The following is a 72,089-nucleotide window of genomic DNA, read 5'->3' as shown; positions in this document are numbered from 1 at the left end:
CACCCGCCCTGTGGAATGCCCTCCCACCAGATGTCAAAGAGATAAACAACTACCTGACATTCAGAAGACCTCTTAAGGGAAGTTTTTAATGTGTGACATTTTAGTGTATTTTTGGTCTTTGTGGAAACCGCCCAGAGTGGCTGGGGAAACCCAGCCAGATGGGCGGGGTACAAATAATATATTATTATTATTATTATTATTATTATTATTATTATTATTATTACTCTCTGGACTTAAGGACACTGGAAAAACTGCAGAGCCATCCAAGTGTAACAAAGCTACTTCTCAATTTTCAAAGTCATGCCATTCTCCTGCTTCTCCCTAAAATGTGTGGCTTCTTGAGTCATTTCCACATTACAGTTAAAAGGGTGTTTGCAGACTTGGACGCTGTACCTCTACTCCCAGCTATACAGAGGCCGGCAAGTCAGTTATCCCCTGAGCAACCCCCGACCCTAGCTTCACACCACCTTCAAGGTTAAGCCAACGTGGAAATCTTCCAGTTCCTCTGACTGATACTAACACAGCTGCAGCTAATATAGAAGGCCTCAAAGAGTGACTCTAAAGAAATCTCTGCTCCTTAGGAATGTTGAGGAAAGAGCAATGATAAACATAACCCCAGTTAACTCCATACTAGAGAAATTGAAGAAATAACAAATAGTATTCAAGTTTCAATGCGTGACCTCAACAAGCCTAGGCCAAACCCCCATAAACCTGCTAATGCGGGCAGCAGGAATACGAATAATGATAGGTCTGGAAAAGAGGAGATACTGGCCTTTCTACGGGAGGAATCCCCAGTAAGGGACTCACCGAACCAAGGAAGGCATTTGCAGACCAAGGGACTGGATCCAACTGTATGCCGAGTTAGCATCTATGACACTATAGATATTTCAGCCACACCTCTGCCCAGAGAACACTTTGCCCACAGTTGCGGAGGACGAGCAATCAAGATCAGAAACTACACAGATGTCTGGGGGATTATCTGAACTCGATCAGGAGACACACACTGGGAAGTTGGTCACCCTGAGCGCTGAGCTGCAATTGCCCCCAGCTGAGGACCACCCAGAAACTTTCCTGATAGGTAACATAATGCCTAACCTGCCAGATGTGTCACAAACTACCAATCAACCTATTCTCCCACCTGTGTTCCAGGACTGCCTCAAAGCCCATCTTCAAGAAGTTAATATCTTAGTACATCAACCTTCATCTTGCCTCGCAAATGCTGACTTGGTTATGCTGGCACTAGAGGACACCTCAACAGAAGAAGAAACCCCGGAAACAATTTCTGGAATGCAAATCCCCATCGATGCTCTCAGTCCTAGCAATCTCACCCGCAAACTGGCTACTCGATTTTGAACAGGGACTGCCAGCAGATAGTTCAAGAAGCGTCGACACCAGGGACCATGGTCTAACAACTGGCTCCCCTGAGGCACTAGAGGAGATGCTACAGGATCTGCCCGGAGCCCCTAGTGATAGCCCCTAGTGATAGCCTACTTAGATTGACTTTGAGCCAAGGCAGGGAAACCAGTGCAACACTCTTCCCTGAAGTTGCTATCATGGAATGTGGCAGGATGGTCCTCAAAGTTATGCTACCCTGACTTTGTTAAGCTAATAAGAGAGCATGATATAGTTTGTTTACAAGAAACTTGGTCAACACGGCACATTGACTTTGCCGGCTATAATGCCTATGCGGTTCTGGCAGTCAAACTCCACAAGAAAGGCAGGCCGACAGGTGGCTTGCTAACCCTGGTGGCTCCCCATATAAAATGTGAACACATTCTCTCAGCTAATGCAAATTGCAAACTTTTAGCAACAAAGATAGAGCTGGAGAGCCAGGACATGTTACTGGTTAATGTGTATATTCCTCCCACCTCTACTGTCATAGCCAAGAACCATCAATGGGATCTTCTTGCATACATGCTCGAGAATCTGGACACTATTTGCCCCGATTTACCCATTGTCTTGACAGGGGAGTTTAATGCCCACCTAGGCCAAGGGTGGGAGGTATATACAAAAGCTTGGGAGATCTTGGACTCTACTGCCCTCCCTGACTTCTGCTTAAGGGAAAGAGAATCACGGGACTTAGAAATCAACCTGGCGGGCTTACGGCTCACCAAGCCGACTACCAATCAGGGCTTTGGTGTGGCTTAATGGGAAGGCTCTGGGAACTTTACCTTCCTCTCCCCACAAGGAAATGGTGTGGTAGACTATATTCTGGTCCCCACTAAACTGCTGCCACACATGGTTGAGTTCCACATAGGTGATCCTATGGTTAGTGACCATCTCCCTTTTCAATGAAAATTTGGCTTTCCATAGAGAATGCCAGAATATATAATCAATCCACACCCCCAGGTACCACATCCTCAGTATACAAGGATTCGAATTAACGAGCCTACGCTATCGTATTTCCGAACCTTGGTGTATTCTGATTGTGTGATTCACTTGATCTCGGTAGGGAGTGGTGAACTTTCCCCAGTACCTAGAGTCACTTGGTTTGAGGAGCTTATGGACATTCTAATAACCGAATTGCCCCATTCACACTTGCACAGGCCACCTAAGAAACCGGGGTTTGGTGAGTGGCATGATAACAAAATCAAAGGCATTAAAGTAGAGGTTAGGAGAATCTACAGAGAGTCTAGAGAGGCAGGCAGCTCCCGATTGCCTGATACATAGTTCTTTAGAACCAGGCAATTTAGGGAGTCTATCCAGCTTAGCCAGATAAGATACAACCAGGCTTGCTGGGATTCACTGCTTTCAGCCATCCTTACCAATGATCATAATAAATTTTGGAAGGTTATTGCAGACCCCCCCCCCCACAGACTCAAGATTATCGGCTGACATTGATTCCATCTATGCTATGGGTAGAGCATTTTAAGGTGATCTTCTACGACAATTGTATTCCATGAGACAGCCAAGATCTTGCCCCTTCTTCGACCCTGGTTGAGTGACCCCCTGTCTCCATTACTGAAGTCGCAAACTTAATTTCTCAGATGAAACTAGGCGAAGCTGCAGGCCCTGGTGCCATCCAGTCTGAACCACCGTCCCAGACTGGTGGGCTCCGATTCTAGCGGAACTATTCACTGTGGTGGATAGAACTGGAATTATGCCTAATTCATGGCAGAAATCCATAATTATCCCAATCTTTAAAAGGGGGGACAAAAAGTTACCGTCCAACTATCAACCAATAAGTCCATTGTCAAATATTGGGAAATTGTATGCAAAACATCTATTATCCAAATTAACCATGTGGCTTGATGTGAACAACATCATAGACCCAGAGCAGGCAGGGTTAAGGCCAGGGAAATCCACTTTACGTAACTGTATAGTGTTATCCCATTTAGCCGCCAAGTACACGCGGCACCATAAAGAAGGCCTATATGTGGCCTTTTTAGATCTTAAGGCTGCTTTTGATTCAGTTGATAGGGGGCTGTTATGGTTGAAACTGGAGTCATTGGGCCTAGATCCTAGGTTACTTTACCTGATTAAAAAGCTTTACTCAAATAATACCTGTTGGATAAGAATAACCCCAGGGGACGAGGTGTCAAACCCTGTTGTTATAAATTGAGGGGTGAAACAGGGCTGTGTTCTTGCTCCCTCTCTTTTTAATCTCTTCTTAAATGACCTTGCCCCATTATTAAAACTGGTGGATGCTCACATCCCAAAACTCAATGCATCAAAAATTCCCATTGTCCTATACGCAGATGATATGATTCTGCTCTCAAGGAGAAGAATTGGCTTAAAGCATTTGCTAAATGCCTGTATTGACTATCTGTCTAGAATGAAAATGAGCATGAACTTCAACAAAAGCAAAATAATGGTTTTCAGGAATTCTCATAAGAGCTATAGTTGGGGTTTTGGTGGGAAACACATCTAGCAAGGTATTTGAATTCAACTATTTGGGGATCACTTTCCATTACAGGCTCCGGTGGTCTTCACACTGCGCAGTGGCGGTAAACGCCAGCAAGCTGTCTGTGCAGGCCATGATGTGCTACTTTGCAACAACAGGTAACCAACACATCCCTTCTGCCCTTAAGGGTTTTAATGCCAAAGTTAGAGCTCAGCTGCTCTATGGAATTCCAATCTGGATGTCAGGGTTTACCCAGTCAGTGGAACGAGTGAAGGCAGCCTTTCTATTTAAGATTTTCGCTGTCCCACGCTGTGTACCCTACGCAGCCCTGTGTCTACAGCAGCCTTTCTCAACCTGTGGGTCACCAGATGTGGTTGAACTACAACTCCCATCACCCCTAGCTAGTAAGGCCAAAGCTCAGGAATGATGGGAGTTGTAGTCCAACAACATCTGGGGACCCACAGGTTGAGAACCGCTGGTCTAGAGGTGGACCAACATAAGCTAGAGACAGCTGCCTGGACAACTTTTCTTTTATGCTGGCTAAACATTTGTTTTTCAGCAGACAAAGGTAATTTACTTAGGGAAGTTCTGTCACACTCCTTCCCATCCCCAGGGCTACAACTGTTTTGCACAAAGATATGGCAACTTGGGCTTTCAGAGGATTTCCTGGGTGCTGTGGCTTTTCCAGTCGCCAAGGCCATGTTAAAAACTAGGCTGTGGGACGTAGATTGCCAGGAACAAAATTCACCTGCGGAAAAAACATGTTCCCCTCTCTATTTTTAACTCTCTTGGGCACAGGAATTTAACCTCAATTATCTACAATGTTTGTTTAACCCGCAAGAAGGGCTTTTTCGCTGGCTAGGTTCAATTCTAATCCTTCTAACCTCCTTTGTGGTAGGTTCGCAGGTATGGCAGAAGGATTTGCCCGTGTGATGCCGACCTGGTGAAAACTCTAGCTCACATGGTCCTTAAAGATAAAATGTATGATGATCTCCATCAATAATTGCGTGGCGATACCCGCCCCCACGCACAGATGAAATAAAGACACCGGACACCAGAATTTAGGTTGATGGGCTAAAAATGGCCACAACTTTATTGATTACAGGTAAGAGGGGTATTGGCCCTAGGCATTGGCCCCTAATAGACTATCCGGTCTAACCGGGGAGGGTTAAGCACCAACAGGAGAAGCCCCCCAGATGCACACCCGTAGGCGCTCCCCCAGGGGTTACCGCTCAGGAGCGCGCTTTAGGCCCTAGCCTCCGTAGGTTTCGGACGAGGCGACGCCCCCGGAGTCCTTTAACGAAGTACCCTCCAATCAATGGGGGAGGTGATGGCGATCCTCCCCCCCGACCTCATTTGCATAACAATACCCCGGCCAATGCCTACCGCCAAAACCAAGGAGTTGTGACGTTTTGCTACGAGGTAGGCGAAAAACCCAAGTGGCTTCAAATTCAGCCAATTAGCCAAATGGAAAAACTCCTACCAGGCCCCTTGCAGCGACCAGCCAAAGCCCATAGCAAAGTCAAATGCCTACCTAAAGGGTGGGTGGGTGGGAAACCAGGCTGCTGCAAAGAGGGAAAAGGGGCGAGCCCAAGCTGCCCTGACCTTAAGTGCCCTCAGTTAACCCCACCCCCAGCGCCAGCCCATTGGCTGGCGCTGCCAAACATGAATATTTATGAGATACCTGGGTCCTGCGGGGCTGGCGCCAGCCCCGCGAGAATGTGGATGGGGGCGTGCGCCTGCAACCCCCCCTCCGTAGTTTGGGAGGGGCTTTCTTAGACCAACTATGTATCCCAATATGGAAACCAGAGACAGAGGTCATATGCTTATTATTACAGGGGAGAGACCAGGAGCTCACCAAGACAGTAGCTAAGTTCCACTATTTGATTTTTTGCCGCCAAAGTACGCTACCTCTCTCCCCTAATAATGACGTTTCTTTGTCTTATCATTTGGATACCCTTAAAATTCCTTGCTTCTTTTGCCTAAGGAGGAGTGCTAATGGGACTGAACAGAAGAAGAGCCCTGCTGGATCAGGCCAAAGATAAATCAGCCTCATACAGTCAGTGTGTTTAACTCTAATTAATGCATGAAGGGGTTAAGTCAGTGATGGCCAAAGTTGGCCCTCCGGTTGTTTTTGGACAACAACTACCACCATCCCTGGCTAACAGGACAGGTGGTCAGGCATGGTGGGGATTGTAGTCCCAAAACAGCTGGAGAGCCAAGTTGGCCATCACTAGGTTAAGTCCCTAGAGTAAGCTGTCTTGCCAAGTTTAGCTAGGTCTCATCTCTTCACCTTGGAAGGGTTATCAAACTCCTTGTTCTGTCTGTCTTCCACCATGTGAACACTTCCTGGAAGGGGGATCCATGTTTGGACTGCGTAGCTTAAGCAAGCCGTCTTTATATTTGTATACAAATAATTTAAAAACATTTGCCACTTTTGGAACGTAAATTAAACTGTCCATTTTAACCTGCTGCTGCATGTAAAAGCACATGAATCTGACGTTTAAAGAGTTTGTAAGGAGACCATTTTAAACTTGCCAAACATACGGTCTCTTTCTATGCTAAGGAAAGTGGGGACATTTGGAAGCAACCTAGAAGGGGATCTTTTAAAGCTCTAACAGCTTATATTTCCACACTTTACTTTGTTGTGTGATTTGTGATTGGAAATCTCAGCAAAGATAAGTAGCCCCAAACTTGGATTTAAGAATCCAGGGAATCACCCTTTTAATAGAACTAAAAGACTTATTCATTTAACCAAATACGAAACAAAAACCATCAAAAGACCCAACTTTTCCAGCATCTTGTTCTCAAAGTGGCCAACCAGATACCTCTCCTGGAAACCTGCAAGCAGGACCTGAGTACAGCAGCAACTTTCCCCACAGGTGATTCTCAGAAACCAGATATATTCAGAGGCAAGAACATAACTAGAGTGTCTAGAAGCCAATGATAGGTTTATCCTCTATGAATTCAATCTATATTTTCCCTCATATTCACTTTACCCAAGAATGGACACAGATTCATTCTTCTCCATGCCTCATCAAGAAAGAAAGCAACTGATAAATGAATGAGAGGACAAAATATCCATGATGCATTGAAGTTTTTAATGACAAAAGATAGAAAATGGATACAATTGGAGAGTGAAAAAGAATGGTTACAGAGTTTTAAAAAGCTAACATTGTTCATGTTTCAGTACAATCAATCACCTTCTGAGTGGAAGGGGGTAGGCACTTACAATGACAATATATGAGTAAACAGTAGCAAAAAGTAACTATAAACAGTAAACAATAGAAAAAAGGAAAGGTATGAGGTAACTATTGTGATGAGGAGGAAACTGAGAGAGTCATATCCAGGGAAGGTAGACCCAGAGGTCGAGGACCCAACAATCCCACCAAGATGGCAAGAGTGGAAGGTGCTCAACCCTCTGAGAAGACAATCCTATTTTGGCCGGTAACATTGCATGGTCTCTGTAATGACTTAACATGGACCACATTCACAGCATGAAGTGTTGACATTACCACAGTGGGCAGTGCTGCACATGAATGCTCCTGGCATGATCACATCATAGCATGGGTAGCACATATCGACTCTCATGCCTGGGCCATAGCCTCCATGACCCCCATGTCCACCCCCATAAGACCCAGAGCCACAGCAGGAGGGTGGGCAGCATTCGGAAGCACACACACAGTGGCAGGACACTCTGGGGTTGCAGTGACAGATGAGACGGGGTCCTGGAACTGTCAGGGAGCAACCGCCGGGTTGGACGTTCACGATTGCGGTGTCACCAGTGTCAACCAAGACTCCGCCACTGCCGGCGCCAGCTCCGCCACCACCATATCCTCCGTGTCCGCCACCATATCCGCCGCCACAACACGATGTTCCACAGGAGGCCATCTTGAGTGAGAGAGAGGGATCTGAAACACACAAGAGACGGACAGTGAACAAACCAGAGAGGATTTGACGGATGGGCCTTGGACAATCCATGACGAGAAGCTTAGATGTGGTGTTAGATGTAGTCTAATCCAGCTCTGTCAGTGTCACTAGGAGCACTTTCTCGGGGAGTGTCAGTACTTCAACCCAATAAATATGCATTGTTCATGTGCTCCAGGATTCCTGATCCCACCAACGTCTCAGTGAGAAATTCCCCATCCTTGATTTTAGATCTGTTGGGCTTTTGATATGTTAAGCTGCATGACAGAGTTCAGTCAATGGATAATCTACTACAGGGATAAATAATAGAGCACTTGTTACCATGAGCTGCCTAACTAAAACCAGGAACTCCAATATCTCTTGTTGCTGGCCCCATGAGGTGAACAAACAAAAATACAGACTGGAGAGCACAAATACAGAGTTCTGCACAATCATGGGCTTCTTCTGACCTGGAAGGAACACAAAGTCATCTAGATCTGACTGGAACTGTGCCTGGACAGCTATACCCACTGTATCTCACTCCTAGTTGAAAGCTCTCACTCAGTAGCTGCCTAGGTATCTGTTCTGACCCATGACCTCCTTGAGACACTATATCATAAGTGTTCATAAGAACCTGTGGTCTTCCACATATTGCTATACTATAACTCCCATCATGCTTTGCTCTTGGCCATGCTGGCTGCTGGAGCTGCTAGGATTTGGACTCCAGCAACATCTGCATGCATCACTCCCTTAGTGGGTGAATTTGAAGACCCACCCACCCACACATATAAGTCAAGTAGTATTGTATTTATTATTATACATCTTAGCTCCCTGTGTTGCTGGCCCCAGGTGGCGGACAACCAGAACTACAGGCTGGAGAGCTCCTTAGCAATACAGGAGGACTACAAAGTCATCTAGATCTGACTGGAACTGTGCCCGGAAAGCTATACCCACTGGATCTCACACCTAGTTGAAAGCTCTCACTCAGTAGCTGCCTAGGTCGCTGTTCTGACCCATGACCTCCTTGAGACACTATATCATAAGAGGGAAATGTGTATATTGCTAAAGTATAACTCCCATCATGCTTCACTCTTGGTTTGCTGGCTGCTGGAGCTGCTAAGAGTTCGGATGCTGTTGGACTCCCATCACCCCCAGCCAGCTTGGTCATTGCTCAGGGGTGATGGGAGTTACCATCCAGCAATAATCTGAAAGACCATAGAGGTCCCCATTCTTGGAATGCATGAATACATGAAGATGGTTTGTGCAATATCTCCCCTATATTCTCTATCCCTGCTTGGAGACACCAGGGATTGAACCTGGGACTTTCTCCATGGACCACTGAGCTGTGCTCCAACCCCCATTCTATCTGCTTGCATATAGAATAAATCAATGTCTTCCAGGCCTTTTAACATGCAAAGAAACACGATCACTCAGTGCAAAAGTATTATAGAGATTATCCCTTCCTTCAATAAAAACCAAATAGCTGTCAAGTTGGATGGATGAAGGTCTGCCTATTCATTGTTGCATTTCCAATAATGGAAGCATGAAAACTGCAGCTAGCCCTTGTTTTTCTCTCTAACACCTGGCCATTGAAGGTATAGCATCAAAGTTACACCTGGCCAATAAAGCTACACCTTTGCCAAACAGACAAAATGCAACACTTACCTGGTTTGCTGAAGGTAAGTCTTGAGTTTGAAGTCAACTGAAGCTGATGAAAAGGCTCCTGAGCTCTCGGTGCTTTTATACAGACCTGGCCAGCTTTGAAAAGCTGTGACCTTTTTACATCAGTTGCTAATTATTGACACCATGACACACGGCTATGTATGTCAATTTCCCAAACAGATTCCTTATTCACTGCCTGTGGTCTTGTGTCAGATCCATATAATAAAGCATCTCTATTCCAATTCATAGATTCCTTTCTTTTTATAATTTTAATAGGGAATGGTCAGCCAGGTGATGAGGAAATTAACCTGGCTTCATTTATTCTGTGAATCACCCCAGCAACAACACTTTCCACACACAACTCCTCACATAAACTCAGCTTGACTCAAGAAATTCCAAAACAATGTTTTTATGGTTAACCGTGAGAGGGGGCTTGTGAGTTCATGCCCTACCTGCTGGCTTTCTGGAGCAATTTGATTGGCCATTGAGAGAATAGGATGCTGGACTAAATGGGTTTTTTGTCTAACCCAGCAGTGTTTCTGTCACATGCTTTTGAAGTTCAATGCTTAAGACACTTGTCAGTCAAAGTAGACATTACAAAGCCTGGCAGATTGTGCAGGTTACATCCAGTGTTAGTCCTACTCAGGGTAGACCCATTAAAATGAATAGGCATGCTCAGTTTAGAACTATTAATTTCAATATTACAATGAGTCTACTCTGAAGATGAATTAATTGTATACAACCCTGTGTGTTTATTTCCCCTTTTAAAAATTCCCACCTTTTCTCCATCATGGAAACCAAGTTCTTATGTGGTTCCTAGGAGATTTACCATCCAGCCCCTGACCAAACCTAGATCTGCTTAGGTCCAGCAAGGCAGTCACCTTGTATGCCTTTAGACCAGGATCTGTGTACCTTCAGACAGAGATTCAGTGTTTTGCACTTCTATTTGTAGTTTGGGGACAGAATCAATGGAAGTACATGTACTCCTGCAGTACACTTGCAAAAGAGCACAGGTATTTGTGGGATGTGAAACACAAGAGCAGCTAAGTACAACATCCCTAGAGTGGACATAAAAGGGGATGTCTGGACCAGCCAGTCAGGACTTCCTGTTTCTCCTAGGCTGGGACAGAATTCCTCTGCATCTGACTAGAGGTGGGCATGACCTCACCTGCCCAGGTAACAAAAGAACAGGACTGGTCAGCCATCTCTCTCTCTGACCACATTCGTTGAAGAAGCATCATCTGCTTAGCCTAAGATCCTCTCTTGGCTTCCAGCCAAGAGAGGACAAAGGGACTGTCTCATTTTGGGATAGTTTCCTGATATATTAATTTTCTCACTTAAGACTGCCTTCTGGGATCCATTTGTGAACAGAATGTGAGTGAGTAAACACTTTTTATACTTTTATAGAAGACTGTGTCATGTCTATCTTTTTATGGGGGACTAAATGGGGACCGCTTACCAGCGGGAAGGTAAACGGCGTTTCCGTGTGCAGCTCTGGCTCGCCAGAGCAGCGATGTCACACTGGCCATGTGACCCGGAAGTGTCTCCGGACAGCGCTGGCCCCTGGCCTCTTGAGTGAGATGGGCGCACAACCCCAGAGTCTGTCAAGACTGGCCCGTACGGGCAGGGGTACCTTTACCTTTTTTTTAAATGGGGAATTACCAAAGAAACGTATTTTAGAGGCTTTAGCAAGCCTGAGCAAACGCATCTGCTGTTCAAGTTTAAAAAGGTGAATGTTACTCTGCTAAATTGTAGAACTTGTTAACACAAGTTGTAAATGATATAATCAAGGAATATATCCTCTCCTGCATCCCTGAACATTCCCACATTATTGTCACCAGCATCTCCTGTTCTCAGATGCCATGGGAAAAGAACATGCTCCTTTACCTGATATATTGGATGCATGTTGCGAGTCAGAATAGAGAATATTGGTGAAGTGGAGCATGCACCATGACATTTAGAGGAACATTCTCCAGGTGTCAACATCAGGGAAAATCAACCATGTGCTACTACAAGAGAGAATTTTCAGTACAGTGCACTATTCATGGAATTCTCAGAATTGGGATTCTAGATGACCTCAACAGATTGGAGAACTGGGCTGAAACTAACAAAATGAATTTCAAGAGAGACAAATGTCAGGTTCTGCACTTAGACAAGAAGAAGCAGCTACACAAATACCGGCTTGCTAGTAGTACATGTGAAAAGAATCTAGGGCTCTTAGTAGACACCGTGCTTAACACAAATCCACAGTGTGATGCAGCAACAATAGAAGCTAATGCTATTCTAGGCTGCATCAACAGAAGTAGAATAATAGACACTGGCTTGCCATGGAGGAGGCTGGAATTGCATCGCAGCCGTTCACATGGCTATTTAGAGGCTGAGATGGGGGTAAGCAGCCCCCCAACTCCCCCAGGGTTGGGGGTGGCAGTCACATCTGCAGTTCACCCAACACCTACCACCAAATCTGGAAGGAATGAGGGGGCAGGGGGCGCTGGATGGAAAGCACTGTGTGTTTCTTGGCAACGCTCCAAAGTCACCTCCATGAGCAACAAACTTCCATTTCTTAAGATAAATATTTGGATTTAAGTAATGGACATGCTCTGAAGGAGGGGGGAGAAATGACTCTGCTAATCAATTCAGCCACTGAGGTGCTAAAGGATTTGAGTGGAAGAAGGATTATCATCTGCGTGGAGATTGTTTATCTGAACGGAAGGGGGGGGTGAGCCTTTTTTGTTTCACTCTGATATTGTGTTTTGCTATGTTACTTGGCAAAATCTCCTCTGGTAGGATGGACTACCAGATTATTTATGAAGCAAGTGAGATTGGAGAGTATTGCATTTACTAATATAATATGGTTCTAACAATCAATAAAAATAATAATTAATAATCCACACAGAAACATATTGTTTTGATTTAACTCGCTTGCTGGACGAACTCTGAGGCTGTTAACAATGAAGGATTAACATCAGAATGACTTATGGGAATTATGTGAAATGACTATGAAAAGTAGCATAAATATGAGATGATTAGAACCCCCCAACCTCGGAGCATGGGAAGTCCTCCAAAAAATTATAATCTGGTACAATATTTGGACTGTTTGATTATTGGATAATTTGTATAATTTGGAATGTTTATATTGGATTGTTAAAATGGAAAACTTAATAAAATTTCATTTTTTAAAAAGAAGAAGTAGAATAATAGAATCATGGAATTATAGAGTTAGAAGGGACCCTGAAGATCATCTAGTCCAACCCCCTGCAATGCAGAAATATGTAATTGCTCCATATAGGAATTGAACCTGCAATCTAGCTGTTATTAGTCTCATGCTCTAACCACTTCTGCCCACGTTGTTATTACTTTGGTGCCAGATTAAGACGCCCTTGTTTACTATGGCATTTTAAGGATTTTAAAACAGCAAATGATATAGCCCTCCCTGTTGCGGGGGTATAGTTTGTTTGTTTTTAGCTCCCTTTATTTGTTCTCTTGGAATGGCACCGGAGAACCTTCTAATGACAAACTGGAGATGCTGGTGAGAATACCTGTGCTCTTCTGCTAGTGTACTGCAAGTGTACATGTGCTTCCATTGATTCTGTGCCTGAACTACCAATAGAAGATCAAAACACTGAGTTCTCTGACTGAAGGTACACAGATCCTGGTCTAAAGGCATACAAGGTGACTGCCTAGCTGGACCTAAGCAGATCTAGCTCTGGTCAAGTCCTGGATGGTAAATCTCCTAGGAACCACATAAGAACTTGGCTTCCATGTTGAAGAAAAGGTGGGGTTTTTTTAAAAAAAAATGGGGAAAATAAACACACAGGGTTGTATACAATCAATTCATCTTCAGAGTAGGCTCATTGAAATTAATAGATCTAAGTTGGTCATGCCTATTCATTTCAATGGGTCTACCCTGAGTAGGGCTAACACTGGATGTAACCCACAGATTCTGCCAGGCTTTGTAATGTCTACATTGACAGACAAGTGTCTTAAGCATTGAACTTCCTAAAAATGTGACAGAAAGACTGCTGGATCAGACAAAAGACCCATTTAGTCCAGAATCCTATACTCACAATGGCCAATCAAATTGCTCCAGAAAGCCAACAGGTAGGTCATGAAAGCACAAGTCCCCTCTCACTGTAAATCATAAAAACATCAGAATTGCTCATATGATATTAGCAGGAAAGGCAACGATAGCTTTAGGTTGGAAAGATAGAGAAAAATGGAAGGTAGAGGCATGGAAGGGGCGGAGGAGGAGAAGGAAAAATCATACGGGAAACAAAAATTGGAAGGAGATGATATAATGTATGTAACAATCCCAAAATAAAAAATTTAAAAAAGAAAAGAAAAAAGAGGAGCTCATCATGATCTCTGTGTGCAACGTGTTGTTGTTTGAGGTGATTCAGAGAATAAATGAAGCCAGGTTAATTTCCTCATCACCTGGCTGACCATTCCCCATTAAAATTATAAAAAGAAAGGAATCTATGGATTGGAATAGAGATGCTTTATTATATGGATCTGACACGAGACCACAGGCAGTGAATAAGGAATCTGTTTGGGAAATTGACATACATAGCGGTGTGTCATAGTTTCAATAATTAGCAACTGATGTAAAAAGGTCACAGCTTTTCAAAGCTGGCCAGGTCTGTATAAAAGCAGTGAGCTCAGGAGCCTTTTTATCAGCTTCAGTTGACTTCACACTCAAGGCTTACCTTCAGCAAACCAGGTAACATGTTGCATTTTGTCTGTTTGGCAAAGGTGTAGCTTTATTGGCCAGGTGTAACTTGGATGCTATACCTTCAATGGCCAGGTAGTGGAGAGAGAAAAACAAGGGCTAGCTGCTATTTTCAGGCTTCCATTATTGGAAATGGGACAATGAATAGGCAGACCTTCATCCATCCGAATTGACAGTAATTTGGTTCTTATTGAGGGAAGGGATAATCTCCATAATACTTTTGCACTGAGAGATTGTGTTTCTTTGCATGTTAAAAGGCCTGGAAGACATTGATTTGTTCTATAATCAAGCAGATAGAATGTGGGTTGGACCATAGCTCAGTGGTCCCTATAGAAGGTCCCAGGTTCAATCCCTGGTGTCTCCAAGTAGGGATAGAGACTACAGGGGAGATATTGCACAAACCATCTTCATGTATTCATACATTCCAAGAATGGGGAACTCTATGGTCTTTCAGATTATTGCTGGATGGCAACTCCCATCATCCCTGAGCTGGGGGTGATGGGAGTTGGAGTACAACAGCATCTGTAGGGCTACAGGTTCCCTATATTTGCTCCAGGGAACAGGATCAGATCAGAGACACTTCAGGACATGGGAGAAGAAGAAGAAGAAGAATAGTTTGGATTTGATATCCCACTTTATCACTACCCAAAGGAGTCTCAAAGCGGTTAACATTCTCCTTTCCCTTCCTCCCCCACAACAAATCTCTGTGAGGTGAGTGGGGCTGAGAGACTTCAGAGAAGTGTGACCAGCCCAAGGTCAGTCAGCAGCTGCACGTGGAGGAGCAGAGATGCGAACCCAGTTCCCCATTTTGGGAGTCCACTGCTCTTAACCACTACACCACACTGGCTCCACAGGAACACCACCCCTACTTCATACTGTCAGTGAACTTGCTCTTTGAGTCTGGGTCCATTTGTAGCCAAAATTGATGAATCCACATAGAAGAGAAAACACCTGCCTTACTTCGAACACCAAGCTTTGTTTTGTTTTTTAAACCAAACATATTTCAGGGGAAATAAAAACAGTCCAATGAAAATCAAGGGTGCTCAGTGGGCATGCAAAGCCCACTGACTGTTGGGGAGAAGAATGGAATAGGGTGGTAGGGGAGTGGAATTTCAGTGAAGTATCATTGAAATGAGCATGGGCGACTGGGAGCTTGAAAAGATCAATCCACACTACAAAATTTTGTATTAGGTCCCATGACTTATGTTTCTAAAGCTGAATGTTTGTGCCGTACAGGGATCACTAATTCTAAGATGTATACTAATAATTACAATACTACTTGACTTATATGTGTGGGTGGGTCTTCAAATTCACCCACTAAGGGAGTGATGCATGCAGATGTTGCTGGAGTCCAAATCCTAGCAGCTCCAGCAGCCAGCATGGCCAAGAGCAAAGCATGATGGGAGTTATAGTATAGCAATATGTGGAAGACCACAGGTTCTCTTCTTATGATATAGTGTCTCAAGGAGGTCATGGGTCAGAACAGCGACCTAGGCAGTTACTGAGTGAGAGCTTTCAACTAGGAGTGAGATCCAATGGGTATCTCTGTCCTGGCACAGTTACAGTCAGAACTAAATGACTTTGTAGTCCTCCTGTATTGCTAAAAAGCTCTCCAGCCTGTAGTTCTGGTTGTTCACCGCATGTGGCCAGCAACACAGGGAGCTCCTGGTGATAAGTCCTCTATTATTTATCCCTGCAGTGGATTATCCATTGCCTGTCCATGTCTGAACTTTGTCATGCAGCTTAACATGTCAAATGCCCAACAGATCTAAAATCAAGGATGGGGAATTTCTGTCCTCCCTGAGAAGTTGGTGGACTCCAACTCCCATCAGCCCCAGCCAGCACAGCCAATGCTGAGGGATGATGGGAGCTGGAGGGTTTCAGGTTCCCCAGAACTGAAGCATGGTGTACTGTGCTCTAAACTGGACATTGAATGGAACAATTTATAGTATTTTTATTTTCTAGTTTTGATTTGCAGACTCCATCTATTATTTGTGCATGAGAGGAGGGGTATTTCCAAGATAACAGGGATTGTGAAATGTATTGTGGATAGCCTACCCCACCCACAACTGTTTAAAATTTGGATTGATTAATCTCTTTGTAGTACAAAGCAACGACTGGACCTCCAGATATTCCTGAACTAAAACTCCCACCAGCTCCAGCAAGCATGGCCTATGTTCCAGGCATGAGAGTCGATATGTGCTACCCAGGCTATGATGTGATCATACCAGCAGGATTCCTGTTCAGCACTGCCCACTGTGGTAATGTCAACACTTCATGCTGTGAACCATGCTATGGTCCATGTTAATTCACTACGGAGACCATGCAACGTTACTGGACAAAATAGGATTGTCTTCTCAGAGTGTTGAGCACCTTCCACTCTTGCCATGTTTGTGAGATTGTTGGGTCCTTGACCTCTGTGTCTACCTTCCCTGGATATGATTCTCACAGTTTTCCCCTCATCACAATAATTACTCATCCTTTTCCTTTTTGCTATTCTTTACTGTTTATAGTTACTTCATCCTTTTTGCTACTGTTTACTCATATATTGTCATTGTAAGTGCCTACCCCCTTCCACTCAGAAGGTGACTGATTGTACTGAAACTTGAACAATGTTAGGGTTTTAAAACTCTGTAACCATTCTTTTTCACTCTCCAATTGTATCCATTTTCCGTCTTTTGTCATTAAAAACTTCAATGTATCATGGATATTTTGTCTTCTCGTTCATTTATCAGTTGGTTTTTTTCTTGATGAGGCATGGAGGAGAACGAATCTATGTCCATCTTGGGTAAAGTGAATATCAGGGAAAATATATATTGAATTCATAGAGGATAAACCTGTCATTGGCTTCTAGACACTCTAGTTATGTTCTTGCCTCTGAATATTTGGTTTCTGAGAATCATGTGCCAGGAAAGTTGCTGCTGTACTCAGTTCCTGCTTGCAGGATTCCAGAAGAGGTATCTGGTTAACCACTTTGAGAACAAGATGCTGGACCAGTTGGGTCTTTTATTGGTTTTTGTTTCGTATTTGGTTAAAAGGATAAATCTTTTAGTTCTAATAAAAGGGTGATTCCCTGCTTCTTAAATCCAAGTTTAGGGCTACTAATCTTTGCAGAGAGCGCCAGCAGAGATTTCCAATCACAAACCATGTGGTACTACAATAGAGAGTTTTCAGAATAGTGCATTAGAAGTTCATAGAAATCTCAGAATTGGGATTCAAGATGACCTCAGCTGATTGGAGAACTGGGCCCAAACTGAATTTCCATAGAGACAAATGTCAGGTTCTGCACTTAGGCAGGAAGAAACAGCTACACAAATGTAAGATAGGTGACACCTGGCTTGCCAGTAGTAGTAGTAGTAGTAGTAATAATAATAATATTTATACCCCGCCCATCTGGCTGGGCTTCCCCAGCCACTCTGGGTGGCTTCCAACAAAACACCAAAATACAATACTTCATCAAACATTAAAAGCTTCCCTAAACAGATCTGCTTTCAGGTGTCTTCTAAAAGTCTGGTAGTTGTTTTTCTCTTAGACATCTGGTGGGAGGGCGTTCCACAGGGCGGGTACATGGGAAAAGGATCTAGGAGGTTTAGTAGACACCATGCTTCACATGAAACCACAGTGTGATGCAGCAACAAAAGAAGTGAATGCTATTCTAGGCTGCATCAACAGAACTAGAGTAATAGAATCATGGAATTCTAGAATTGGAAGGAACCCTGAAGATCATCTAGTCCAACCACCTCAAAGGAAGCCATATGCACCTGTTCCATAAGGGAATTGATCCTGCAATCTTGCTGTTATTGGCCTCATGTTATAACCACTTGTGCCCCCCTTGTTATCACTTTGGTGCCAGGATAAGATGTCCTTGTTTACTATGGCATTTTAAGGATTTTAAAGCTGCAAATGATACAGACCACTCTGTTGCAGTGGTATAGTTGTTTGTTTTTTAACTCCCTTTACTTATTTTAGGTGTTTCACTGTTTTATAAATGATTAAGTTTTTTGATGAAGGTTTGGGTTATGTATATATCTAGCAGAATGTGCACAAAATCCATCCACAAAGAGGGCATTGCACACCTTTCCCGATCTATATTGATTGTGGAAAAGGTGCATAGGTTGACTGAATTTTGGAAATTTGTGGCCATTATGCATAATTTCCATCAAGCCTTGGGAACATGCTTGGCAATATTTTGTAGGTCCTTCATCCAATATGCACAACCCCCAACTGGCTTGATGAATGTGGTTGTTTGTGATGTACGTTGACCACTTTCCCTCTGTCTACTGATCTACCTCGCTAATGATGAGGGAGCAACATTGAAGCTGGAAAGTATTCACAAAGACTGCCACCCTTACGGAAATCATGAGGAAATATTTACAGCAGCAAATTCCTTCACAAGCATCAGAAGAAAAAGAAACAAGGACATCTTATTTCTGTTATAATTAGGTCAAGAGGTCCTCATAAACTTATAAAAAGAAAGGTATAATATTCAAACCTAATTATTTGGGGAGAAGAATATTTCACAAGGCATGTGCACAGCAATTAAGTCTGCTCCAGAGAGAAAGAGAGGGGGGGGGAGTGAGTGTGTTTGGGAATTTTCATGAATTTTGGGGAGAGAGAAGTTCCTCCTCCTCTCCTCCTATTTCCAGGGAACTGTGAAGAATGCAAAATGGTAGCCAGTCTGATAGCACAGTTCCCCCCCACCCCCTGTATTTTTGTTGGAAGCTGCCTAGATAAATAGATAATAATAGAGGGGTATAATAAATACATCATCATCACCACCACCACCACCATCGCATTGCCAGAGATAATGATGAGAACCACCCTCAACAAAGTGTTGGAGAATTTCTCCTTACACCAGAGAAATTTCTCTCCCCACAAATAAGGTGGTTAATTCTGAAAGGACATTTGTGCAAAGCTCAGATAAATATGTGTGCAGAACATTGGTCTAACAAGCCCAATGTCCTGGACTAGATGTGTGCATCACCTCTCTACCCTAATAATGATGTTTCTTTGTTTTATCATTTGGATACCCTTAAAATTTGCTGCTTTTTTAGCCTAAGGAGGAGTGCTAATGGGAATGAACATAAGAAGAGCCCTGCTGGATCAGGCCAAAGATACCGTAAATCAGCCTCATAAAGTCAATGGGTTTAAATCCAGTTAATGCATGAAGAGGAAAGGAGGGATGTCGCAAGCTCGGCAGAGTTAAAAGTACATATGTGATTTAATGTATTGTACTGTAAAAGAATGTAATAGGAAAATAATAATAAAAATATGGTTAATTAATGCATGAAGGGGTTAAGTCAGTGATGGCCAAACTTGGCCCTCCAGCTCTTTTTGGACTACAACTCCCATCATCCCTAGCTAACAGGACCAGTGGTCAGGGATGGTAGGAATCATAGTCCCAAAACAGCTCGAGAGCCAAGTTGGCCATCACTGGGTTAAGTCCATAGAGTAAGTTGTCCTGCCAAGCTTAGCTAGGTCTCATCTCTGCACTTTCAAAATCTTTGTTCAATCCGTCTTCCACCATGTGAATACTATCAGGAAGGGGGATCCAGGTTTGGACTGTGTAGCTTAAACAAGACATCTTTATGTTTGTATACAATTAATTTAGAAACATCGTCCACTTTTAGAACCTAAATTAAACTGTCCATCTTTACCTGCTGCTGCATAGAAAAGCACATGAATCTGATGTTTGAAGAGTTTGTAAGTAAACCATTTTAAACTTACAAAGCATATGGACCCTTTCTATGCTAAAGAAAGTGGGGAGATTTGGAAGTAACTTAAGGTCTAACAGCCTATATTTCCACACTTCCCTCATATTCACTTTACCCAAGAATAGAAACAGATTCATTCTTCTCCATGCCTCATCAAGAAGGAAAACCAACTGATAAATGAATGAGAGGACAAAATATCCATGATGCATTAAAGTTTTTAATGACAAAAGATAGAAAATGGATACAATTGGAGAGTGAAAAAGAATGGTTACAGAGTTTTAAAACCCTAACATTGTTCATGTTTCAGTACAATCAGTCACCTTCTGAGTGGAAGGGGGTAGGCACTTACAATGACAATATATGAGTAAACAGTAGCAAAAAGTAACTATAAACAGTAAACAATAGAAAAAAAGGAAAAGTATGAGGTAACTATTGTGATGAGGAGGAAACTGAGAGAGTCATATCGAGGGAAGGTAGACCCAGAGGTTGAGGACCCAACAATCCCACCAAGATGGCAAGAGTGGAAGGTGCTCAACCCTCTGAGAAGACAATCCTATTTTGGCCGGTAACATTGCATGGTCTCTGTAATGACTTAACATGGACCACATTCACAGCATGAAGTGTTGACATTACCACAGTGGGCAGTGCTGCACATGAATGCTCCTGGCATGATCACATCATAGCATGGGTAGCACATATCGACTCTCATGCCTGGGCCATAGCCTCCATGAGCCCCATGTCCACCCCCATAAGACCCAGAGCCACAGCAGGAGGGTGGGCAGCATTCGGAAGCGCACACACAGTGGCAGGACACTCTGGGGTTGCAGTGACAGATGAGACGGGGTCCTGGAACTGTCAGGGAGCAACCGCCGGGTTGGACGTTCACGATTGCATTGTCACCAATGTCAACCAAGACTCCGCCACTGCCGGCGCCAGCTCCGCCACCACCATATCCTCCGTGTCCGCCACCATATCCGCCGCCACAACACGATGTTCCACAGGAGGCCATCTTGAGTGAGAGAGAGGGATCTGAAACACACAAGAGACGGACAGTGAACAAACCAGAGAGGATTTGACGGATGGGCCTTGGACAATCCATGATGAGAAGCTTAGATGTGGTGTTAGATGTAGTCTAATCCAGCTCTGTCAGTGTCACTAGGAGCACTTTCTTGGGGAGTGTCAGTACTTCAACCCAATAAATATGCATTTTTCATGTGCTCCAGGATTCCTGATCCCACCAACGTCTCAGTGAGAAATTCCCCATCCTTGATTTTAGATCTGTTGGGGTTTTGATATGTTAAGCTGCATGACAGAGCTCAGGCATGGACAGTCAATGGATAATCTACTACAGGGATAAATAATAGAGCACTTGTTACCATGAGCTGCCTAACTAAAACCAGGAACTCCAATATCTCTTGTTGATGGCCCCATGTGGTGAACAAACAAAAATACAGGCTGGAGAGCTCCTTAGCAATACAGAGTTCTGCACAATCATGGGCTTCTTCTGACCTGGAAGGAACACAAAGTCATCTAGATCTGACTGGAACTGTGCCTGGACAGCTATACCCACTGGATCTCACTCCTAGTTGAAAGCTCTCACTCAGTAGCTGCCTAGGTATCTGTTCTGACCCATGACCAACTTTGAGACACTATATCATAAGAAGGGAACCTGTGGTCTTCCACATATTGCTATACTATAACTCCCATCATGCTTCGCTCTTGGCCATGCTGGCTGCTGGAGCTGCTAGGATTTGGACTCCAGCAACATCTGCATGCATCACTCCCTTAGTGGGTGAATTTGAAGACCCACCCACCCATATAAGTCAAGTAGTATTCTAATTATTATTATACATCTTAGCATTAGCGATCCCTGTACGGCAGGAAGATTCAGCTTTAGAAAAATAAGACATAGGACTTGATACAAATTTTTGTAGTGTGATCTTCTCAAGTTCCCAGTCACCCATGATCTTTTCAATGATACTCCACTGAAATTCCACTCCCCTACCACCCTATTCCATTCTTCTCCCCAAAAGTCAGTGGGCTTTGCATGCCCACTGAGCACCCTTGATTTTCATTGGACTGTTTTTATTTCCCCTGAAATATGTTTGGAGTTCCAAGTAAGGCAGATGTTTTCTCTGCTGTCTGGATCCGTCAATTTTGGCTACATATGGACCCAGATTCAAAGAGCAAGTTCACTGACAGTATGAAGTAGGGGTGGTGTTCCTGTGGAGCCAGTGTGGTCCTGAAGCACCTCTGCTCTGGGCCTGTTCCCTGGAGCAAATACAGGGAACCTGTAGCCCTACAGATGCTGTAGGACTCCAACTCCCATCACCCCCAGTGAGTATGTGTATTGCTCAGTGATGTTGGGAGTTGCCATCCAGCAATAATCTGGAGGACCATGGAGTTCTTGCAATGTATGAATACATGAAGATGGTTTGTGCAATATCTCCCCTGTAGTCTCTATCCCTACTCGGAGACACCAGGGATTGAACCTGGGACCTTCTATAGGGACCAATTAGCTATGGTCCAACCCACATTCTATCTGCTTGCATATAGAACTAATCAATGTCTTCCAGGCCATTTAACATGCAAAGAAACACGATCACTCAGTGCAAAAGTATTATAGAGATTATCCCTTCCTTCAATAAGAACAAAATTACTGTCAAGTCGGATGGATGAAGGTCTGCCTATTCATTGTCCCATTTCCAATAATGTAAGCCTGAAAACAGCAGCTAGCCCTTGTTTTGCTCTCTAACACCTGGCCATTGAAGGTATAGCATCAAAGTTACACCTGGCCAATAAAGCTACACCTTTGCCAAATAGACAAAATGCAACACGTTACCTGGTTTGCTGAAGGTAAGTCTTGAGTGTGAAGTCAACTGAAGCTGATGAAAAGGCTCCTGAGCTCTTGGTGCTTTTATACAGACCTGGCCAGCCTTGAAAAGCTGTGACCTTTTTACATCAGTTGCTAATTATTGACACCATGACACACGGCTATGTATGTCAATTCTTCAAACAGATTCCTTATTCACTGCCTGTGGTCTAGTGTCAGATCCATATAATAAAGCATCTCTAAAACAATCCACAGATTCCTTTCTTTTTATAATTTTAATCGGGAATGGTCAGCCATGTGATGAGGAAATTAACCTGGCTTCTTTTATTCGGTGAATCACCTCAAACAACAACACGTTGAACACACAGATCATGATGAGCTCCTCGCATAAACTCAGCTTAACTCAAGATATTCCAAAACAATTCTGATGTTTTTATGGTTAACTGTGAGAGGGGGCTTGTGCATTCATGACCTACCTGTTGGCTTTCTGGAGCAATTTGATTGGCCATTGCGAGAATAGGATTCTGGACTAAATGGGTCTTTTGTCTGACCCAGCAGTCTTTCTGACACATTTTTAGGAAGTTCAATGCTTAAGACACTTGTCAGTCAAAGTAGACATTACAAAGCCTGGCAGAATCTGCGGGTTACATCCAGTGTTAGCCCTACTCAGGGTAGACCCATTGAAATGAATAGGCATGACCAACTTCAATCTATTAATTTCAATGAGCCTACTCTGAAGGAGAATTGATTGTATACAACCCTGTGTGTTTATTTCCCCCTTTAAAAAATCCCACCTTTTCTCCATCATGGAACCCAAGTTCTTATGTGGTTCCCAGGATGTCTACCATCCAGTCCCTGACCAAACCTAGATCTGCTTAGGTCCAGCAAGGCAGTCACCTTGTGTGCCTTTAGTCCATAATCTGTGTGCCTTCAGACAGAGACTCACTGTTTTGATCCTTTATTTGTAGTTCGGATCATCTAGTCCAGCCTTCTGCAATGCAGGGATATGCAACAGAGCCATATGTAAATTGAACCTGCAATCTTGCTGTTATCAACCTCATGCTCACCTCTGCCCACCTTGCAATCATTTTGGTGCCAGAATAAGACACAGTTGTTTACTAAGGCATTTTTAAGGTTTTTAAAGCAGGAAATGATACAGCCCACTCTGTTGCAGTGGTATAGTTCATTTTTTTAGCTGCTTTTATTTGTTTTAAGTGTTTCATTGTTTTATAAATGATTAGGTTTGTTGATGAAGGGTTGAGTTATGTATATATCTTGGAGAATTTGCACAAAATCCATCCACAAAAAGGGCATTTCACACATTTCCTGGTCCATATGCATTCTGGGAAAGGTGCATAGATTGACTGAATTTTGGGCAATCTCTGGTCATTATGCATAATTTCCCTCAAGCCTTGGGAACATGCATGCCAATATTTTGTAGATTCTTCAGCCAGTATGCATAATCTTCTACAGGCTTGATGAATGTGGTTGTTCATGATGTACATTAACCACTTTCCCTCTGTCTACTGATCTCCCTAGCTAATGATGAGAGGGCAACATTGAAGCTGGAAAGTATTCAAAAAGACTGCCACCCTTAGGGAAATCACGAGGAAATGTTTACAGCAGCAAGTTCCTTCACAAGCATCAGAAGAAGAAGAAACAAGGACATTCCTATTCTAATTAGGCCATCTGAAGTCAAGAGGCCCTCATAAACTTATAAAAAGAAAGGTATACTGTTCAAACCTAATTATTTGGGGACAGGAATATTTCACAAGGAACGTGTACAGCAATTAAGTCTAGGGAGAATATGCACATAAACTATGACCTATCATGATGGATCAATTGATTTAGGAGGTCATGAATCAATGGTGGATCACTCCTTCTCAGCTAGTGAACTTGAATAAGCCAAACTCAAGGCTCTCTCAAACACTAATTTGTGGCATGTGGAGGGCCCGTTGTTATTCTGAAGTCTGCTCCAGAGAAAGTGAGGGAGGAAAAGAGATATAGATATAAATATAGATTTGGCCACATCTCATATTCTGAAATGCAGATTTAGTGTCAGGATTCACAGTCTCCTTCTCACACCAAGAGACGGCAGGCTGACGGTTTTATGGTTTTTCAGATTTATTGGTATTTACACAGAAGCTTGGTCAAAGCAGACAATTCAGTCATCATCACTCGATAGCCCAGCTGAGCCCACTGAAGGGTGTCCTCTTCGCAAACAGGAATTACGCCATTGGCTCATCTGCTTCTTGTGGGCTTGACGCCAAGCCCGCAGTCTGCCCCATCTCCAAGAGCGAGGGGATTCCAGCACAGACTGTCTAGCTTGCCCCTCCTCCCCCGAGAGTGTGTCTGAAAGTTGTGTCTGCTCTTCCTGCCTTACGTCTCCCTGGGAATTAACAACTTGGATTCCAGGGGATGAGGGGCTCGCTTCCCCCTCTGCCTGTGAAAAAAGCAAACCTCCATCTCTTTCTGCCTCCCCTTCTCCTAGATCCTATTTTAACAATGCTAAGGAAAGGGACCCAGCAATCGACCATGATCTACAAGAATCTCCTGGGAATCTACCAGTAGATTGCGATCGACCTGTTGGACGTCCCTGTTCTATGCATATGTATGAAACATTTATTTACTGAATGTTTGAGGTTATATATGTGTGTTTGTCTCTCCTATGAAAGGTATGGGGAACCTTTGGCCTTCCAGATGTTGTTGGATTCCTCCCATCAACTCCTGCCAACAACGCTGATAGATATCACCATCTGAAAACTCCCAGGGTCCCCCACCTTGTCCTATGACATTGATTATTATACAGTTCAGTATTTGCTAAAATACAACATTTGATTTTTTTTTTTAAAAAAAAAATTAAGACTGCAGTTCTGTACTTACTTTCCTGGGAGTAAGTTTCATTGAACCTAATAGGAGCAAAGCTACATAAGTTTTCACTGTAGGTATCTGATGGTGGCCAGGTCTGGAGGTCACTCATCTGCCACCCCATTTGGGAGAGGTCACCAATTTGCCAGGGTCCATGGAAATGTTAGTTTGCCAGTTGACTTAAACCACAAATACAAATTGAAGATGGAATTGGCAAATGTATGTAGTCTAGTCTACGAAGATGGATGTTACATCTAGTTGTTCCACCTATCTTTCAACTTCTATGAAGGCTTTGTGAGTCTTCAAAACCAGTAAGGCGAGTAAAATATCAAGGATGGAAGATGGGGTAGGGGTCAAGTGAGAGACAGCTTAGACAAGGGAATGAAAGTTCTCTACTATCTGAAAATAATTCACAGAGGGTATTTAATTCTGAGTACGCTTGCTAAGATGTATAAGACTGAATCAGATAAATGCTGGAGAGGCAAGGAGGTGGAGGGAACATTCTTCCAAATGTGGTGGACATGTGAAAGGGTAAAAGGGTATTGGTAAATGATCCATAATGAATTGGGAAAAAAATGTTTTAAAATGTTTTAAAGTACTTTCCCTCCCCCCAAGAAAACCCCAGATCCCCTCTGTTGGGGATAATTCAGACTGACATTCTCAGGTGTAAAAAAAGGTTATTTATGTATGCTACTACTACTGCCCGTGTTTTGTTAGCCCAAAAATGGAAATCAAGTGAGGTCCCAACCAAAGAAGAATTGCAACTTTAGTTGACAGAATATTCACAAGCTGCAGACTTAACATATAGAATAAGAGAAGAAGAACATACGTTTAAAGAAGATTGGAAAACATTTATTGAATATATGGAAAATAATTGTGTACATTTGAAAATGTGGGCATCATTAAGATGAATTCAACAGTGTAAATAAGTTTTGATGGATGCAATAATGGAATACTGAATGGTATAGTTTTTGTAAAATATGCAGGGATTTATAGTATGTACAATTAACCGTGGAAAGAGAAGAAGGGAAGTCCTGGCTATCTTAAGGATGTAAAATGAGTATTTTAAACTGTAAAACAGAAAATTTAATAAAAATTATACACACGCACACACACACATTTCATACTGTGAGTTGCTGGAAACAGCGTGAGGTGAGAATGCTTTTGAGCTTGGGTTCTGCTTCTGGGCTTCCCGTTAAGGCATCTGGTTGGCAGGACTGGTGCATCCATGAGACAATGTGAGGCGACCACCACAGGGGTAGCAGATCTGGCCTCCAAGGACTGAATCACCTGCAGTTGCCACTGTAGTGGCAGTGACAGCTGTGGCAAGGCATGTTCCTTGGAGACTGGATTGGCCATCTCCTTGGCAGCCATCCCACCATGCTGCCTCCACAGCAGCCTGTTGGTGAGTAGGAGGCACTGCTAGTCTCCTCCCAGCCTTGTTCCTAATGTAGATCTTCACTCACCCTTCCTTCCCTAATGGGGAGGAGGCCATATAGCAGTCTGCCTTAGGTGCCAAAATGTCTTAGGCCAACCCTGTGTTGGAGATTCATTCCCCGTGTCTGCAGTCATGGGATTGTTGTCTATCACATGACGGTGTATGTTTTCATTCCACAGAGTGGGAAGTAACGGAGACAGGATGTTTGTTTACTGTGTTCTGTTCTGTGAAATGGGATTATTGTCCTTTGTTCTTTCTCTTAGCTGTCTGATGAGAAAGGGGAAGGAGTTAAGTCAGAATGCTCCGAGTGTTTTATATGTAAATAAAGTAGATTAGCCAAAATGCTGAGTTGCTGAGGTCTGATAAGTGAACTGCAAATACTCTGCGGATCCCTGAGTATGCTGATGTCTGTTGGCATCAGTCGCTGTGATGTTCGGGCAGAAGAAAGCTTTTGAAGCTTCTGAACGATCAACCAGGAGGGAGAGAACATGCCAGTCAGGCATGTGTCTCTGCCAGGGTCCTACATGAGAGTAGGACGATCCTAACCCCCTGCTGGCCGGCCACTGTGAAAACATGATGCTAGACTTGATGGGCCATTGGCCTGATCCAGCAGGTCTCTTCTTATCTTTTTTTTTTGGAAATTTTACATCAAAGTTACATTATTCCCCCTTACTTTCACTGTTCTGTTTTCTCTGTCTCTCCAGATACCCTTCTCCCTCCCAGAATATGGCCTGCTGCCCACCATCATTTAATTGCGTCAGCCTGGTTACAATTCAAGACATATCTACCCAGTTGTGGTCATATTGGCTGAGCTGTCCTGTGGTATCTCAATGTATCCCTACAGAGCACCTGCTTTGCATGCAGAAGGTCCTGAATTTAATCTCTATCTGCAAGGATGCTGTCAGGGAACTGCCATCGGAAAGAGAGATGGTGCAGAGGCTCCAGCAGACTCGGAGAGATTCTGCAGCGGAGGAGGGAACCAGCAGGAGAAGAGCAGAAGCTCCGGCAGAAGGGGAGTCGGAGGAGGGAGGGCTCTGGGATACTTCTAGTGAGAATAGTGCAGAGGTAACAAGAACCCCGTTGGCAACTCCCACCCTTCGCCGGAAGCTGTCACGCAGAGAGTCACGAAGGCGCATGTCCGTGAAACAACTTTTATGTTGGCGTAAATTTCGTAGACGCCCACTGTCAGATTCTACCAGCGACTAACGGAGCCACGCCTTGGGAGGCTCCGTTAGTGCCTCGGTTTGGTTGACCAGCCAAACACCAGAGGGATCAAGCTTTTACGCACAAGCAGCTCATTATCCCATCACAGATGCCAAGTTGGCTACCCCTATCTCAGACCATTGGATATCTTATCCACTTTGTACTTGACTGTGACATGTATAAAGATATTTGTCTTCAATCCATTTTTCCATTACAAGCTTCTAAAATGGGGATTATCTTCCAGAAGACTATACTGTGTTGTTATTTTCTGCTAATAAAAAGCTGGTTGCATTCCATGCCTCCTATGTATGTGCCTGCCCTGTGGTTGACCTGGCTCGCTCGACAGCTCCTTGAAAACATCTGACTCTGGCAATGTTGGAATGTAGCCTACTGTACATAGATGAGTCGTGTCCATTGCTCTGCCCACATCTGCATTGGGACCAGCCATTTGTCAATGGGGAGCTGTGACTTTTGGTCCCACTTCAACCCACTGCATTGAAATGACGTTTGAGCAACGAGGACCATCCATTTTCTTCCACTTTTCCACTGCAAAGGCCATGTCTGCATTAGTTAGAGTCTGTCAGTGTAGTTTTGTGTCACTGAGTCTAAAAACATTTGCACAAGTCATCTATTTTACAGGGCACCACAGGTACAGTGGTACCTCGGGTTAAGTACTTAATTCGTTCCAGAGGTCCGTTCTTAACCTGAAACTGTTCTTAACCTGAAGCACCACTTTAGCTAATGGGGCATCCTGCTGCCCCTGCACCACCGGAGCACGGTTTATTTTCTCATCCTGAATCAAAGTTCTTAACCCGAGGTACTATTTCTGGGTTAGTGGAGTCTGTAACCTGAAGCATCTGTAACCTGAAGCATATGTAACCCAAGGTACCACTGTATATGTTTCTTGGGTTCACTTATCCCTCTGGTTCCTCTTCTTCACACTGTACATGAAATTCTCTTCCACAAGAAGTAGCAATGGCCACTATCTTGGATGGCTTTAAAAGAGGATTATCTAAATCAATTCATGGAGTAGAAGACTATCAATGACTATAATCCACAATAGCTATGTTCTCAGAAGTGCTGCGTCCTTTGTTGGTGCCCAGGTTGTGCACCCACACATGTGCCTACACCAGGCAAGACCAGGGGATGGGTGCGGAGGGGAGAATGAAACCCACCGTGCCAGCCCAAACCTTGCCACCGCTGCCAGGTAGACATGGGGCATGGATGCAATGTGTCCTTGAACCCTGATAATGCTTCTTGCTTGCCTGAATTGAGGATAGAGAAGGGTGCGAGAGTATGTGTAGAAATTAGTCTGCAGCAGAAAGGTAAAATTCACATTACTCAGGGCTCCTTTCATCAGCTTTGCTAGAGGCCCAGCTCCACTGGGTATCTTCTGCCCCTTAATTGTGTCAGCTGGTCAATATTGGATTAACTGTTTAGAAATCAAAACTGTTTTGGCTTTGATATTTCTATTTGCTCCTTGTCCCTTGTGTGTCGTTGGTTTTTATTTTAGATTGTTAAGCCTGCAGGTAGAGACTGTCTTGTTTTGATGGTGTGTAAGCCACTCTGGGAGCATTTTTGGCTGAAGAGTGAGATACAAATGCTCTGAATGAATGAATGAATTGAATTGAATGACTGAATGAATGAATGAACCAGAAATAGTTGCTCACAAGGCAATGTGGCCCACATGTAGGAACAGTTCCCCCATTCTTGGGATAAATGATGCTCCGAGACTGAAGTTCTGATGCTGTGTGAAAGTTTAATACACAAAAGAAACTAAGAGAGCAATTACAAATTTCAGAATAGAATAAGCAATACATCCAGGTAATAAGCAAGTAAGCATTGTGAGTGTCTCCCCCTGACAGTGGCTCCATCATCGCATGGAGATGCCTTTTGGAGTAGCCCACAGAACAGTCTCTGACTGACACATCCTTCTCCCCAACTCTTTGAATATCATTTAGCTGCTTTCAAAACCAGGACAAACCTTTAAACCCTTTATCGAATTCTTTTGCTTTCTATTAGAATCCCCTAGCAACCGTGTCCCTGGAGACAAAAGAACAAGCAACATCAAATCTATCATGTTGAATGGACAGAGTACGGTAGAACATCTGCTTTGCATGCACAAGAACCCAAGGTCATTCCTCAGCGTCCCCAGGTAGGAGGTGGGAAGGAACCCTTCCTGAAACCCTACAAGTTATGCAGTAAATAGAAGTGCAGGTTAAATGGTTTCTATGACACATTTAAAGAAAGCTATTGCAATGAGTGTGTGCATGTGTGTTTAAAAGGACACATCAATAAAAAAGAAACTGGAGCAGATATGTGGATCAGTAGGTTAAGCAGAGAGGAAAGAAAGGATGACGTTCAATGTATGGTGAAATATTCTGAAAGGAGAAAGAAATCCAGAAATGTTCATTGCACTCTGTACCTACTGGTTTCAATAGGATCAGTATGTAATCATCCCCTCTGGAGGTTGTGCCTATGATCATTGTCGTGTGTTCATGCCTTGCATTTCACATCCCGGTTGCTCCATGATTCCATGCTGAAGTTTAGCATGGCCCACAGCATGGTTCAGAGCATGAAGTGTTGACATTACCACAGTGGGCAGTGCTGAACAGGAATCCTCCTGGCATGATCACATCATAGCCTGGGTAGCACATATCGACTCTCATGCCTGGGCCAGAGCCCCCATGTCCACCCCCATAAGACCCAGAGCCACAGCAGGAGGGTGGGCAGCATTCGGAAGCACACACAGAGCGGCAAGACACTCGGGGGTCGCAGTGGTAGACGAGACGGGGTCCTGGAACCGTCAGGGAGCAACCGCCGGGTTGGACGTGCACCATTGCGGTGTTGCCAGTGTCAACCAAGACTCCGCCACTGCCGGCTCCAGCTCCGCCCCCACCGTATCCGCCAGATCCGCCGCCATATCCGCCGCCACACCCGCCACCACACGAAGTTCCACAACAGGCCATCTTGAGTGAGTGAGAGGGATCTGAAACACACATGAAGGTTAACAGTCAAAGTACTTCAGAGGGGATGACTGGATACATGGACCTTGGACACACTCGCAAGCCATCCATGAACAAATCTGTTCAATGCATTGATGTGCGTCTCCCTGAAATAATTCTAACATGCTTGTCTCACCCTTAACTTGTGCATTCACTGCAGGGGTAGGAAATCAGAGCACTCCCACGAAGCAAGTAGGCTTGCCTGCCAACCTTTGCTATTCCTGACCATTAATCTTCTGTCAGTTGAACCGTCATACAAGATGCACAAATCCAACAGCTACAGCTTTCTTACACAATACAAGTTCCACGATGGGAAGCTTCAGCTGTTGGATGCATGTCTGTCATTCCATTTATTTTATTTTTTTTGAATGTGTCTAGGTAAGGCATACGGGGAAATATTACCAAAGCAGAACACCTAGCCATGCCTTGCCACTTCACAGGAGAAGACTGAATGAATTGACCTGGGGCACAATCCCAAGCGATCCATGAAGAAAGTATCTCACAGGAGAAGGTTGGATGAGTAGACTTTAAGTCCAGCATCCTGCTTCCCCCAATGGCCAATCGAGTGTCTCCAAGAAGCCCACAAATTAGAGAATGGAGGAAACAGCTCTCTCCTACTGCTGCTCTCCAGCTATTAAACACTGGAGGCATAATTCCCCTGAGTTTGGAGGTTGCATGTAGCTGAGAAGCAAAAGGAAATGTATTCCACAAAACTCACCTGGTTCCACAAGAAGCACAAATTCAGAGGAGTGAGTGGAAGAGGATGTGATCTGTTGGGAGAGTTCTGAGTTTTGAGCGTATATATATACTTTTAGGGTGTCACATAGAATAAATGCCTGCCTTCTCTGGTTCTCATAAACCATAACCTACAAACCACATATCTCGCTCCCTTTCTCTTTCTCTCCCTCTCAGTATTATTACTAGCAATAGTAGTTTTTCTGGAAAACTCCTCTGTTTTATTGGCTACTCATGGTCTATTCTAAGCCCCATATAATAAGGTGTAGACATTGCACACTCTGAAGAGTCCTTTCTTTTAATACTTTTTATGGGATCTAGTCTGTCGGGACGTGGGTGGCACTGTGGGTAAAACCTCAGCGCCTAGGACTTGCCGATCGCATGGTCGGCGGTTCGAATCCCTGTGGCGGGGTGCGCTCCCGTTGCTCGGTCCCAGCTCCTGCCAACCTAACAGTTTGAAAGCACCCCCGAGTGCAAGTAGATAAATAGGGACCACTTACTAGCGGGAAAGTAAACGGCGTTTCCATGTGTGCTGTGCTGGCTCGCCAGAGCAGCTTTGTCACGCTGGCCACGTGACCCGGAAGTGTCTGCGGACAGCGCTGGCTTCCGGCCTTTAGAGTGAGGTGAGCGCACAACCCTAGAGTCTGTCAAGACTGGCCTGAAAGGGCAGGGGTACCTTTACCTTTACCTTTTTATGGGATCTAGTCATTCCAAGGAGTGAAAGGGAAAGCAATTGTGTGTTCAGGTGCAGCGCAACCACATGCACCCCCAACCTGCTGCCTCCCACCACGCACAAAGATACACAGGACTACGTTATTGGATCAAAAAAAGGCTACAACTTTACTGATTACTGGTGTAAATTATTGGGTAATTTCCCATTCAGTCAACCTGCTTGCTGACTGCTTCCTAGGGGGTCAATTCTGGGAAAGAATTGCCCTATGACTTACATCAAATAGCAACAGCCCATCAGAACAGCCCTGGGGAGTGTTATGGCCCTCAACACAGATCTCCTAGGATTCTTGTAACAGGGTATCCCAATTCCTGGGATGGGAATGGAAAGCCATACACCCACCCTTCCAATTAATTACTATTAATCCCACCCAATGCCCTAACTGCCAAAGTTGTGAGATTGTTAGAGGGAGGCAAAAATCTTGAGGCAAAACACTTTGTCTGGAAATAAAATTCCTTCCTAGCCCCAAAATACAGCAACTGAAAAATTTCATTGCAAGGTCATTAACAAAACACTAAACTGCAAGAACAAATAAAGCACAGAAATGAGGGTGGGAGGGCAGGTGGCCCAAAAGCCAAGTACAGTGCCAGGTTAGGAGGCAAGGCCCTTTTTATCCTGAAGGAGCAGACCCAAGTGGAAAGTGGCACAGAGTTTCCACCTGGCTCTGCCCTGTTAGGATTCTTTTCCCGTGCTGCAACCATGGGATTGTTTTTATCACATGACAGTGTATGCTTTCATTCCACATTGTGGGAAGTCACGGAGACAGGATGTTTGTATTACTGTGTTTCCGTGATTCAGGACATTTGTCCTTTGTCCTTTCTCTTTGCTGTCTGATGCTGAAGAGGAAGGAGCTGAGTTACGATGCTCCAAGTGTGTATGTGTACATAAACGTAGTTTAGCCAAATGCTGTGCTACTGAGTCTGTACGTTGACTACCTATACTCTGCTGATCCTGAAGTGTGTTGATGCCTCTAAGGTATCAGTCGCTGTGATGTTCAGGCTGGAGAAAGATTTTGAATTTCACGAACAAACGACCAGGAGGGAGAGAATATGCCAGTTGGGCATGTGTCTCTGCCAGACTCCTACTCCTGACAATGGTTATGGGCCCATGAATTGTGGCCACAGAGGACAGCAGGCTCAGTGCCAGCAGGGAGGACCAGGAGCAATTTCTGTTCCAGTTGAAGCCTCTGGTAACCGCTTGTGCTGGGCCCGGGGGTTAACCCGAGCAATGCGGTCCAGGTCCGGTCCCGAATCCAGGGATTCCACAAGGAGTCAGTCGGACAGCGCCAAGGCAGGTCACAAGGCAGGAAACCAGGCTAGGTCAGGCACAGGGTCTCAGGCAGGTTCTAGCACACAGCAATTTTGCTCACACAACCTGGGGCGGGTTCCAACAGCCTTTTATCTCTGTCGGGGTAATGGTCGGTCCTGATCCCCCGGTGGCTCACCTCCCTGTCTTGCCTGAAGGCAAGCACTCCTCCTGTGAGTACTCAGGTCTCTCCTTCTCTCAGACCTAAGTCTCTGCAGCTCGGGAGTTGTCGGTGGGTTACTAGACCCAGAGGCCGCCTCAGCCTCCCCTGACCAAACCGGTAGTGGAGCAGCTGTAAGCGATAGCCCAGCTGAGGGCAACAAGGTAATCTCTGCATCTGGAGCCAGGCCAGGCTCAGGTCCCTGACTCGGCCCAGCTGGTGCTTGTTGCAGGGGAACCTGTGCAAACTGGGGCTCTTCAGAATCAAGTCCCAGACTTGGTTCAGATGCCGCCTGAGGCAGAGGATCCGGTGCGGACTGAGACTCCTCTGGTTCCGAGTCTGAGCCCGAGTCCTAGGCCATCACACAGCTGATGCCTCCTAAACCCCACCCATGATTGACCAGGGGCGTCCACGCAGCCCCCAAGATGAGACAAACCTGTCTGGGCATGTTCCTGAAGTTGCACAGCTCTGGGATGTCCATGAATCATCAGTCCCGGCACGCTCCAGTGACACATAGCAGATGCCTATGAGCACGCACACTCAGCAGAGTTTAGCAGAAACAAAGTGGAGTTTGGTGTGCTCATTCTAAGCTTTTATTAAGCAGTATATACAGGACAAGTGATCATGGTGTCTCTCACTTCAGCTCCGAGAGACAACAGCAAGTAAAAAGCACAAAAACACAACAGAGTGGAAGAGATAAGGCTAGCTTCCATTCTCAGGCTTTCCAAGCCTAGAAAGTAAACACAGACATGTGATGTAACAATCACACATCCAGCAACAGAGGAGTGAAATGCTAACAGACCAATCATCAGAAGTGGGTAAATTTGAATTTCCCCACAGAGAAAGGGAGAGGAGGACATCTCCTGTTGGCCATGGGGAGGGTCTGAAATGGCCCGGCACCAGCAGTGAGCTGTGTGGCACCACAACTTTCACCCACTAACAAGGTGAGGGGAATTTGCATAACTATGATGTTCTCTTTAAACGACTTAATCATGGAAAGGTTCAAGTCATCAGATCCATTCATGGCTCCTGATGTCATTCTTCTCCCCAAATGGCCATGCTGTTGGACTCCGACTCCCACCAGACCTAATTAACAGTCGGCGATCATAATGTCCAACAATATAATGGAGGAAATTACACTGGCTACCCCTGCAGGATAAGTTCCCGGTTTGAGGGAGCCTTGGGTAAAATCCTCTGCATGCTTACTGAGGCAGATGGGAGTTGAAGTCCAGCAACATCTAAAGTGTCCCCCACCCCTGGAGTAGAGATACCTCTGGGTGTGATTACCGTGGATAGATCAGGGTCTCAATTCTGACTTAGCATAATGCAACTCATTATGTCAGGGGTGGGAAACCAGCAACCTCCAGATGTTGTGTTATTCCAACTCCCATCAACTTCAACCAACATGGCCAGGGGAGGTGGAGTCCAGCCGCAACTGAAGGTCCACAGCATCCTCCATCCCTGACCTACATAGACCTTAGGAGTTCTATTTTGGTCCTCCAGGACCTACTTATATGTATGGATGACTGGCCATGATAGAAATAGTTTATTGCATTCTGCACCATATGGCTAGCTTGCTGGAAGCTAATTGCTTTTACTGTGGCTTGGTTTTAGAGCGTTGCCAATAACTGTAGCACAGTCTCCACTTGTAAAGAAGTGACTGAGTTAGCAATGCTACAAATGCCCAGCCTACCATTCCTGGACACCTGATGGATCTACATTAACAGACTCAGGTGCTATAGATTTAGTGTTAGTTATGCAATTCAGGTTAGGTGCCAGGTGAGCCACTAAGCTCTACTATATTTGACTGAGAATATAGGCCACGTTTTCACAAGCACTGAATCACACTCCTTTCCAGTAATGGATGCATAGAAAGCCTGGAAACCAATTCCATTGCTTAGTTTCAAAGGATGGTTCCAAGACCTATAATTAAAACTCCACATGAAAAGTCCTGTATAAAAGTACCCGGAACCCAGAAGATCGTTCAGTGCCTCTAATAACGTCTGTCCGCAGCTACAGTTGAGAGCACCAGGTAAGTTTTATTTTACTCATTCTCTTCTCAAAGCTCTTATTGGGAGTTGACAAAAAAGGTTGCTCCATCACAGGGGTGGGGAAATCTGAGGGCCACATTCATTCCTGGATAGTATTCTGAGGGCCACATGCCAGTGGTTGGTAGAACCACAGGCAAAATTTGTTGAAGCAACAAATGCAAACTTTACCTTCTGCGCATTAAGCTAGTTTCTACACAGTCTCATATCCCCATCTCTGTTCTCCATCCAGGCTAGCAAGATACATCATCAGAGTTCAAGGACTATGTCTTAGCCAGGTAGAAATGCTCAAGGAGGGTGTGATGCAAAGCTGGTTAAGGAGCATAGATCCATAATATTCTTGGATTGCCATCAACCCCATTCAATGTGGCCTGTAGTCAGTGATGATAGGAGTTGTATTTTCATAATGTCATTGGATTTCATCGCCCAGCAGCTTCAGCCAGCATAGCTAGTGTTCAGGGATTATGGGACCTGTAGTCCAACAACATCTGGAGGGCCACAGATGTCCTTCATCCTTGTTTTGCAATATGGGTTCTGCGAATCTCTACTTTCATTCCCCCTCCCCAAGAGTTTCCAAAAGTAGAAAATATGGCTTTGATTATTTCATTTCATCCCTTCCTCTCTCTCTCCTTCCCTCTTGTGTTCAGTAGGATCTTGAAAGTCCCACAAGATGACATGCTGCATTTCTCCAGGAGTTCCCAGAGGTGGCGGATTTTATGGGAGCAACAGTGAAGTGCTTGTTGACATTGCTCCTGAGAGCAGAGTGCGGGTCCAACCGGGACACTGTGCCCTCACACTCCCTCCAGCCCAAGTCAGCACCACCAATGAACCCTTCAGAATATCTTGCCACTATGTAAGTTATACCAAAAAGGCAGAGATGAAGTCTCTCTCTCTCTCTCTCTCTCTCTCTCTCTCTCTCTCTCTCTCTCTCTGTGTGTGTGTGTGTGTGTGTGAGAGAGAGAGAGAGAGAGAGAGAGCAGACTGAGCAACTGCAACTTGATTGACCACCATCTACAATGTCCACCATTTGTGGCTACTGTGGCCTAGTGTCAGGGCTGGAATCGGACACAGGTCAGCCCTAAAGGAAGCACATCTCCTTGTCAGTGAAGTTAACTTTTTAATCGGGGAAACAAACATACAACTCAGCCTAGAGGTCTCAGCAACACTTCCCAGTAGGTCTTGCCCCTATGGAGCAGTTGCCAGGACTGAAGGTCCCTGCCTTACATTCTTCTCTAAGGTGCCTCCACACCCGAATGTTTCCCAAGCAGTCTTAAACTGCACCTGCACACCTCTGACCTCTGTTCTGCTCTTCTCATTACCCTGCGAATTCTTGAAGACCAGGGGGGAGGCAAGCTTGTTGCAGCAGGAGAGGGAGACTTCCTGGGTTTTTCAGCAGTCCTTAGACCTCCTCTTTTGCTTCAGTTTTGGAGTATGAACTGCTCCCTGTCACAAACTCTTTCTGCTCACTAAACCCTTTGGCATCCAACACCTCCTCCCAATCTTCTCCCTATGACCTCTCCTTGTTCTCCCACCACCAATTCCTTGGCTCTGAGCCTTCTTCATCCTCTTCGTCCAGCCAGTCCATGCCATCTAGTTCTAACAGAGGTGGTAAACATGTGTCTTAAATAAATACCAACCAGCCAGGGAACCACATCACCACAATGGTGGTGTTAAAAATGTCCAGTTAGTAGACAGAAGAACCTGCTAAAGTTCTAAGAAGAGCCTGCTGGATTAGGCTAGTGACACATTTATTCCAGCATCCTGCTCTCACGGTGGCTGCCCATATGCCCCAATGGGAAACCCAGAAGCAGGATCAAGCACAAGAGTCCTCTCCATTCCTGTGCTTTCCAGCAACTGGTCTTCTGAGGCATGAGTGCCTCCAACTGTGGAGACAGGGCATAGCCATCATGACCAGCTTAGACTGCAAATCGGCTCATTCCTGAGATCATCCCAGGCTATTTACTGCCCACCCCAAGTCAATAACAAACAGGTGATCAGGAAATACTGTCAACAGTTAATTGCACAGCTCTGCAGTGTACAGCTCCAGAGTGCCTTGTGGATACTTTCAGACATGCCTGTTGTGGGGAAGGCACTTATGAAAGTGCACCTTGCATTCCAGAAGGTGGCTCACGGTGAGCTAGACAGCTGACAGCTCAGTGCTAGAGGTCAAACTTCAACAACATCTCCAGGTAGGGCTGTGAATGTCCTCTGCCTGAAACCCTGTAGTCTAAACTGATGGTGCAGAGCTAAATGGACCAATGATATAGCTCAGCATAATGCACTTTCTTAAGCTTCAGTTTAGGCATGAATATTCCAACTCTACAGTTCTATGATTTTATGTGTGGTACTTTTTATTTATTTATTTAAATGAACTTGGATGCAAAGTAACTCCTTCACAAGGTTAATGGCAAATAATCCAGAATCCAACCAGAATTCTGACTGATGTGGTGAGTTGAGAGACTGACTTGTCCTGCCCTTCCCTTCTTGTAGAAGGAAGCCAGCTGCAACATGCTTCCCGCTACGAAGTCTTTCTGCTCCCCAAACAATTGGATGTGTCCCTCTCGTACTGGATCCTGCAGAGGATGGACTGGTTCATCAAGTCTTGGGACGCGAGTAGGAATACAGCCACAAAGCTGTGAAGTGGTTTTCCCAGGGGGATATCTGTGTAGCAATGTTCATAATGGTAAAGTCTCCAGCAGCCAGGCCTGCAATCCATGTTAGTCCCCAATGCAGTCTACGAAACACATAATAAATGGGACATGTAAAATGCTCATCTGTAAAGGCTCTGCTCTTATAAAGTGCATGTCATGTAAACTTTATTTTATTTTATTATTTTATTTTTAGTTGAATTTTCTTTAAGCCAGTTATGGGGAACTTTGTGACTCTCAAGATGCTGTTGTATGTCACTCCCGTCATTCCTGGTGGGATACTGATGTGAAGTGAATGTCAACAACATCTGCCAGGAGCAGGTTAACTTATTTTTGCCTTAAACTCCAAACCCTATTTCTTTGCTTTGCATGTGCTAACTGGCACCTGCTTCAATGCCATTTCCTCTCTTGGGGAATCGGTGCAACTTCTTTCTGGGAGGTGATTCCAACCAATAAGGGATCATGCCATCAGTCCCAACCACTCAGGGATCACAGTATGGTGATGTCACAATGACAAGCCAATTCAGATTTGAACAAATGGTGATGTAGTGTAGGCACTTGTGTTGTATATCCTCCTACTAAACATGGGATGAATTGGATTACCCAGTGTGATATCCCAAGTACCATGACTTTTTTTAAAAAGGACCCTCCCAGGCAAATCCATCATTGCAGAGATATACCTCACTGTAAAAATATGTAACTTTCTAATGCAAAGATTCCCTGTCTCTCTTACTTGGGGGTATGAATACAACTGAGTGCTTCAATAAAATCATTGTACTTTTTAATTGCTTTTGCATGTCTAATTCATTCCATGGCTCCTATTCCCTTTCCATTGTGAACCAAATTAATGAAAATATCAGGTATCTGAACATCAATTCCTCACCTTCAGAGCTACTGGTATTTAAATCTAGTGTGGCCAGGACTGGGATTGGGTTGGTGGGCTGTGATGCAAGAGGAGGGGAGAAAGAAACAAGGGGGGGGCTGACTGCTGATAATCTTAGTTGGAGGAGAAGACAATGCCCTTTTGAACCACTTTGAGACTCCTTAGGTAAAGGTAAGGGGACCCCTGACCATTAGGTCCAATTGTGACCGACTCTGGGGTTGCGGCGCTCATCTCGCTTTATTGGCCAAGGGAGCCAGCGTACAGCTTCCGGGTCATGTGGTTAGCATGACTAAGCTGCTTCTGGCGAACCAGAGCAGCACACGGAAACACCGTTTACCTTCCTGACGGAGAGGTACCTATGTATCTACTTTGACGTGCTTTGAACTGCTAGGTTGGCAGGAGCTGGGACAGAGCAATGGGAGCTCACCCTGTCGCGGGGATTCGAACCGCCGACCTTCTGATCAGCAAGTCCTAGGCTCTGTGGTTTAACCCACAGCACCACCCACGTCTCCTTGAGACTCCTTAGGGTAGTGATAAAATGGGATATCAAATCCAAACTCTTCCTCCTCCTCCTCCTCTTCTTCTTCTTCTTTTCCTGACTTCAATTGCTTGGAAAGAGGGAGCAGGGATGCCAACCCTTCCCTCCCAACTCCTGTTGCCCCCAGAGAGGAGAACCTCAGTGGAGGCTCAGGAGAGCTTGGAGCAACTGGGAGGGGGCACTGGCTGAATAGAAGCCTGAACAGGAGGGTTCAGTCTTGTCACCTAGAACCAGGCTTCACCTGGGCAGAGAGGAGCAAACCCATCCAGCCCAAAAGAGTGTGCATATGCAGTCCCAACGTTCTCAGAGAGGGCCATCAACTTTTGTGCATGTCAGCACCATGCCTGATTTCTAAAAAAAAAAAAAACAAAACAAACAAAAAAAAAAACCTTTACAGGCGGAGCATGGGAACTTGAGGTATTAGGAAATGTGGTATGGATGGAAGGGACAGGGTGGAAATCACACACACACACCCCCGGTAAATAAGCAATTTGTCAGGATCTCAGGCATACACAAGAAAGCTCCGACAAGAATTAAGGAGCCTCTGGCAGATTTATGGTATGTTTATTTACAACAGGGGTCGGCAAACTTTTTCAGCAGCGGGCCGGTCCACTGTCCCTCAGACCTTGTGGGGGGCTGGACTACATTTTGAAGAAAAAAAATAATGAACCAATTCCTACGCCCCACAAAGAACCTAGAGATGCATTTTAAATAAAAGCACACATTCTACTCATGTAAAAACATGCTGATTCCCGGACCGTCCGCGGGCCAGATTGAGAAGGCGATTGGGCTGGATCCGGCCCCTGGGCCTTAGTTTGCCTTCCCATGATTTACAATTAACACAGAGAGAGTGGCACTGAGCCATCCGCCCTTGGTCACTCTGAACCTCTGCCCCTTCCACAGCATGGAGCGCAGCGTGCCAATGTCCCTCCCTCCCTCCCTTGTACTTCCCTTGCATTTTAACCCTTTCTGCTCTCCTGGAGCAGGGGAGGGTGGATGGACTTCTCCACTATCAAACGAAGAGGCCTCCCTTCTGGTTGCATAGCAACCCCCTCAGCGCTGTCTGTTTCCTCCCCCAGCCCACTGAAAGCCTTCTGAGTCTACTTCTCTATCTGCAGCTGGAAACTCTGGAGGACGTGGGGACAAAGAAATCCATTCTTGCTCTGACTATGTCTGCAATCCCTCATCTCCAGAGTCTGACTCTTCCCAGGGGTCTGACTCAGCCGTGGCTCTGACACCCATTCATGTTTTAGGGCTACCTATTAGAAAGAATGAAAGCCATGAAGTGTAGGAAAGGCCATAGATTAGTTCTTCCAACTTATCATGTTTGATGCCAGCCTCAATAGGTTCCAGATTGTAGGGCTAGGTGGAGAAACTTTTTTAAGTTGCAGGGCTACATTGGTTAATTCAATATTGGATTAATGCAGAGGTTTTCAACCTTTGCGAGTCCATGGCTCCCTTGACTGACATTCTTTCTGCAGCACCTGAACGATGGGGGTAGAGACGCTCCTTCAGGTATACTGGGCTGAGGCCGTTGAGGACTTTAAAGGTCAGCACCAATACTTTGAATTGTGCTTGGAAACGTACTGGGAGCCAGTGTAGGTCTTTCAGGACCAGTGTTATATGTTCCCGATGGCCACTCCCAGTCCCCAGTCTAGCTGCTGCATTCTGGATTAGTTAAAACATAATCAAACCCTACAGCACCCAGTATTCCCAGGAGGTCTCCCATCCAAGTACTAACCAGGTCTGACCCTCTTTAGCTTCTGAAATCTGATGAGATTGGGTGTGTTCAAGGGCATAGTATAGTACTGGCGCTGTTACCAGTGTCACACAATACCCATTCTGTATCTGCAATAAATCAATATTTTTGTGTGGTAGCACCAACACTTTGGAACCTCCTATTGTTATCAGGCAGGCACCTTCACTGTACTATTTTTGGCACCTGATAAAAACATTTGTGTTTAGATAAGCATATCTACATGCAAGATGGTGGTTTTTTGGCTAGGTTTTTTTTAAAGAAAAATTGGATCATTTTAATTGTTTTTAGTAATAATTTTATTATTTTATTCTTTTTTTAAACTGCTTTGAGGGTTTGCTTGTTTTTTACAATCTAGTGGTGTATGAATTTTATAATATTAAATAAATAAATGCCCTTGTGGCAACTTTCCAGGGGGCACATGGGTGGAAACAGAGGTAAAAGTGGACAGAAATGAATGCCAATTTTTCCTTTTGCATGAACACTCTGACACATGGATCTCTACCCTCCCTCCAGGCAAGCAAACAGCTTTGTCAGAGTTTAAAGAGATATTCAGGCAAAAACACTTTGGGTGTGTGTGAAGGAGAGCTAGTAAGGGGTGTTAGGAGAATTATAAGGTCTAAGATATAAAATAAATGTTCATAAATGTACCAGGCAAACATGTACATGAGTATATAAACCACATGTCTGAAACAATACAGGAAAAAAGTCCTGAAACCATTTTGTCTCTCCCAAATTGACTTCAAATGTTTCTCTGCAAGGACAAAGGAAATGAGAAAACCTCTCCATTTCATAGCTGTCAAACGGCCCTTATTTGGCAGGAAACTCCCTTATCCCAGTGCCGTGTCCCGCTGCTGTCCCTTATTGATGATGTCCCTTAAATTTCCCAGGTTTCAAAGGAAGCAGCTCCTCTCCCTCCCTCCCTGCTGGCCAGGGAGGAGGGAGGCTTCAACTGTGTCTGCCTGGTTCCCTGTAGCTTTGCTTCTAGTAATGAGGGAACCGCCAGAAGGCCCTCGGCGCTGGATCTCAGCGTCCGGGCAGAACGATGGGGGTGGAGACGCTCCTTCAGGTATACTGGGACGAGGCCGTTTAGGGCTTTAAAGGTCAACACCATCACTTTTAATTGTGCTTGGAAACGTACTGGGAGCCAATGTAGATCTTTCAAGACCGGTGTTATGTGGTCTTGGCGGCCACCCCCAGTCACCATCTAGCTGCCGCATTCTGGATTAGTTGTAGTTTCCGGGTCACCTTCAAAGGTAGCCCCACGTAGAGCGCATTGCAGTAGTCCAAGCAGGAGATAACCAGAGCATGCATCACTCTGGCGAGACAGTCCATGGGCAGGTAGGGTCTCAGCCTGCGTACCAGGTGGAATTGGTAGACAGCTGCCCTGGATACACAATTGACCTGAGCCTCCATGGACAGCTGTGAGTCCAAAATGACTCTCAGGCTGCGCACCTGGTCCTTCAGGGGCACAGTTACCCCATTCAGGACCAGGGAGTCCTCCACACCAGCCCACCCCCTGTCCCCCAGAAACAGTACTTCTGTCTTGTCAGGATTTAACCTAAATCCATTAGCCGCCATCCATCCTCCAACCACCTCCAGGCACTCACACAGGACCTTCACCGCCTTCACTGGTTCTGATTTGAAAGAGAGAGAGCTGGGTATCATCTGCATATTGATGGACACCCAGCCCAAACCCCCTGATGATTTCTCCCAGTGGCTTCATATAGATGTTAAAAAGCATGGGGGAGAGGACAGAACCCTGAGGCACCCCACAAGTGAGGGTCCAGGGGTCTGAAAACTCATTCCCCAACACCACTTTCTGAACACGACCCAGGAGGAAGGAGCAGAAGCACTGTATAACAGTGCCCCAGCTCCCAGCCCCTCTAGACGGTCCAGAAGGATGTTATTGTTGGGGATAAGCAGTGTCCAGTGCACAGCGGAATGATGAGAAGTATATGCCAACATGCTCTATACTACTTTATTTACAGTTCAAAGCTGGTAAGTTACAGAAAAACATTTTCCCTCTGCCGGAGCAGAGAAAGCGTCATCTCTCCTCTAAAGCACGGAGAGAATCTCAAAGTGAAACTGCAAAGAGCAGTGAAAAACAGGAAACCAGTGCACGTCACATCCAGTCTCCCGTTCCTGTGGGAACCCAACAGTACATTTACTGTGGAATGTAAACAACCTGTCTCGTGACAAGCACTTCGCTGCACAGAGAAGAAAGCAGAAACCAACATCCTCCCCCTTTCTGTGAACATCTCTGGGCAGCGTGTTCGTACAATATCAGTACAAACCCAACTTCTGCACATAGGTACAGTGTTGATTCCTTGATACAATCTTGGACAATACATCAGCAGGAATTTCATTACCTGGCATATAGGACACCGTTACGAGTCCCTTCTGAATACGTTCCCTAGCATGTTGCACCTTCAATTGCAAGTGCTTCGTGCTTTGCTTACAACCTTCAGAATTCAGCAAAGCCAAACATGCTTTGTTGTCCTGGTAAACCTGGATTGGACATTTGACAGGAATTTTCATGTCTTTGCACAATTGTAACAACCATTCACAATCTTTAAGTGAATAAGACAGTGCATTCAGTTCAGCTTCACAAGTACTTAAGCTAACTGTTGTTTGCTTCTTGCATGACCAATCAAATAGACCCTGATTGTACTTATAGCAAACTCCAGACGTACTTTTCCTGTCTGTAGTGTCACTTCCAAAACTTGCATCTGCAAATATCTCAAGACCACCAGACTTCTGATTGTTAAATCTCAGTCTGTAATGCATAGTGCCTTTCAAATACCGCGCTATGCGTTTCAGAGCTTTCCAATCCTTAACAGTAGGATTGTTGACTTGTCTGCTTAGCAAATTACAGCTAACAGCAATGTCTGGTCTTGAACATCTGGCAATGAAGTTTAGCTTGCCTAGCACACTTCTGTACAGTGTAGTGTCAGAAAATGCTTCTTCAGTGTCTTCTACCTGATAACCTGTTGTCATCGGTGTGTCTACAGGGTTAGCATCCATCAGGTTTAGTTTACTTAACACATCAGCAATTTTCCGTGACTGGTGTACTAGAATGTTACCATCTTGATCTCTCTCTATTTCCAGAGATAGGTAGTTGTTTACCTCACCAAGATCTTTCATGTCAAAGTGCTCTTTCAGTTGAGCTAGGGCGTTATTGTACATTGTGACATCTTTCCAAAAGAATAAAAGATCATCAACATAAAACAAACAATACAGTTTCTTTTGCCCCTCCTCTTTGACAAACACACATGGATCAGCTTTCCCTTGCTTAAAACCTAGAGAAAACAATACTTCAGTGAGTTTTGTGTGCCAACACCATGCACTTTGTTTGAGACCATAAAGGGACTTTTTCAGAGCACAAACAAATCCCTGTTTTACCTGTACGCCATCAGGTGGAAGCATATAAAGTGATTCACCTAGAGATCCGTACAGAAAAGCTGTATTCACATCATGGTGACTAATGTGTAGATTTTCTTCTGCAGCTAGCTTGAGCATAAGCCTAATGCTCTCATACCTCACTGTAGGTGAGTAGGTCTCGTGATAGTCTTCACCTGGTACCTGAGCAAATCCTCTGGCTACCAATCTGGCTTTGTGTCTGACTATCTTGCCATTTTGATCAGTCTTCGCTTTGAAGACCCATTTGCTTCCAAGCAATTTCATTCCTGGAACTACTGGAACAAGTTCCCATGTTTTGTTCCTTTTCAAGGAATCAAGCTCAGCCTTCATGGCATTTAACCATGGCTCAGCTTCCTTTGAATCCAAATCCTGGATTTCTTGGAAACTTGAAGGTTCAAAAACCTTCTTGGAGCTTTTAACAGCTGTTACTGCTATCTTAGCAAACTCATCAGCAAATCTCTTTGGAGGTCTGCCTTTTGTGGCTCTCTGTGACCTACGAATTAGCCTTAAGTCTTCAACACTCTCCTCTTCCTTTTTAGGAGAAAAGTGACCTATTGTGAACAATGGTTCCTCCAATTCTTGATCAGAGCTTTCAGAGGGTCGCATAGAGGCTTTCGCACTCTTGAAATCCTCTGAATCATCTGATTCAGTTTCAGACTCAGAATCAGAACCTTCATCAGTGGGTGTGGGTTGTTGCGGTTGCTTTTGATTATCCTCAGTCTCATCACTGTCATCAGGATAACATTGGAAAATTCCCACATTCTCCCCCCACTTGGCATTGTACTCAACACTTCTTGTGAGCTTAATTTCCTTAGAGTCAGTCATCATTATTCTGTAGGAACCTTTCTGATAACCTAGAAAGATACCATGCAAACCACGCTTGTCTAACTTGGAGTTTTGTGGTGAGTGAACCCACATGTCAGAACCAAAAATTTTCATGTGTTTGATGTATGGCTTCTTGCCAAACATCTTCTCATAGGGGGTACAACCAATCGCTGAAGATAACCTGCGATTATAACTGTAAGTGAAACATGAGAGAGCTTCGGCCCAATAACTCTCTGGAAGATTTGCATCATGCAGCAAGGTTTTTAACCCTTGAAGCAATGTTTGATTTGCTCGTTCCACAAGTCCATTCTGCCATGGCGAGCGAGGACTAGACAAATCGTGTTGAATTCCTTTCTCAGCCAGAAAAGCTTCAAACTGCTGAGAAGTGAATTCTCCCCCCCCGGTCAGTGAAAAGAATTTTTATCTTCTTACCATGCACATTTCCCAACCAAGCACAGAATTCCTTGAACCTAGGAAAAGCCTCTGATTTCTGCTTGAGATTGTACACAAAAATATACCTGGAAAATGCATCAATAAGAACCATGAAGTACCTATTCCCACCCAAAGAGGGCGCTAGTGGTCCAACCAAATCAGCATGAATAATTTGGTATGGCTCTGTAGCTTGCCTACCAGACACCTTACCTTTCGCAGCCATTTTCACCTTGTTTGCTGCGCATGCCTTGCACTTCATGTGGTACCTGCAGGGTTTAATAGTCATACCTTCAACCAAGGCAGGCATTTTAGATACTGCCTCAAAATGCAAATGACCAAATTTTCGATGAAAAGCGTGAATACATTCTGCATGCAAACTTTTGTTAGAACCTGCAATGCAACAAGTGTCATCCTGCACAACATCATCATAATACATAACAAACAAAGGACCAACAAATTCAGCATACAATTGATAATCATTTTTCTTAGTGATGATGCATCTATTGTTCTTAAAAGAAACGTCAATCTTCTTCTCAATCAGCTGTCCAACGCTGAGCAGATTATGTTTCGCATCCGGCACATAAAGAACATCCTGTATTGATAAGTCCAAACTGTGAAGAACAACAGTTCCGTAGCCTTTACTGGGAATTGTGTGGTCATCCGCCTGGTGAATTGCACCTTCCTGCGGTGTAAAAGACACGAACAGTCTCTTATCGTTGCACATGTGATGCGTTGCCGCTGAATCAACAACGAAGAAAGATCCAGACGTCTTCTGGACCTGTGCAACCTCTGCAACCTTTGTAACCTTTGGAGCGTAGCGTGAGACCATTGCCTTGTGCTGCGTTGTCCTGGACACCGGACCTTTGCCTTTGCTCTGGCCTTTTCCACGCGATGAGCTTCTACTGCGCTGCTCTGTCTTGGCCCTGGGATATTTGCATTCCCTCTTCATATGGCCTAGACGTCCACACGAGTAGCATTTCACTGCCTTCAAAGCTTTGGCGCCATCTGGTGGTTCCACTGCACTATGGGATGACGTCTGTGAAGACTCCCCCTTTCCCATGCAGCCAGCACCCCGGCGATCTGCTTCATTCTGAATCATGGCAGTATCACAGGCTACTGTGAGTTGAGCATTTGGCTGATCAGTGGTATCAAATTCCCCACTTGCTTCATCCAGCCTTCTGCAGCTAGCCATCACTGCTGCTTTAAAACAAGCTGCTTTAATCCAAAGGCAATTTCAAAACAGCCTCTGCCTATGAGCCTGTGCAGCTCTTCTGTTTATTTGCTTTGCTTATCTGCAGCTGCTTCAAACCGCATTCCCAAAGGCAAGTTCAATAGCGAAAGTCCCCAAGTGCTTTCTCTATGTTGCCCTTTAATTCTTGCTGCGTTATTGAATTCTGCAGCTGCTTTGAAACAACAGCATTTGTAAAAGTTACTTTCGATTTCCCAGCCATCCAAGCCACTACACTTGTGCCGTGGAAAACGGCTTTAAAAGTTCAAAGTCCAGCCTTAAAGCCATTAATTAGAAGCTGGCAGGCTGCCCGGAGCAGTAGCACATACCTTCATCAATCATCTTGACGCGCAGAGCAGATACCGTGCGTTCCGTCTCTCTGCCGCTGTTCCGATGCTTTGCCGGCACTTCGTTTCTTGCTCCTTTGTTCCTTTGCCAGGAGCCCGACTTCTGAAGTCCATTATCAAAACACTGCATTTTTCTGGGCCCATAACCAAATGTTGGGGATAAGCAGTGTCCAGTGCACAGCGGAATGATGAGAAGTATATGCCAACATGCTCTATACTACTTTATTTACAGTTCAAAGCTGGTAAGTTACAGAAAAACATTTTCCCTCTGCCGGAGCAGAGAAAGCGTCATCTCTCCTCTAAAGCACGGAGAGAATCTCAAAGTGAAACTGCAAAGAGCAGTGAAAAACAGGAAACCAGTGCACGTCACATCCAGTCTCCCGTTCCCGTGGGAACCCAACAGTACCTTTACTGTGGAATGTAAACAACCTGTCTCGTGACAAGCACTTCGCTGCACAGAGAAGAAAGCAGAAACCAACAGTTATGGTCTATTATATCAAAGGCTGCTGAGAGATCCAGCAGAACTAGGAAACAGCTCTCACCTTTGTCCCTAGCTCGCCGGAGATCATCAACCAGGCAGTTTCAGTCCCAAGGCAGTTTCAGTCCCATGATGAGGCCTGAATCCCGACTGGAAGGGATCCAAATGGTCCGCATCCTCCAGGCGTGCCTGGAGTTGTTCAGCAACCACACGCTCAATCACCTTGCCCAAGAATGGAAGATTTGAGACTGGGCGATAGTTGGCCATACTGGCCGGGTCTAAAGATGGTTTTTTAAGAAGAGGTTTAATGACCGCCTATTTCAGCGGATCTGGGAATGTTCCCTCACAGAGGGAAGCATTCACCACCTCGCAGAGCCCATCGCCCAGCCCTTCCCGGCTTGCTTTTATTAGCCAGGATGGGCAAGGATCAAGGAGACAGGTGGTTGGCTTCATGCGTCCAAGCAGCCTGTCCACATCCTCGGAGGTAACGGATTGAAACTGATTCCATGCAACTTGACCAGACAGGGCTCTAGCACTCTCCTGCCCCAGCCCTGCTCCCACGGTGGTGTCTAGCTCCTTCCGAATATGAGTAATTTTATCTACAAAAAACATTGCAAAATTGTTGCAGGAGATCTTGGGGTCTTTACAAGGCCCCGGTGGTAAAGGTGGTTCCATTAAATTGCGGACCACCTGAAAGAGTCTCCTGCTACTATTTTCTGCAGATGCAATAGAGGCGGTGAAGAAAGTCTTCTTCGCCGTCGCTATCACCACTTGGTAGGCTTGACATTGAGCTCTAACCTGTGTCCGGTCAGATTCGGAATGAGTTTTCTGCCACCGACGCTCTAGCCATCTCAGCGATTGTTTCATCGTCCTCAGCTCCAAAGAAAACCACAGGGCTGTGCGGGCTCCATGCAATCGGAGAGGGCGCTGTGGAGCCAGACAATCGATAACCCTGGTTAACTCCGCATTCCAGCGGGCCACCAGGGAATCAGCTGAAAGGCCATCAACATGGGATAAAGCATCCACTACCACTTTCAGGAAACCATTTGGATCCATTAAGTGGCGGGGGCGGACCATCCAAATTGGTCCCACCTCCCTGCAGAGGGGAAGGGTCGCGGAGAAGTCCAGTTGCACCAGGAAGTGATCTGACCATGGCACTTCTTTTGTTTCACTTTTACTTAGTGTCAAATCACTCCCATCACTAGAGGTGAACACCAGGTCTAAGGCATGTCCATGACTATGAGTTGGGCCAAACTTATTCAGGGACAGCCCCATGGAGGCCATGCTTTCCACGAAGTCCCGAGCAGCCCTTTGTAAGGTCGTGTCGGCATGGATGTTAAAATCCCCTAGGACAACCAAACTAGGTGTCTCCAGGAGAACATCCACCACGACCTGAAGCAGCTCGGACAGGGAATCCTTGCTGCAGTGGGGAGGTCGGTACACCAGTAGGAATCCTGTACTGCCCCTATTGTCCAACTTCCAGAACATGCACTCAGAAAACTGGGTCTTCCCAATAGGACACCTGGTGCAAGCTAATGACTTCCTAAAAATCACTTCAACCCTCCCTCCCCGCCCACATGACTTGGGTTGCTATGTGTAAGAGAAACCTGGTGGGCAAGCAGCAGCAAGGACAGGCCCATCTGCTTCTTCCAACCAGGTCTCTGTCACACATGCCAGGTCAGATCCTCCATCCACAATCAGGTTGTGGATGGCAGTGGTTTTATTCATCATTGACCTGGCATTACACAGCAACACCTTCAGGTCATGTGGGTTTCCCCTGTTGATCCATCCAGTCAAGGCCAGACCCGGAGGCAGGGATAGTCTTCAAACAACGACTAAACCTGTCTCCTCGGTAATGACATGGTCTGGTCTTAGCATAACTCCTCCTGCTGCCCATGATCACCGAGATTGGATGTCCCAGTGCTCCCCCCCCCTGTGGAACTTGTCCCAGCCATCATGTTGGCTGGGGCCCCACTCCCAGGCAGCCCTGATCCCGCCCCTTAAAAACAAAACACAATCTATACAGAACCAATAAAACAACAAAAAACAAAAACAGAACAATTATACTAAAATTAATCCCCAACCAAATATCCATTCCACCCACCCACCCCCAACAAAGCAAAAAAGGAAAAAAAAGAAATAAAAATTCAAAATGCCACTGGCTGCTTGAGGACATTTTAAACACATTAACCACTTGGAACCGGGAGGCAAAGGCAGAACAACTTCCCACACTTCCCCAAAAGTTTGTTCCAAGTAAGGGTCTGGGACACGCCCCCTGGGCCAGTTGGAAAGGCCTTGGAAGGGAGCAGGCCCTACAGTCCTCACCCAGCCGATGTTCCAAGGCCTCACCAGGAGTCCCTTTATAGCTGGGAGAGAGGGCCTGATGAAAAGCTGCTTTCATCAGAAAAGAGAGTTGGGGAGCCATGTCATCAGCTGGTGTTGGTCCACTGTGCTTCATTAAGTCCAGAGTCAACACAGCCATCTACCAGGAGATTTTGGAGCACTTCATGCTTCCTTCCGCAGACGAGCTTTATGGGGGTGCTGACTTCCTTTTCCAGCAGGACTTTGGCACCTGCCCACACTGCCAAAAGTACCAAAACCTGGTTCAATGCCCATGGGATTTCTGTGCTTGATTGGCCAGCAAACTCGCCTGACCTGAACCCCATTGAGAATCTATGGGGCATTGCCAAGAGACAGATGAGAGACATGAGACCGAGCAATGCAGAAGAGCTGAAGACTGCTATTGAAGCTTCCTGGTCTTCCATAACACCTCAGCAGTGCCACAGGCTGATAGCATCCATGCCATGCGGCATTGAGGCAGTAATTGATGCAAAAGGGGCCCAAACCAAGTACTGAGTACATATGCATGCTTCTACTTCTCAGAGGTCCAATATTGGTCTATTTGCAATCCTTGTTTTGCTGATTTCATTTAATATTGAGAAGGCCAGCCAGAGACATTTTGCTGCCTGAGGGGAATGGGAAAATTGTGTCTCCTCACCTTGCAGCCTCTTGCCCATCTTCCACCCCCAGTTTCACTTGATGTGTTGGAGCATGCTACCCCCTCCTTGTTCTCTCCAGCACACTATACATCTATCTGAAGGAGAGCCAGAGAGTCTGCCTGCCTGCCCCCTCAGTGGGCAGGGAGGAAGCCTGGCTGGGGCTACCTTGACCCAGTATGAGCCAGAGCAAGGGTTTTTCAGCAGCCTCCTTCTTACTTTGGACTAATAGGCTGGTGTATTGTTAAAGGGATGCGGGTGGCACTGTAGGTTAAACCACAGAGCCCAGGACTTGGCGATGAGAAGGTCGGCGGTTTGAATCCCTGTTATGGGGTGAGCTCCCATTGCTCGGTCCCTGCTCCTGCCAACCTATCAGTTCAAAAGCACATCAAAGTGCAAGTAGATAAATAGGTACCACTCCAGCGGAAAGGTAAACAGTGTTTCCATGCTCTGCACTAGTTCGCCAGAAGCAACTTAATCATGCTGGCCACAAGAGCCAGAAGCTGTATGCTGGCTCCCTCGGCCAATAAAGCAAGATGAACGCCACAACCCCAGAGTCGGTCATGACTGGACCCAATGGTCAGGTGTCCCTTTACTTTTTTATTGTTAAAAAAAGAGCTATTGGCAACCCCGAGGAGAGAAAGGCTGGTTCTGTCAAATATCTCCCAATGATTGATGTTCTCTCCATTGCTGGCTGCCTAATCCCTGAAGACAAATTATACATGTGGCTCGCACTTGGCAGAAAAAAGGAGTCTTGTGAGCTTGTGTTTCCCTGCCTCCTCCCTGAAGCTCCTGCAAAGGACCCCCCATGGTAGCTGCCTATTCCCAAGGAACCTCATACTGGGTGCTTGTGCCCCCAACACCATTGCTTATTCTCCCCAGAGTACTCAGAGCGCAGGTGCTAGGCTTGGTAACCTGTTGGTGTTCCCCCATGTCCTCTGTTGTGGGAAGGGGTGCTTTGCTTGCCAGGGTCATGTGAGCCCGACACTACAGGGACAAAAGACAAATTAGCCAACCCTCTCCCAGCTCCCTCACAGAGCATAAGAAGATACTTTCTACTAAGGCAAGACATTGTTCCATCTATCTCAGTATTTGTCTGCACTGTCTGGAAGAGGCTATCCAGGGTTACTGGCAGTAAGACGCACCTAGCATAATGTAGAGATATTGGGGATTGAACCCTGAGATGTTCTGCATGAAAAGCAGATGCACTGTCACTGAACTGTGGCCCTTCCTCAACAATTGTGCTTGTCTTAATGTTGGAGCACCTCAAAAATTGCTATCAATTCCTTTCTGAGGAAATTTCACGGAAATCTTCACCCAACATTGCATTCATCGTCTACGTGGTATGACAATATAATTGATAAATAGCATGGTAAAAATGAAGCAGAGAGAAAAAAATCATTTGCTTTGCTGAAGATTTTAATGACAGAAAAGAAGAAATGAGTACAATCTATTGAGATGTTTGTAGGAAGAAACCATCCCCTTCCACAGTGGAGAGGGTTATGGCTTTACAGAGAAGACATTGGAAAGAAAAGAGTGAATGATAAGAACAGGAAAAGATACAAGGAAAATGTTGGAATAGAGGCAGAGAAAGACATTGCCAGGCAAAGTAGACACAGAGGCTGAGGACCCAGCAATCCCACCAAGATGGCAAGAGTGGAAGGTGCTCAACCCTCTGAGAAGACAACCCTTTTTTGCCCAGTAATGTTGCATGGTCTTCTTGCATGTTTGGTGATCCAGAGATGATTCTTCATAATGGCTTAACATGGACCACAGCATGGTTCAGAGCATGAGCTGGAGACCCTACCACAGTGGGCAGTGCTTGACAGGTGAGCCCCTGGCATGATCACATCATAGCCTGGGTAGCACATATCGACTCTCATGCCTGGACCAGAGCCCCCATGTCCACTCCCAGAAGATCCACAGCAGGAGGGTGGGCAGCATTCGGAAGCACACACACAGTGGCAAGACACTTGGGAGTTGCCGTGGCAGACAAGACGGGGTCCTGGAACCGTCAGGGAGCAACCGCCGGGTTGGACACTCACAACTGAGGTGTTGCCAGTGTCAACCAACACTCCGCCACTGCCAGAACCAGATCCGCCACCACATCCAGAACCGCACGAAGTTCCACAACAGGCCATCTTGAGTGAGAGAGGGGGATCTGAAACACACAATAGAACAACATTGAACATACAGGAGGGGATTGGATGGATGGACCTCAGGCATAATCCCAGGCAATCCATGAGTACATATACACAGTGTATGGTTGTGCATCATCTTCCCCTCTCAAATAGTCCTGCCGTACTTGTCTGATAATTAAACAATGGAGCTGAGAAATCAATGTACAGCATTGAAGAAAGAGGGATTGCCTGACAACCTTGCTACTCCTGGGAGATTTTTAAGCTTCTGGGAGTCGAACACTCATAGAAGATGCACAAATGCAACAAGTACTGCTCCCCTCCACAATGTGGAAAGATCAAAGAAACAGAACAGCAAACTAAGCCTAACCACTTAGCATATGGAAGCTGAACAGATTGTATTCAATCGTACTCACTTGAGTTAGGTAGTTGTAGAGATGCTGTTGGAAGTCAGCAAATGTTGATGGTGGCACTTCAGACTGCAGGCCTTTATATACAGTTCTAACTGGTCACATGGCTTTGTTATTGGGGCATGACAAAGGTCTTCAATTAGTTGCCTGCAGACATTCGCTGTAAGCCTTGCACCTAAAACACATCTAATAGCTTTACTCACTACTTATGATCTGTTCTCAGCTAAATTTAGTATGTTGGGCAAGGAAAAGCAGGAAAGAGCTATAGCACCCATTCCCTGTTTGTGGCCCTCCTATAAGCATCTGAATGACCATGGTGGGCAGATAATTCTGGATTAAATGGGCCATTGGCCTGACCAGCAATGTTCGCCTTAGTGCCAAAGACAGATAAATGAGATGAGGCCGTTGGAAACAGTGTGCAGGCGGAAATCACTGAAATGTCTGGGAAAATCCAGATGTATGGCATTTTGGCGCAGTTCCTTTAAAACAGCTCGACAACTTTGCCCCCCCCCCCAAGAAAAACCTTTCAAAAACATTTGTGTCTGGATTTTCACTTTTTGAAATATGACAACTCTATATTATATAATGATCAAGGGTCTCCAAACCAGGCCTCATGAGGAACATTTGAGAGAATTGTGTATATTTAACCTGGAAAAGAGGAGACTGAGATGTGATAGGATAGTAATCTGCAAATATCTAAAGGTCTATCACATGGAAGATGGAGCAAGCTTGTTTCCTGCTACTCCAAGGAGTAGGACTCAAACCAACAATGTCAAATTACAGGAAAAGGGATTCCAATTAAACATTAACAAAAACTTTCCTGTGGTAAGAGCTCTTTAACAGTGGAATGGACTCCCTCCGAAGGTTGTGGACTCTCGTTCCTTGGAGGTTTTTGAGCAGAGGTTGGATTGCCATCCACCTGAGATTCTCCAGTTGCAATTCCCTCATTGCAGTGGGGTTGGACAAGTTCACCTTAGGAATCTCTTCCAACTCTACAATTCTGATTGTAACCCATTTTAGGGGACATGGGCGGCTCTGTGGTATAAACCACTGAGCCTCTTGGGCTTGCTGATCAGAAGGTTGGCGGTTCGAATCCCCACAATGGCTCCTGTTGCTCAGTCCCTGCTCCTGCCAAGCTAGCAGTTCGAAAGCACAAAGTATAAGTAGATAAATAGGTACCACTCCGGCGGGAAGGTAAACGACGTTTACGCGTGCTGCTCTGGTTGCGCCAGAAGTGGCTTAGTCATGCTGGCCACGTGACCAGCATGTCTGTGGACAAACGCTGGCTCCCTCAGCCTGTAAAGCAAGATGAGCACCGCAACCCCAGAGTTTGGGCCTCTGGCCACATAATAAAAAGCATGGTTGGGAAAGATGAAATTCAGTGCTAATACACCTTTGAACAGCAAGTGAAAGAGATACATGGGACAGATGAGAGTTGGAGCCCAGCAACATCTGGAAGACCCAGATGTTAGAGCCTCCTTTATGTAAGCCAATGCAATACCCTAGGTCAGGCTTCTTCAAACTCGGCCCTCAAGATGTTTTGAATCTACAATTCCTATCTTCCCTGACCAGTGGTCCTGCTAGCTAGGGATCATGGGAGTTGTAGGCCAAAAACATTGGGGGGCCAAGTTGGAGGTCTTGACCATGTAACTGCTTTGCAGATGTGTGACCTCCACATTTAGAATCAACAGCAATCAGGCAATAGCTACATTTCTAAAGACAAAAGAATGATTGTGTGTGATATAAATATAAAAATATAAATAAATAGAAGGTCGGACCTTCTGCATGCAAAACTGATGTTCTCCCACTAAACTGTTTCACCTCCAATCAAAAGAGGAGAAAAAGCTCTTAGTAAACATATATACTTAAAGACAAATATAACATACATGTTTCACAAACTTTGTTAATCTGTATCTGACTCCAGAAAAAAGCTTGGTTTGATGACACCCATAATCAATGCGCTTCATTGATTTGTTTTTTGTCAAATAGGATTTAGTAGTCAACCAAGAATACGGCCATCAATGTACAACAAGGAAGGTTTTTATGGGGTATAATAACCTGAGAATAGATCATGAGCAGTGAGTAAAGCAATTAGATGTGTTTTAGGTGCAAGGCTTGAAGCCAACCTCTGCAAGGAACTAATTTAAGACCTTGCTCATCTTCAAATAACAATGCCATGTGACCAGTTAGAACCGTATATAAAGGCCTGAAGTCTGAAGTGCCACCATCAACATTTGCTGACTTCCAACAGCATCTCAACAACTACTGAACTCAAGTGAGTACGATTGAATACAACCTGTTCAGCTTTCATATGCTATGTGGTTAGGCATAGCTAGGTGTTCTGTTTCTGCGATCTTTCCACATTGTGGAGGGGAGCAGTACTTGTTGCATTTGTGCATCTTCTATGAGGGTTCGACTCCCAGAAGCTTAAAGATCTCTCAGGAGTAGCAAGGTTGGCAGGCAATCCCTCTTTCTTCAATGGTATACATTGATTTCTCAGCTCGATTGCTTGATTTCTTAAGGATCAGACAAGTATGGCAGGACTATAGGGGAGGGGAGGGTGATGCACACACATACACTGTGTATAAGTACCCATGGATTGCCTGGGATTATGCCTGAGGTCCATCCATCCAATCCCCTCCTGTATGTTCAATGTTGTTCTATTGTGTGTTTCAGATCCCTCTCTCTCTCACTCAAGATGGCCTGTTGTGGAACTTCGTGTGGTTCTGGATGTGGTGGCGGATCTGGTGCCGGCAGTGGCGGAGTGTTGGTTGACACTGGCAACACCTCAGTTGTGAGTGTCCAACCCGGTGGATGCTCCCTGACGGTTCCAGGACCCCGTCTTGTCTGCCACGGCAACTCCCAAGTGTCTTGCCGCTGTGTGTGTGCTTCCGAATGCTGCCCACCCTCCTGCTGTGGATCTTCTGGGAGTGGACATGGGGGCTCTGGTCCAGGCATGAGAGTCGATATGTGCTACCCAGGCTATGATGTGATCATGCCAGGGGCTCACCTGTCAAGCACTGCCCACTGTGGTAGGGTCTCCAGCTCATGCTGTGAACCATGCTGTGGTCCATGTTAAGCCATTATGAAGAATCATCTCTGGATCACCGAACATGCAAGAAGACCATGCAACATTACTGGGCAAAATAGGCTTGTCTTCTCAGAGGGTTGAGCACCTTCCACTCTTGCCATCTTGGTGGGATTGCTGGGTCCTCAGCCTCTGTGTCTACTTTGCCTGGCAATGTCTTTCTCTGTCTCTATTCCAACATTTTCCTCGTATCTTTTCCTGTTCTTTTCATTTACTCTTTACTTTCAAATATCTTCATTGTAAAGCCATAACCCTCTCCACTGTGGAAGGGGATGGTTGCTTCCTACAAAAATCTTAATAGATTGTACTCATCTCTTCTTTTCTGTCATTAAAATCTTCAGCAAAGCAAATGATTTTTCTCTCTGCTGCATCTTTAAAATACTGTAATGGTTATAGGGGTTGCTCATGAGTAAGTTGCCGCCACTCCTGGCTAGGTTACCTGGTTGAACCCTTTCTGTCTGGACAGCCCTTCACTTCGTAGCTGTTTCAGTCAATGGCAGAATCCGTCAGTGGGCATTTCTTGAACTTCTTCCAGCAAAGAAGTTCTTTGACGCCAACTCTCCTCCTACTCTGCCTGCACTGAAGTCTTCTGCGCAGGGAGGTTGTGGGCAGCGGAGCACCCGTGCTCTCTCCGCTGGTCTCCGGTGAAGACTCCTGGAGCCTCCTCTCCGAGGCTCTGATTCCCCCATCTGCCCCCCTTCTCCACTGGTGTTACGCTGATTTCCTTCCCCAGCAGATGGGCTGCCTCTCTGCCTGCTGGGACCCTCTCCGGCATCCCTCTGGAGCCTTCCCTCCGCCTCTGGCTCCGATGGCAGTTCCCTGACACATACTATTTATCAATTATACCGTCATACCACATAGACGATGAATGCAATGTTGGGTGCACATTTCCGTGAAATTTCCTCAGAAAGGAATTGATAGCAATTTTTGAGGTGCTCCAACATTAAGACAAGCACAATTGTTGAGGAAGGGCCGCAGTCCAGTGACAAGGCATCTGCTTTTCATGCAGAACATCTCAGGGTTCAATCCCCAATATCTCCACATTATGCTAGGTGAATCTTACTGCCATTAACCCTGGATAGCCTCTTCCAGACAGTGCAGACAAATACTGAGATAGATGGAACAATGTCTTGCTTTAGTAGAAAGTATCTTCTTATGCTCTGTGAGGGAGCTGGGAGAGGGTTGGCTAAGTTGTCTTTTGTCCCTGTAGTGTCGGGCTCACATGACCCCGGCAAGCAAAGCACCCCTTCCCACAACAGGGGACATGGGGGAACACCAACAGCCTGCAGAACGTACCCCGCTCACCCCACACAAGGAGGAGAGGAACCCAGAACATTGATGTGCAAGCTCTTATATAGAATTTTGAAATTGCCTACCCTGTAGCTCATAGGTCGGCAAACTACGGCCTGCAGCCCAAAAGGGTCACGAATCTGCACCACATGGCCACTTGAGAACCTACCAAGAATCCAAGGCTGAAAGGTCGCCTCAACATTTACTGTAGAAATAAGGCAGGATGACACGGGAGTTGAATGGATGTGGGCTGTGCAGGAGCAAGCAAGCTGCCGGCTACCTTTGCAGAGCCTCTTTTATTAGCACAAACAGTAGTGAAACTACCCTGAACTTAACATAACTTCCAGACAGTGCAGACAAATACTGAGATAGATGGAACAATGTCTTGGCTTAGTAGAATATAGCTTCTTATGCTCTGTGAGGGATCTGGGAGAGGGGTGGCTAATTTGTCCCTGTTACCAAGCCTAGCACCTGCGCTCTGAGTACTCTGGGGAGCACAAGCACCCAGCATGAGGTTCCTTGGGAATAGGCAGTTTCTCTGTGGGGGCCTTGGCAGGAGCTTCAGGGTGAAAGCAGGCAAATACAAGACTCCTTTCTTCTGCCAAGCCCAGGCCCCGTCGAGAATTTGGCTTCTGGTATTAGGCAGCCAGTAATGCAGAAAACATCAATCAATGGGAGATATTAGACGGAACCAGCCTTTCTCTCCTTGGAAGTGCACATGGCACTTCTCTCCCCCCCCCCCCCCAACATGCCGGCCTTTAAGTCTAAAGTAAGAAGGAGGCTGCTGAAAAACTCTGGCTCTGGCTCATACTGGGTCAAGGTAGCCCCAGCCAGGCTTCCTCCCTGCCCACTGAGGGGGCAGGCAGGCAGACTCTCTGGCTCTCCTTCAGATAGTTGTGTAGTGTGCTGGAGAGAACAAGGAGGGGGTAGCATGCTCCAATACCACACATGCAACTGGAGGTGGAAGATGGGCAAGAGGTTGCAAGGTGAGGAGACACAGTTTTCCCTTTCACCTCAGGCAGCAAAATTTCTTTGGTTGGCCTTCTCAGTAGCTGGGCATTTGCTTTTCATGCTGTACCTGGTGTCTTGCCAAATACATGGCGGTTCTTTTAAAATGGGATTCAGAGGTGTTGTAGGAATTCTAAAGCCATTCTGAAGTCATTTTGACTCTCCCAAATTGACCTCAAATATTTCTCTGCAAGGAGGAGGGAAAGGGGGAAAGCATTCAAATTCTCTTTGGACTGTAGGGGCTTACACCTCCCTGTAAATACAGTCTGGCAAGTATGTGGTAAGCTGACCACACTATCAATATGTGTCAGACATTCAGGAACTAAGTACAGCGGTACCTCGAGTTACAAACACCTCAGGTTACAAATGCTTTCGGTTACAAACTCTGCTAACCTGGAAGAGTTACCTTGAGTTGAGAACTCTGCCCCAGGATGAGAACGGAAATCATGTGCCGGTGGCACAGTGGCAGCAAGAGGCCCCATTAGCGAAAGCATGCCTCTAGTTAAGAACAGTTTCAGGTTAAGAATGGACCTCTGGAATGAATTAAGTTCATAACCAGAAGTACCACTGTAAGGTATTGTTGGGTATCCTGGCAGACAGGAAGGAAGCAACACACTCAAATTTCTGCTGGGTACCACCTCTTTCTGTGATGTATGTATGATGTTTCTGGGGGTGGTCTTGAGCTACAGCACAGGTCAGCAAACTTTTTCAGCAGGGGACAGGTCCACTATCCTTCACGCCTTGTGGTGGGCTGGACTATATTTTGGGAAAAAATAATAATAAACGAATTCCTATGCACACTGCCACTGGTGGAGGAAGAGGAGCGGGGGGAGGGCACCGCCACCGGCAGCGTGATCCCAGTGGGGTGCTATCACAGCTGCTCCCCCGCCCCGCCTGCTCTCTGCCCTCTGCCCTCTGGTGCTGGAGCATGAAGCTCCGCCACTGTACACCCCACATATTGCTTTTGTAGTGCACAAAAAACCGAGGAAAGCAATGCAATATTTAAAATGAAGAACAATTTTAATCAACATGAACTTATAAGTATTTCAATGGGAAGTATGGGCCTAGTTTTGGCTAACAATATGGTCAATATAATTAGTTTGCTAATAGGAGGGGTTGCCCCTCCTCCACAGCCAATCTGGAAAAGCACACCACTAGCCTCTTAGTAAGTTAATAAGAGCATATGCAGGTTCGTCATTTTTGTAGCCTTATTTACAATGCTGTATTTCTTCCTCAAAAAAAGACTGGAAATTACCAGTTTCCACTTTACTTCAGAGGCTTCTTACTCTATCAGTACACTATGCAGCTGCTCCTCCCCCCATCAAGTAAGTAAATAAAAATACTTAAAGTAGAAATTGTAGGAATATTTTGACAGATTTTTTTCCTGAGCACTTGAGGTCAAAAGAAAGCAATTTAAAGCAACAGTCGTTGGGGCATTTCATTCTAAATCTTGTAGACAGAGCCTGCCAGCCAGAGGATGATGATGACAGGTGGGTGTCCCTCCTGTCAGAATCTCCACTCGGCCAAGTTGATAAAGCCTCATCTTTGGGCCGAGTCTCCAAAATCGCCTCCGACGAATAATTAAGGACCTCAAGCCTTTGATGAGGCTCCAAGGCACATTTTTCATCCAGCAGAGTTCCCAGGATAGGGAAGAGACCTTGAGGTTTGGCTACATGCTATGCTTTATTTCTAAGCTACGCAGACAGCAAAAGAAAAGTACATCTTCTATCTTCGAAAGCGGAGAGCAACTGAACAAAGGAAACAGGAAACCACTAACGTCACATCCCGTCTCCCTTTCCCGGGAGACTGGCAGTTCTCTGGAATGTAAACAGAGTCCTGTGACTCCAAGCAGCTACTCAGTGGCAAAACAGAAACTAACAGTGCCACCCACCAAACCCCAACATAAATCCTGAGATTGAGACTTGGTGGTTACTGTAGCATAAAGGAGAATTTGGCCACTGCGTGTGCGTGTATCGGCTTATATTGGGATGGTAGAAGTGTCAGGTAAATCTAAGGCGGCTCTACCAATGAAAACCCACATTGGTGTTTACCTAAGCACAGCATGGGAACTGACTGAGTTTTCACCGTGGTGAGGTAAATTGTGGGAATGGCGAAGGCACCCCAAACTCAGCATAAGAGAAGCCAGAGCTTGTCTAGTCACCATGCCCACTTTCTGACGTTTTCTCCCTTGCAGAAAGCTTTGCTTAATGTTTCACTTGGCTGGAGCGTGATGGGTGGGCCAGACTTTGCCTAACGTCAAGGGAAGCACCTGTCTGACACGTGTATCACTAAAGCTGGAAATGTGCCTTGCTGGAAATATGTTAAGTTCAGGGTAGTCTCACTACTGTTTACAATTGATGACTTGTGCTAATAAAAGAGGCTCTGCAAAGCTAGCCGGCAGCTTGCTTGCTCCTGCACAGCCCACATCCATTCGACTCCCATGTCATCCTGCCTTATTTCTACAGTAAATGTTGAGGCGACCTTTCAGCCTTGGATTCTTGGTAGGTTCTCAAGTGGCCATGTGGTGCAGATTCGTGACCCTTTTGGGCTGCAGGCCGTAGTTTGCCGACCTATGAGCTACAGGGTAGGCAATTTCAAAATTCTATATAAGAGCTTGCACATCAATGTTCTGGGTTCCTCTCCTCCCTGGGTGGGGTGAGCGGGGGACGTTCTGCAGGCTGTTGGTGTTCCCCTATGTCCCCTGTTGTGGGAAGGGGTGCTTTGCTTGCCGGGGTCATGTGAGCCCGACACTACAGGTACAAAAGACAACTTAGCCAACCCTCTCCCAGCTCCCTCACAGAGCATAAGAAGATACTTTCTACTAAGGCAAGACATTGTTCCATCTATCTCAGTATTTGTCTGCACTGTCTGGAAGAGGCTATCCAGGGTTACTGGCAGTAAGACTCACCTAGCATAATGTGGAGATATTGGGGATCGAACCCTCAGATGTTCTGCATGAAAAGCAGATGCACTGTCACTGAACTGTGGCCCTTCCTCAACAATTGTGCTTGTCTTAATGTTGGAGCACCTCAAAAATTGCTATCAATTCCTTTCTGAGGAAATTTCACGGAAATCTTCACCCAACATTGCATTCATCGTCTACGTGGTATGACAATATAATTGATAAATAGTATGCTAAAAATGAAGCAGAGAGAAAAAAATCATTTGCTTTGCTGAAGATTTTAATGACTGAAAAGAAGAAATGAGTACAATCTATTGAGATGTTTATAGGAAGCAACCATCCCCTTCCACAGTGGAGAGGGTTATGGCTTTACAGTGAAGATATTTGAAAGTAAAGAGTGAATGATAAGAACAGGAAAAGATACAAGGAAAATGTTGGAATAGAGGCAGAGAAAGACATTGCCAGGCAAAGTAGACACAGAGGCTGAGGACCCAGCAATCCCACCAAGATGGCAAGAGTGGAAGGTGCTCAACCCTCTGAGAAGACAACCCTATTTTGCCCAGTAATGTTGCATGGTCTTCTTGCATGTTCGGTGATCCAGAGATGATTCTTCATAATGGCTTAACATGGACCACAGCATGGTTCAGAGCATGAGCTGGAGACCCTACCACAGTGGGCAGTGCTTGACAGGTGAGCCCCTGGCATGATCACATCATAGCCTGGGTAGCACATATCGACTCTCATGCCTGGACCAGAGCCCCCATGTCCACTCCCAGAAGATCCACAGCAGGAGGGTGGGCAGCATTCGGAAGCACACACACAGCGGCAAGACACTTGGGAGTTGCCGTGGGAGACAAGACGGGGTCCTGGAACCGTCAGGGAGCAACCGCCGGGTTGGACACTCACAACTGAGGTGTTGCCAGTGTCAACCAACACTCCGCCACTGCCAGAACCAGATCCGCCACCACATCCAGAACCGCACGAAGTTCCACAACAGGCCATCTTGAGTGAGAGAGGGGGATCTGAAAGACACAATAGAACAACATTGAACATACAGGAGGGGATTGGATGGATGGACCTCAGGCATAATCCCAGGCAATCCATGAGTACATATACACAGTGTATGGTTGTGCATCATCTTCCCCTCTCAAATAGTCCTGCCATACTTGTCTGATAATTAAACAATGGAGCTGAGAAATCAATGTACAGCATTGAAGAAAGAGGGATTGCCTGACAACCTTGCTACTCCTGGGAGATTTTTAAGCTTCTGGGAGTCGAACACTCATAGAAGATGCACAAATGCAACAAGTACTGCTCCCCTCCACAATGTGGAAAGATCAAAGAAACAGAACAGCAAACTAAGCCTAACCACTTAGCATATGGAAGCTGAACAGATTGTATTCAATCGTACTCACTTGAGTTAGGTAGTTGTAGAGATGCTGTTGGAAGTCAGCAAATGTTGATGGTGGCACTTCAGACTGCAGGCCTTTATATACAGTTCTAACTGGTCACATGGCTTTGTTATTGGGGCATGACAAAGGTCTTCAATTAGTTGCCTGCAGACATTCGCTGTAAGCCTTGCACCTAAAACACATCTAATAGCTTTACTCACTACTTATGATCTGTTCTCAGCTAAATTTAGTATGTTGGGCAAGGAAAAGCAGGAAAGAGCTATAGCACCCATTCCCTGTTTGTGGCCCTCCTATAAGCATCTGAATGACCATGGTGGGCAGATAATTCTGGATTAAATGGGCCATTGGCCTGACCAGCAATGTTCGCCTTAGTGCCAAAGACAGATAAATGAGATGAGGCCGTTGGAAACAGTGTGCAGGCGGAAATCACTGAAATGTCTGGGAAAATCCAGATGTATGGCATTTTGGCGCAGTTCCTTTAAAACAGCTCGACAACTTTGCCCCCCCCCCAAGAAAAACCTTTCAAAAACATTTGTGTCTGGATTTTCACTTTTTGAAATATGACAACTCTATATTATATAATGATCAAGGGTCTCCAAACCAGGCCTCATGAGGAACATTTGAGAGAATTGTGTATATTTAACCTGGAAAAGAGGAGACTGAGATGTGATAGGATAGTAATCTGCAAATATCTAAAGGTCTATCACATGGAAGATGGAGCAAGCTTGTTTCCTGCTACTCCAAGGAGTAGGACTCAAACCAACAATGTCAAATTACAGGAAAAGGGATTCCAATTAAACATTAACAAAAACTTTCCTGTGGTAAGAGCTCTTTAACAGTGGAATGGACTCCCTCCGAAGGTTGTAGACTCTCGTTCCTTGGAGGTTTTTGAGCAGAGGTTGGATTGCCATCCACCTGAGATTCTCCAGTTGCAATTCCCTCATTGCAGTGGGGTTGGACAAGTTCACCTTAGGAATCTCTTCCAACTCTACAATTCTGATTGTAACCCATTTTAGGGGACATGGGCGGCTCTGTGGTATAAACCACTGAGCCTCTTGGGCTTGCTGATCAGAAGGTTGGCGGTTCGAATCCCCACAATGGCTCCTGTTGCTCAGTCCCTGCTCCTGCCAAGCTAGCAGTTCGAAAGCACAAAGTATAAGTAGATAAATAGGTACCACTCCGGCGGGAAGGTAAACGACGTTTACGCGTGCTGCTCTGGTTGCGCCAGAAGTGGCTTAGTCATGCTGGCCACGTGACCAGCATGTCTGTGGACAAACGCTGGCTCCCTCAGCCTGTAAAGCAAGATGAGCACCGCAACCCCAGAGTTTGGGCCTCTGGCCACATAATAAAAAGCATGGTTGGGAAAGATGAAATTCAGTGCTAATACACCTTTGAACAGCAAGTGAAAGAGATACATGGGACAGATGAGAGTTGGAGCCCAGCAACATCTGGAAGACCCAGATGTTAGAGCCTCCTTTATGTAAGCCAATGCAATACCCTAGGTCAGGCTTCTTCAAACTCGGCCCTCAAGATGTTTTGAATCTACAATTCCTATCTTCCCTGACCAGTGGTCCTGCTAGCTAGGGATCATGGGAGTTGTAGGCCAAAAACATTGGGGGGCCAAGTTGGAGGTCTTGACCATGTAACTGCTTTGCAGATGTGTGACCTCCACATTTAGAATCAACAGCAATCAGGCAATAGCTACATTTCTAAAGACAAAAGAATGATTGTGTGTGATATAAATATAAAAATATAAATAAATAGAAGGTCGGACCTTCTGCATGCAAAACTGATGTTCTCCCACTAAACTGTTTCACCTCCAATCAAAAGAGGAGAAAAAGCTCTTAGTAAACATATATACTTAAAGACAAATATAACATACATGTTTCACAAACTTTGTTAATCTGTATCTGACTCCAGAAAAAAGCTTGGTTTGATGACACCCATAATCAATGCGCTTCATTGATTTGTTTTTTGTCAAATAGGATTTAGTAGTCAACCAAGAATACGGCCATCAATGTACAACAAGGAAGGTTTTTATGGGGTATAATAACCTGAGAATAGATCATGAGCAGTGAGTAAAGCAATTAGATGTGTTTTAGGTGCAAGGCTTGAAGCCAACCTCTGCAAGGAACTAATTTAAGACCTTGCTCATCTTCAAATAACAATGCCATGTGACCAGTTAGAACCGTATATAAAGGCCTGAAGTCTGAAGTGCCACCATCAACATTTGCTGACTTCCAACAGCATCTCAACAACTACTGAACTCAAGTGAGTACGATTGAATACAACCTGTTCAGCTTTCATATGCTATGTGGTTAGGCATAGCTAGGTGTTCTGTTTCTGCGATCTTTCCACATTGTGGAGGGGAGCAGTACTTGTTGCATTTGTGCATCTTCTATGAGGGTTCGACTCCCAGAAGCTTAAAGATCTCTCAGGAGTAGCAAGGTTGGCAGGCAATCCCTCTTTCTTCAATGGTATACATTGATTTCTCAGCTCGATTGCTTGATTTCTTAAGGATCAGACAAGTATGGCAGGACTATAGGGGAGGGGAGGGTGATGCACACACATACACTGTGTATAAGTACCCATGGATTGCCTGGGATTATGCCTGAGGTCCATCCATCCAATCCCCTCCTGTATGTTCAATGTTGTTCTATTGTGTGTTTCAGATCCCTCTCTCTCTCACTCAAGATGGCCTGTTGTGGAACTTCGTGTGGTTCTGGATGTGGTGGCGGATCTGGTGCCGGCAGTGGCGGAGTGTTGGTTGACACTGGCAACACCTCAGTTGTGAGTGTCCAACCCGGTGGATGCTCCCTGACGGTTCCAGGACCCCGTCTTGTCTGCCACGGCAACTCCCAAGTGTCTTGCCGCTGTGTGTGTGCTTCCGAATGCTGCCCACCCTCCTGCTGTGGATCTTCTGGGAGTGGACATGGGGGCTCTGGTCCAGGCATGAGAGTCGATATGTGCTACCCAGGCTATGATGTGATCATGCCAGGGGCTCACCTGTCAAGCACTGCCCACTGTGGTAGGGTCTCCAGCTCATGCTGTGAACCATGCTGTGGTCCATGTTAAGCCATTATGAAGAATCATCTCTGGATCACCGAACATGCAAGAAGACCATGCAACATTACTGGGCAAAATAGGCTTGTCTTCTCAGAGGGTTGAGCACCTTCCACTCTTGCCATCTTGGTGGGATTGCTGGGTCCTCAGCCTCTGTGTCTACTTTGCCTGGCAATGTCTTTCTCTGTCTCTATTCCAACATTTTCCTCGTATCTTTTCCTGTTCTTTTCATTTACTCTTTACTTTCAAATATCTTCATTGTAAAGCCATAACCCTCTCCACTGTGGAAGGGGATGGTTGCTTCCTACAAAAATCTTAATAGATTGTACTCATCTCTTCTTTTCTGTCATTAAAATCTTCAGCAAAGCAAATGATTTTTCTCTCTGCTTCATCTTTAAAATACTGTAATGGTTATAGGGGTTGCTCATGAGTAAGTTGCCGCCACTCCTGGCTAGGTTACCTGGTTGAACCCTTTCTGTCTGGACAGCCCTTCACTTCATAGCTGTTTCAGTCATTGGCAGAATCCGTCAGTGGGCATTTCTTGAACTTCTTCCAGCAAAGAAGTTCTTTGACGCCAATTCTCCTCCTACTCTCCCTGCACTGAAGTCTTCTGCGCAGGGAGGTTGTGGGCAGCGGAGCACCCATGCTCTCTCCGCTGGTCTCCGGTGAAGACTCCTGGAGCCTCCTCTCCGAGGCTCCGATTCCCCCATCTGCCCCCCTTCTCCACTGGTGTTACGCTGATTTCCTTCCCCAGCAGATGGGCTGCCTCTCTGCCTGCTGGGACCCTCTCCGGCATCCCTCTGGAGCCTTCCCTCCGCCTCTGGCTCCGATGGCAGTTCCCTGACACATACTATTTATCAATAATACCATCATACCACATAGACGATGAATGCAATGTTGGGTGCACATTTCCGTGAAATTTCCTCAGAAAGGAATTGATAGCAATTTTTGAGGTGCTCCAACATTAAGACAAGCACAATTGTTGAGGAAGGGCTGCAGTTCAGTGACAGTGCACCTGCTTTTCATGCAGAACATCACAGGGTTCAATCCCCAATATCTCCACATTATCCTAGGTGAGTCGTTCTGCCAGTAACCCTGGATAGCCTCTTCCAGTCAGTGCAGACAAATACTGAGATAGATGGAACAATGTCTTGCCTTAGTAGAAAGTATCTTCTTATGTTCTGTGAGGGAGCTGGGAGAGGGTTGGCTAAGTTGTCTTTTGTCCCTGTAGTGTCGGGCTCACATGACCCTGGCAAGCAAAGCACCCCTTCCCACAACAGAGGACATGGGGGAACACCAACAGCCTGCAGAACGTCCCCCGCTCACCCCACCCAGGGAGGAGAGGAACCCAGAACATTGATGTGCAAGCTCTTATATAGAATTTTGAAATTGCCTACCCTGTAGTTCATAGGTCGGCAAACTACGGCCTGCAGCCCAAAAGGGTCACGAATCTGCACCACATGGCCACTTGAGAACCTACCAAGAATCCAAGGCTGAAAGGTCGCCTCAACATTTACTGTAGAAATAAGGCAGGATGACACGGGAGTTGAATGGATGTGGGCTGTGCAGGAGCAAGCAAGCTGCCGGCTACCTTTGCAGAGCCTCTTTTATTAGCACAAACAGTAGTGAAACTACCCTGAACTTAACATAACTTCCAGACAGTGCAGACAAATACTGAGATAGATGGAACAATGTCTTGCCTTAGTAGAATATAGCTTCTTATGCTCTGTGAGGGATCTGGGAGAGGGGTGGCTAATTTGTCCCTGTAGTGTCTGGCTCACATGACCCTGGCAAGGAAAGCACCCCTTCCCACAACAGAGGACATGGCGGAACACCAACAGGTTACCAAGCCTAGCACTTGCGCTCTGAGTACTCTGGGGAGCACAAGCACCCAGCATGAGGTGCCTTGGGAATAGGCAGTTTCTCTGTGGGGGCCTTGGCAGGAGCTTCAGGGTGAAAGCAGGCAAATACAAGACTCCTTTCTTCTGCCAAGCCCAGGCCAGCAATGCAGAGAACATCAATCAATGGGAAATATTAGACAGACCAGCCTTTCTCTCCTTGGAAGTCCACATGGCACTTCTCCCCCCCCCCCCAACATGCCGGCCTGTAAGTCTAAAGTAAGAAGGAGGCTGCTGAAAAACTCTGGCTCTGGCTCATACTGGGTCAAGGTAGCCCCAGCCAGGCTTCCTCCCTGCCCACTGAGGGGGCAGGCAGGCAGACTCTCTGGCTCTCCTTCAGATAGATGTGTAGTGTGCTGGAGAGAACAAGGAGGGGGTAGCATGCTCCAACACCACACATGCAACTGGAGGTGGAAGATGGGCAAGAGGTTGCAAGGTGAGGAGACACAATTTTCCCTTTCACCTCAGACAGCAAAATTTCTTTGGTTGGCCTTCTCAGTAGCTGGTCATTTGCTTTTCATGCTGTACCTGGTGTCTTGCCAAATACATGGCGGTTCTTTTAAAATGGGATTCAGAGGTGTTGTAGGAATTCTAAAGCCATTCTGAAGTCATTTTGACTCTCCCAAATTGACCTCAAATTTCTCTTCAAGGAGGAAGGAAAGGAATTCTCTTTGGACTGTAGGGGCTTACACCTCCCTGTAAATACAGTCTGGCAAGTATGGGTTAAGCTGAGCACACTATCAATATGTGTCAGACATTCAGGAAGTAAGTACAGCAGTACCTCGAGTTACAAACACCTCAGGTTACAAATGCTTTCGGTTACAAACTCTGCTAACCTGGAAGAGTTACCTCGAGTTGAGAACTCTGCCCCAAGATGAGAACGGAAATCGTGTGCCGGTAGCACAGTGGCAGCAAGAGGCCCCATTAGCGAAAGCATGCCTCTAGTTAAGAACAGTTTCAGGTTAAGAACGGACCTCTGGAACGAATTAAGTTCATAACCAGAAGTACCACTGTAAGGTATTGTTGGGTATCCTGGCAGACAGGAAGGAAGCAACACACTCAAATTTCTGCTGGGTACCACCTCTTTCTGTGATGTATGTATGATGTTTCTGGGGGTGGTCTTGAGCTACAGCAGAGGTCAGCAAACTTTTTCAGCAGGGGACAGGTCCACTATCCTTCACGCCTTGTGGTGGGCTGGACTATATTTTGGGAAAAAATAATAATAAACGAATTCCTCTGCACACTGCCACTGGTGGAGGAAGAGGAGTGGGGGGAGGGCACCGCCACCGGCAGCATGATCCCAGTGGGGTGCTATCACAGCTGCTCCCCCACCTGAGCTAGGCGCCACACCCCCAGGATGTGTGCCATGCCCACGGGACGAGCACCAGCCCTGCCCTGCCTGCTCTCTGCCCTCTGCCCTCTGATGCTGGAGCATGAAGCTCCACCACTGTACACCCCACATATTGCTTTTGTAGTGCACAAAAAACCAAGGAAAGCAATGCAATATTTAAAATGAAGAACAATTTTAATCAACATGAACTTATAAGTATTTCAATGGGAAGTATGGGCCTGGTTTTGGCTAACAATATGGTCAATATAATTAGCTTGCTAATAGCAGGGGTTGCCCCTCCTCCACAGCCAATCTGGAAAAGCACACCACTAGACTCTTAGTAAGTTAATAAGAGCATCTGCAGGTTGGTCATTTTTGTAGCCTTATTTACAATGCTGTATCTCTTCCTCTTGGGACGCAGGTGGCGCTGTGGGTTAAAGCCTCAGCGCCTAGGACTTGCCGATCGAAAGGTCGGCGGTTCGAATCCCTGCGGTGGGGTGCGCTCCCGCTGCTCGGTCCCAGCGCCTGCCAACCTAGCAGTTCGAAAGCACCTCCGGGTGCAAGTAGATAAATAGGGACCGCTTACCAGCGGGAAGGTAAACGGCGTTTCCGTGTGCGGCTCTGGCTCGCCAGAGCAGCGATGTCACGCTGGCCACGTGACCCGGAAGTGTCTCCGGACAGCGCTGGCCCCTGGCCTCTTAAGTGAGATGGGCGCACAACCCCAGAGTCTGTCAAGACTGGCCCGTACGGGCAGGGGTAACTTTACCTTTACCTTTTATCTCTTCCTCAAAAAAAGGCTGGAAATTACCAGTTTCTACTTTACTTCAGAGCCTTCTTACTCTATCAGTACACTATGCAGCTGCTCCCCCCCCATAAAGTAAGTAAATAAAAATACTTAAAGTAGAAATTGTAGGAATATTTTGACAGATTTTTTTCCTGAGCACTTGAGGTCAAAAGAAAGCAATTTAAAGCAACAGTTGTTGGGGCATTTCGTTCTAAATCTTGTAGACAGAGCCTGCCAGCCAGAGGATGATGATGACAGGTGGGTGTCCCTCCTGTCAGAATCTCCACTCGGCCAAGTTGATAAAGCCTCATCTTTGGGCCGAGTCTCCAAAATCGCCTCCGACGAATAATTAAGGACCTCAAGCCTTTGATGAGGCTCCAAGGCACATTTTTCATCCAGCAGAGTTCCCAGGATAGGGAAGAGACGAGAGGTTTGGCTACATGCTATGCTTTATTTCTAAGCTACGCAGACAGCAAAAGAAAAGTACATCCTCTCTCTTCGAAAGCAGAGAGCAACTGAACAAAGGAAACAGGAAACCACTAACGTCACATCCCGTCTCCCTTTCCCGGGAGACTGGCAGTTCTCTGGAATGTAAACAGAGTCCTGTGACTCCAAGCAGCTGCTCAGTGGCAAAACAGAAACTAACAGTGCCACCTACCAAACCCCAACATAAATCCTGAGATTGAGACTTGGTGGTTACTGTAGCATAAAGGAGAATTTGGCCACTGAGTGTGCGTGTATCGGCTTATGTTGGGATGGTAGAAGAGCGTGGTAAATCTAAGGCGGCTCTACCAATGAAAACCCACATCGGTGTTTACCTAAGCACAGCATGGGAACTAACTGAGGTAAATTGTGGGAATGGTGAAGGCACCCCAACCTCAGCATAAGAGAAGCCACAGCTTGTCTAGTTACCATGCCCACTTTCTGACGTTTTCTCCCTTGCAGAAAGCTTTGCTTAATGTTTCCCTTGGATGGAGCGTGATGGGTGGGCCAGACTTTGCCTAACGTCAAGGGAAGCACCTGTCTGACACG

At 45.7% G+C, this 72,089-nt stretch overlaps 1 long non-coding RNA gene across 2 annotated transcripts; it reads left to right on the top strand.

The window, feature by feature from the left end:
• The first annotated feature begins 34,922 nt into the window (after window positions 1–34,922).
• On the top strand, window positions 34,923–38,951 carry LOC309358803. Of its 2 annotated transcripts, none has more exons than XR_014163617.1 (3): window positions 34,923–35,076; window positions 36,831–37,033; window positions 38,671–38,951. It is a non-coding gene; the product is annotated as an uncharacterized lncRNA (long non-coding RNA). The 2 variants fall into 2 exon arrangements; XR_014163618.1 differs by having other exon boundaries at window positions 36,828–37,033.
• Window positions 38,952–72,089: the final 33,138 nt, after the last annotated feature.

Source organism: Podarcis melisellensis (assembly GCF_964234715.1).
Source record: "Podarcis melisellensis genome assembly, chromosome: 16".
Lineage (NCBI taxonomy): Eukaryota > Metazoa > Chordata > Lepidosauria > Squamata > Lacertidae > Podarcis > Podarcis melisellensis.
This window is presented reverse-complemented; position numbering and strand designations above follow the sequence as displayed.